The 66,805-nt window shown below is 45.6% G+C and overlaps 1 protein-coding gene across 1 annotated transcript; it reads right to left on the bottom strand.

The window, feature by feature from the left end:
• Positions 1-7,078: 7,078 nt before the first annotated feature.
• On the bottom strand, positions 7,079-35,108 carry LOC120245050 (norrin cystine knot growth factor NDP). The gene is made up of 3 exons (XM_039251907.1): positions 34,822-35,108; positions 18,909-19,288; positions 7,079-8,396 (listed from the first exon to the last, which is right to left on the bottom strand). Exons 2-3 carry the CDS (start codon positions 19,080-19,082, stop codon positions 8,169-8,171), a joined length of 402 nt encoding a protein of 133 aa, XP_039107838.1. The 5' UTR covers positions 19,083-19,288; positions 34,822-35,108; the 3' UTR covers positions 7,079-8,168.
• Between the last annotated feature and the right edge of the window lie 31,697 nt (positions 35,109-66,805).

Here is a 66,805-nt window from a genome sequence, read left to right as displayed (position 1 = left end):
ACATTATAATATGCAGGATATACTAGATTAAGTAAAATGTGTCGTCAAATTGATTTTGCCTGTTTATATTTATTGTTTTTACTTTATATTTTAATTTTCTAAATGTATTTTTGAGAGAGAGAGAGAGAGCACGAGTCGGGGAGGGACAAAGAGAGAGGGAGACACAGAGTCGGAAGCAGGCTCCAGGCTCCGAGCTGTCAGCACAGAGCCTGACGTGGGGCTTGAACCCACGAACTGTGAGTTCACGACCTGAGCCGAAGTTGGACACTTAACCGACTGAGCCACCCGGGTGCCTCTATAGTTATTGTTTCTAATGAGGCTACTACAAAATTTAAAATGATTTTTGTGGTTGGCATTACATTTCCATCAGGTGGCATGGAGTTAGGTGATACAGAATTCTAATTTCCCATTGCAATTTGATATTTTACTCTTTGTTCAAATCCAAGACTTGCCACAAAGGTGTCTGGCTCTGGGTAGAAGACTGCTGTTTCAGATAAACAGGAATTAAAGTAACAGATCAATGATTCAGGTGTACTAAGCTGTGCTAATGAATAGTTGTCCTGTACCGGAAACGTAGAAATTACATAAGGAATAAATGCTTTCGATGTCTGAACTTGTAACTATTCACTATAATCCTCCCTTTCTTGAGGTGGAACATATAGTCCCTGACTGGTGTTCTTAAGTTTATTTATTATTATTTTTTTCTTTTATAGTTTATTGTCAAGTTGGTTTCCATGGTGTTCTCAAATTTAAATTTAATGGAACATGTACCTTCATGAGTTTCTTTGGGCAGGCCAGTACTCAGACCATACTTCAGACTAGGTTTGTTAAGTCAATCCCGTAAGAGGAATTGTTAAAGGGTAGAGGGGAGGGACGTGAAGAGAGAAAGAACGATGTTTCTGAGAATAATTGGATAATTGGAAGACAAGAAGGCTATACATTTATTTCGGAGTAAATTAATTTCCCAGAAAAAGTCCTGAGAAACTTGCACGTTTCATTTGCTTTGGTTGTTTCCAGAGAAGCCTGAGTCAGGCACAGAGGTGGGCAAATAAAATAATCTACTAGGTATCTTCTGCCAGTAGTGTGAATGTAATTTTAAGGCAGAATACCCAAGCTAAAAATTGAGCTATAAAATAACAGCCAGCTCTGATTTATTTCTATCAGTGTAGTGCTGTAGCCTTTAAAAAAAAAAAAAAAAAACTAAAACCTTTTTATTGCTGAGTCATATAACAAGAAATCTTAAGAATGCATATTTTTTGCTGGGAAAAAATACAAGGAAGCGTAACATGCAGCTTAAGCGAAGCTATATTTGAGAAATTACAGCTTGCCGGAACTATGAATGCATAATGCAAATGTAGCTGATATTTACGAGTGCTTCTTGGCATCAGGTGTGGTTCTAGATTTCTACACATCACCCATCAACTCACTTTAATCATCATAACGGTACCCTGGAGTTTATACGTATGCACAGAGGCAGAATCCAAGGCACAGAAAGGTCAAATTAACTTGCCTGAAAGTCAAATGGCCCCAAAGCAGCAAAGCAGAGAAGTGAACTCAGGCAGTCTGGACCCAGAGGTCATGCTCTTTTTTTTTTTTTTTTAATTTTTAATGTTTATTTATTTTTGAGAGGGGGGAAGAGAGAGAGGATGTGGGGGAGGAGCAGGGGGAGAGGGAGACACGGAATCCGAAGCAGGCTCCAGGCGCCAAGCTGTCAGCGCAGACCCCCAACGCGGGGCTCGAACTCATAAACTGTGAGGTCCTGACCTGCGCCGAAGTCGGACACTCAACCGACAGAGCCACCCAGGCGCCCAATGCTCTTAACATGCAATAACACGTGTGCTGAGCACTACGAATTAGTCAGTGAAAGTAGGCAAACGGTCAAAACAAAAATCTTGGGATGTTAGCTTCAAGGACAATAGCGAAGAATGCTTTGGCGCTGTTCACGAGACTGTCAGGCAAGAAGAATTGGGAACATCGCATTGGCCCATGGCGTGAGTACTGGTTGAGAAGTCAGAAGACACAGGATCAGAAACCTCTATAAAAGGAGAGAGGTGAACAATAGGCCTTCCATGTCCCCCTTCAGACCAGTGTTGATGTTAGTACTACGGTTTCTTATGGTCTCTTCCAACAGCAGGTACCTAAAACGTCGCGAATCGTCAATAGTGCTGTGGAATCAAATAAGGGAAAGGAAACAAGATCGCCCCAGTGCGAAAAAGGGCATAATTGGACGCTAGGATTATGGAAAAACACACCACTGGTGTAGACCAAAATAGAAGAGAACGCGTTGTGAAGAATTCAGTTATTTAAAACCATAAGCCGGGTTTAGAAGGTCAGCTCTGACAAGGAGAGAACTTACCTCTTTAAGTTGATTTCCATAGTGCATATGCATGTACAAATACCTGACATATGCTTTGCAAGGCTGATCGCGATACTCGTTCTCACGATTATCTTGAAGATAATGAACTCTGCGATGCCAAAAAGAAAAGTGATTAAAGAGTGATTAAAAACCAGAGCGCTTATTCCGACTCTCTGTAAGACGAGGGTGATATTAACCTCAAGGTCGGTTGCCGAGGATTACACGAGATAAAGCAGAGAAAGTGCTCATCACAACGTCTGCTTCTTTATGCGCTGTGACTCGAGGTTGATGACGATGATGATGATGGTCCTAGGGGACCCTGTCCAACTCTCAACAATTTTAAAATAGAACATTCAAATTAACATGTTCGTCTAGGGCCCTGAAGCTATTGAAACGATTACAACCGAGTGCGATAGGATTTTAAAGTCAAGAGCACGGTTTTGGCCTCATGTATAATTCGGAATGTATTTCTTTTCTCCAGATGTTTACATAAGGATAGTATATTCTCTGACATTCTATTGGGTCAAGGTCCTGTGCGCTGTGTGTTTGTTCTGTTATCCTACTTTGCTAACAAGGACTGATATATTCCGACACAAAGGGATTCGGAGTTCCTTTTTGTTCTGTCCACACGCTTCAGGAAAAAGAAAAAGGGGGTGTTTGGAAATGGCAAAGAAAGCACAGGCTTTAAGTTCAAATATCAACTTCCGGTTTCTTATCTGCAAGATTTTTTGTCATCTTTAACTTACTCCACAAGGATATTCTGAAAACGAGACATGCAAACGCTATACAAAGGTTAGCGTTATTATCTAAAGTCACGTTTCTCCTAGCGTTATTACCTAAAGTCACGTTTCTCCTTACTTTTAAAATGACTGCTTATATTTTTTTAATGTTTATTTATTTTTGAGAAAGAGAGAGAGAGAGTGAGTGGAGGAGAAATAGGGAGAGGGGGACAGAGGTTATATATAAAGTAGGCTCTGTGCTCTCAGCAGTGAGCCCAATGAGGGGCTCGAACTCATGAACCGTGAGATCACGACCTGAGCCAAAGTAGGACACTTAACTGAGCCACCCAGGCACCCCTGAAATGGTTACTTGGTCATCGGCTTGGTGGATTATCACTTATTATAATTACCTCTCGGCCCCTCCAGCCGGAGCACATATTAAAAGCAAGGCTATGAGTTTTTCACTTCAAATCTCTCCAGCATTTAGCACTCTAGCGGATGCATAGTAAGTGCTGGCAAAATATGTTGGGACTATGAGTTCAGAAGAAGCATGGACATTGATTTGAACCCCACATATTATATGCCATGCGTGTAATGAGACTAGACAGCTTAAATGCACATGTTTCCTTTATATAGGCCAATGAAATATGTAAAAATTACTGCTCTGGGCTTGGTTCCTGGGCTGAGGTGGTGCTTGTGGTGCAGGTATTGATTAGGGATCAGCACTTAATTAAGCTTGGAAGCAAGTGGGAGAAGCCAGCTCAGGCACACAGAGGAATAGAGCTGGTGGGTGTCCATCACCCCAGGGGCCATGTCTGCAGCCAGGACTGTCTGCTAGAGCTGTCTTTCATCAGGTCGGGGAAACCAGGCTCATGTACCCCCATCGGTCATTGGGTATATGCCCTTGGGCAAGGTGACTCTGTAGCTAAGGCAGTTCCTGAAGGGATTGACAGCTGAAGGCACAAATCCTTCCTTGGTGCATGTCCATGTTCACCATAGTCACCGGATTTAAAAGGTTCTGTCTACCATGTGGGAAGATGGTGTTAATATTTGAGGGCACAGAAGGACTTTAATGAATGAGAAATTTAGAATTACATTTCTTGTTTTAAAAATAAATGTTTATTTTTGAGAGAGAGAGAGAGAGAGAGAGAATCCTAAGCAGTCTCCACGAGGCCAGCACTGAGCCCGGTGCAGGGCTCGAACTCACAAATCGTGAGATCCTGACCTGAGCGGAAATCAAGAGTCGGACGCTAAACTGTCAGAGCCACCCATGTGCCCCTAGAATTACTTTCCTCATTGAAAAGATCTCTGCCCTTACAGATTTAGGGTAGAACGTACCAAAACACGTCATTAATGTAGTGAAGATTTAAAGGAAAATATTGACTTGTTGCCGGATACCAGTTTGTGCACCGAGACAGGCATTACTAAGCAAAACACTGTGCCCTGCCTGTAATGATACGGCTTTGGGCAGGACCTCTCTTTCCAGACCCAAGCCTCTCCACTGTTCCAGTTCCTGGAGGGAATGGCCATGTCTACCACCATGATGTGGCTGCGCCCTGGGGTCCCGAAGAGGACAGGATACGACCTGTCTTTCGGATATAAGCCTTCCCAACCACCTGCCCCTCGTGCATTTGGTGTTCCAAATTGTGCAGCTCTCTTGTCTGTTTCAGCAGGGCCCAAAGAAGTGGCCTAAAGCATGTCTATACTTTAATTCCTCCAACGTCCCAAGGAAGAAATGAACGTACTCAAACAGTCTCCCAGTCATAATGTGGATGCAGCCTGCTCTCCCTAATAGAAAATAATGTGTTGGGTGAATTAGCAAGCACTTGAATTTAGAAAAAAAAAATCAACCATTATTTCCTCATGGCCAGGAAAGGCTCATTTGTCCTTCATTCTAAGCTTCTGGGGGAAGTTCAGAATCTGACATGAATAAGGCTTAAGAGATCTGTCTGTGAAGCTCAAGAAAATCGATTAGGTCCGTAATCCCCTCTGTCTTCCAGGACGGTGTTAACTCACCATTATTAAATGCTTATAAATGATGAGGGTAAAATCAGTTTACCAGAGTCTTTCCCTCCGCCGTCACGGAAGATCGTACACGTTTTGATAGATGTATGCTACTAAGATCATAACATACTTTGATCTCCCTGTATCCATGCATAGCAAATGGAGACAATGGGTGGACATTTCTCAGGCATTCCAGGGGTAATGTTTTTAAGGGATCGATGTTTTCATTTGGTTCTCTCTCAATCCTTAGGGGTAGGCATTAAAACAAGGCTAAATATGTTTAATTTTTTAAAGACATAATACAAATTCCATAGTAACTCAATATCCAATAATGTCTAAATGCTCTCCGTTCCCAGGGCTATTTTGAGGTCTTTAGGGAAAATATCATTCTTTTTCCTCTTTCTCAGCCTTGATATGCCCCATTAAACTCCACTCTGTCTCTCTCACTCGTTGGGCAACTGGGCGAGGCCTTGGCTTTTTGCAGGTCTCCGTTTGCTCATGTATAGGGAGAGAAGAGAATGGATTCTCTTTAATAGCTCTCCCAATGGCACTGTTCTTTGCTTCTCTTGGGTTCCAAGCATGGTCTGCCCATTTCCATGGGGAAAGCTTTGACAATAGACTATGTAATGGGATTTGAAGGGAATATTTTCTATGGCTTCCAGGGAATTTGGAAAACATGAGTCACATAACTGCCCCCTCTGGTCCCAAATCGGTAGTAAGGAAATAAAAACTGGAGATGGGGGCATATAACTCTCAAAGCAAATTGAATTTTCAAAGCCAGAAGATGTCTTTTCAGGCTAAATATATTATTTGCACTTTTTGATTAGCGACCTGAAGGAATAGCTATAAATGTGACCAGCAGTTAATACTTTCATGATCAGTTGAGGAGCATAGCCATGTAACTTTAGGTATTAAATTTAATTCTTTTTTATGACAAAAATCTCTCTTTATGCAATGGTCTGAATTACCATTTCACATTTGCCTTCAAAATGAGGAGACCTCTAATTAGTCAGCTGCCTGGCTCTGTCACTGTGAAGGTTAAGATCAAGGTCAGGGTTGAATAGCGCTCGTTTTATTCTGTTCCAAAGTCACAGATACAAATTTAACCCTGCTGGCTTTCTGAAAACCATGTGAAAGCTAAGCCCAGAGAGTGTACAAAGCCATCAGCTCTATGGGAAAAGTAATTCACAAGTTGGCTGTACTAACGGTGGGGTATGACGTCATCCCTGGTGCACCAAGACAGCATGGTGTCAAGGTTGCCCTGGAAACGGAGTCGCCAGTCTGGGGTAGTGTTGTGGCGCCTAAAGTGGGCACAGCACTATGCTAGCACCGTGATAGTTCTCATAATGCTCAGGAGTATAATTGGGCCTGGGGCGTTGCATGGTCGATGGCAGTGGACGGTCAATGGCACAGAAACTATAGTTGGTGACTTATTTGTCCTTCTGGCTCTGCGGTCTTCATTTATGGATACTTGTTCTTTCCCGAGAAAACCAAAGACATTAAACAAGAGATGACTTCGGGGCACCTAGGTGACTCAGTTGGTTAAGCGACTCGATTTTGGCTCAGATCATGATCTCAGAGTCGGTGAGGTCGAGTCCCGCATCGGGCTCCGCACTGATGGTGCACAGCCTGCGTGGGATTCTCTCTCTCTCCCTTTCTCTCTGCCCCACCCCTCAAAGTAAGTATATAAACTTCAAAAACATTGACCTCCATTTCATTCCATAGTGCCCAAAGAAGCCAGAATGCATCAGATTTTATGCTCAGTCAACAAGCTAATTTCTGAAACCAAAAGCCAAGTTCCCTAAGCCTCCATCACCCTAGTATATTGATTTCAAAAAAAAATGTCCACACCATGCATTCTAGAACCCTATCTCTCTCTTTTTCTGGACCTCCCTACACACACACACACACACACACACACACACACACACACTCACATCCCAAAGGGGATGCATGACAGTAAGATACTTAATAGGAAAAGACAACACTTAACACGGTCAAAGTTTGAAGATACTGTCTTTTTATTTCACAACATGGGAATGACTCAAATTTTGAGTCTCAAGGATCAAAAGATAGTTGAGCCAAATGTTCAGAGGATGAGTCAGGCCGCCATTGGGGCAGCAGGCTTGATGTGGACAAGTGGATGGGAGAGAACGATGGCCACAACATGGCTAAAGCTGTAGCGCACCTACAGAGACATTCATACTTGGTTGTCTAATTTGCATGCATGCATATAGTGGGTTCTCCATGCCACTAGTACTTATATGCCTTTGTCAAAGTCAGTGCAGGATCCGCATCTGTGCAGCTCTTTAGACATCGGCTCCCTTACACAGTTTTACCATAATTTATCTGCAAGAGCCTTTGGGTGACCAATTCCTTATGCCACCTTTACTTCCCAAAAGCCATTTCAGAATAATAATTACCGCTCGCAGGGGCTTCAGCGTCACGTAGGAGAATCCAACTGTTAGTCATTTTAATGTCGGTCAGCGGGCTGCGAATGAGCCTGGCTCTACGCACCCGCACGCTCGGGGCCCGCAATGTGACGTTGGTAACCTTTCGTGGGGACAGCAACCTGAGACCAGATGACAAGATAAAACCCAGGGGGAAACAAAGCCAGACGGCGGCGCGGAAGGAGCGGGGCTTTCCTGCGTTCCAAAGCGAAGGCTTCCCCAGCGCACCAAACAGTGACAGCCGGACCCACGCTTGCATGGGGACCCACGTTCCCCACGGACGCTGACGCGCTGGAAACCCAAACCACATTCAGCGACAAGGGGGCGGGGGGGGGGGGCGGTGTGTGGAAGATGCCTGAATCTGAAAAGGAACCAAAAGAGATTGTACCAGGGAAAGGAGACGGGGATGGGAACCAAGGTCGCAGAGCATCTCTCTCTCTCTGTCTCTCTGTCAACGAGCATGGAAAGTCTTTATTACTAGAATATGCAGAATCCCGTGGGAATTGCTGCATCTTTTTTTTTTTTTCTTTTTTCTTTCTCCTCCTTAACTCTGGTCTCGCCAGTCCTTCTCCCTGGCTGGTCGAACTGCCTCGGCGGGGGACAAGGTCGTCCCATCCGGAAGCCCCTGGGCGGCAGGTCTCAGGAGCCGCACTCCTCACAGTTACAGGAGAGAATGTACCGGTAGGTGGCCGTGATTCTCATGCCCCCGGAACAGCGCAGCCGCACTGCTTTCAGCTTGGAGGTCTGGGGCCGGCAGCAGTGACAGGAGGAGCGGAAGGGCTGCTTAAGGATGGCGCTGAAGGATACCAGGGGCTCGGAGCGCGACGCCTGGCTGCAGTGGCCCTCGCACCTGGCCAGGAGCACCATCTGCGGAGAGAAGGGAAATGGTTACCCTGGGGGGTGCCAAAACCTCAGCGGGGCCCTGCAGCACCCTGACACCTTCTTCCGGCTTCAGAGCCTCTCTTCCCCCTCTCTCTGTCCCCCCTCCTCTGCTTGCACTCTCTTTGTCTCTCTCAAATAAAAAAGAAAATGTGGGGCGCCTGGGTGGCTCAGTCGGTTGAGCATCCGACTTCGGCTCAGGTCATGATCTCACGGTTTGTGGGTTCGAGCCCCGCGTCGGGCTCTGTGCTGCTGGCTCAGAGCCTGTTTCAGATTCTGTGTCTCCCTCTCTCTCTGCCCCTTCCCCACTCGTTCTCTGTCTCTCAAAACTGAATAAATGTTAAAAAAAAAATTTAAAAAAGGAAAATGAAAGAAGGAAAGGAAGAAAGAAAGAAAGAAAAAGAAAGAGAAAGAAAGAGAATGAACCACCTGGCAAACTTGCTTTTAAAATATCAGCACCCAGGTCCCATCTCAAATCAACTGAATTAAAATTCTTAGGGATAGAGCCCCAGCCGTCATGGTGTTCAAAGCTCCTCAGGTGATTCCCAAATGCACCGAGGGGTTGGAGCTACTGCGTGAGGCCCACCGCCATGATGGGCAAATAAAAATGTGGGGCGCCTCGTGGCTCTGTCGTTTAAGTGTCCAGCTTCGGCTCAGGTCATGATCTCCCGGTCCGTGGGTTCGAGCCCCGTGTTGGGCTCTGTGCTGACTGCCAGCTCGGAGCCTGGAGCCTATTTCAGATTCTGTGTCTCCCTCTCTCTCTGACCCTCCCCTGCTCACACTCTGTCTCTCAAAAATAAATAAACATTTTAAAAAATTGAAACAAGAGAACAAAACAGAAACAGGGTTTGTTTGGGGCCCTGGAATCACACGTCTGGGCTCATACACACTGAAGGGGCCTGAGATTTGGACAATCACATCCTAGAGTCATTTACGGCAAATTATCATGCTGACCATCTCCATTTCCAAAGGTAGGTTAGGATGACAACAAAGCTTGGGCTGAAGTAACAGAGGCTGTGTGTTCTTTTTTTTTTTTTTAATGTTTTATTTATTTTTAGGAGGGAGAGAGACAGCGTGAGCAGGGGAGGGTCAGAGAGAGAGGGAGTGACAGACTCCGAAACAGGCTCCAGGCTCTGAGCTGGCAGTCAGCACAGAGCCCGACGCGAGGCTCGAACCCACGAACCGCGAGATCATGACCTAAGCGAAAGTCAGACGCTTAACCGACTAAGCCACCCAGGCGCCCCACTGTGTGTTCTTTATAGTGCCTCTTTAAAAAAAAAAAAAAAGTCTATTTATTCTTGAGAGAGAAAGACAGAGCATGAGTGGGGGAGGAGCAGAGAGAGAGGGAGACACAAAATCGGAAGCAGCCTCCAGGCCCCAAGCTGTCTGCCGCACAGAGCCTGACGTGGGGCTCGAACTCACAAACCGTGAAATCATGACCTGAGCCGAAGTCGGACGCTTAACCGACTGAGCCACCCAGGTGCCCCTATAGTGGCTCTCAACCTGGCTTTTGTAAAGAGTCTTCTTTAAGAATCCGATGTAAAGTACCAAGGTTATCCTCAGAACAATGGGCATAAGCACACACTCGATATTTTGCGTCCAGCTTACTGGAGGGAGTAGAAGCTCACTTATGTCTCCCCCACATACACATCCCAGAATTCTGGGACTGGCAGTCACGGGTAGGGTTGGGTGGACAGCTTGATTCACTAAGAATTAAAAGAAGGGACGCCGGGGTGGCTCAGTTGGTTAAGCATCTGACTCTTGCTCTCCGCTCAGGTCATGATCTCATGGTTTGTGAGATGGGGCCCCGCGTCAGGCTCTGAGCCGACAGCACGGAGCCTGCCTAGGATTCTCTCTGGTCCTCTCTCTGCCCTGCCCCCACTCATGCACGTTCTCTCTTTCTCTCTCAAAAATCAATAAGCATTAAAAAAAAGAATTAAAAGAAGGAAATGGCCTGCTCATCTTTGTGAAAGGAAGACAAGATGACTTCTGGTAACTATAGACGATTAACATCATTATCAAAGAAGAGGCTTGGGTGAACCCAACAACAGGATGTGAAGCATCCAACTGAGCTTGGCAAAGGTGGAGTAGGGCCTACTGATTTATTTCCTCTGAAAGATCACAGAGGCAGAGAGGAAATGACAGCTATAAGCCATCCTGCCTGTTCTTCACATTGATAAGCAAAACAAACAGGATCTGAAACAGCTTTTGAGAGATTATGCCATAAATCAGCAACACACGGGCCAGTCTCTGGTGCCTATGCCAGCCCTCTAATGAGAGGGGTTCCAAAGGTCCTCCCCAGCCCTTTCTTCCTGCACCTGCTGGTACATGGGAAGCGCTCCCCGATGCCTCACTTAGTAGGATTAAATGTGCTCGTCTCCGGGGCACCAGGGTGGCTTGGACAGTTAAGCGTCCGACTTCAGCTCAGGTCATGATCTCACGGTTCACGAGTTCGAGCCCCTCGTCGGGCTCTGTGCGGACAGCTCGGAGCCCAGAGCCTGCTTCGGATTCTGTGTCTCCCTCTCTCTCTGCCCCTCCTCTGCTCATACTCTCTCTCTCTCTCTCTCAAAAATAAATAAACGTTAAAAAAAATTTTAATGTGCTCGTCTCTAATGCGGGTCGTCTATTAGGCAGATGAAGCAATATTCAGAGATCACCTCCCCAAACGGAAGTCTTCAGAGATCCAATTTAAGTCCAGATGAATATAGTGAACCTGTGTCGACAGATTTGATTCAAAGGGGCACAGACAAGGCGGTGCATCATACCCGAATGATGCAAATGCAGGTGAACTGAATGTAGACCTGGAATGACCAGGTAATTAGCACTGTCCATAAAATGACCAAGTTAGCAATGTTGGGCCATTGGTAGAAGCACTAACCTGACCGTGATTTCACTAAACGTGTTCAAGGGTCTCAAGCTCCACCTTCATTTCTTTCTGAAGGACAAGAACTCCAGCACTGTAGCCCCTGGGACCACCTCCAGTGGATCCCTCTCTCTCTGGAGCTGGATTCTTGGGCAAGGAGAATGCACAGACATGCATCATAAACACATTCAGTGGCTGCCTCCAAACCCCAAATCCTGAAAGGGTATTAAGATCCTCCATGACCTGGATTTCACATCTTTCCAGCCTCGCTTATAACTTATCGCTGTTCTCATTGTCACCACTCACTCCCTGTTCTGATCAAGCTTAATCAGTTAGGAGTTCAGGGAACCTCCCTGAATTTCCTGCCTCTTGCCTTGGCTCGTGTCTTTCCTCTCTCAGGAATGCCCTTTCCTCCTAGCTCTGCTTCATGAAATCCCAACTATCCTCCATTGCCGAGTTCAGAAGCCCTCTCCTCGAAGAAAACACTATGAAACAATTATCAGGGCCCTTGATGATATCGACACACACGTGCAAATCTCCATCTGGGAGATTTCCAGTATATAGATCCCATCACAAAGCTGGAAATGATATAAAAGTCTAGCTTTGACTTGTGAATGTGTGTTGGAGGGGTACAGCCGGGAGCTTGGAAGGTGAGATCGAGAAATGCGTGTCGTTACGGAATGGAAGGGATAAATATCTGCTTTCCAGGTTCATGCTGTATATCCCATGTTTCAGTTTCAGCCATGCCTCGCCCATTTTATGGCTTTAATGAGCACCTTCTCACCTCTTCCAGGCCAGAGCTTCTCAAACTATAATGTGCCTGCCAATCAGCTGGGGCTCTTGTTAAAATGCAGGTTGTCGTTGAGTAGTTCCGGCCGAGGCTGGAGATTCTGCGTTTCTTGCAAGGTTCTGGTTGATGTTGGTACTGCTTACGTCCACGCTTTGCATAGCAAAGTGGTAAAGTCTGACAGGTTCCGCACTGGATGGGTCACTAGATAGCAATCATTTAGCCAATAAGAGTAACGGCAGCTAACGTTTATTGAGTGCTTACAACCTTTATAATCTCACTTCCTCCTCGTAACATTCCAATGCCGAGGTGCTACTATCATCTGTACTGTTATTACGGATGAGGAAACCAAGGCTTTAGAGCGTTTAAGTAACTTGCCTAAACTCGTATATCTGGTGAAAGGCAGAGCTGGAATCAAACCCAGGTCTGTCTAAAACCACCCGTGGTCTAAATCACTATTATATCCTGCCTCCTGATATTAAAATGTTTCCCAGAAGCAAGAGCCAACTCACACCCTTCTCTAATCTACGTGGACCTGCTCCTGGGAGCCCTCACCATGGCATAGGAGTCTGAGCTTTTCCTTATGAACTTCTTGGGATATAGCGTCACCACGTCCGAGCTTACGCAGAGCTGACTCGTGAAAGAGCGCTCTTAAATGACATGTCCTCCACCGTCGAGACCCTCCCTCGGTTCTGCCCTCCAGTGATCTGGGGGCTCCCACAAATTCCTTGGATGGTGCCACACGGTGTCCAGCTCCTTAACCAACTCACCCTTCTGCTGAACAAACCTTTGCCACCTTCAAACATCAGTTCACTTGCCGAAATCCAGTTTGCAGTCAATGCACACCCCTCGTGCCTGTAGCTGTAGAATGGAGGGTCAGGATGCTGAACAGAGATAGCTTCATTCCTGAGCCTTCCGTCCTAACCGTGACTATCAGCCTATCAAGCCCCTGTCAGCCTCATAGGTTGCTCAAGGCGGTCATGGGCAAGTTCAGGCTACGCTGTGAGGATTATAGCCTGCTATGATTCCTGGCTCCTGACCAAGGATTGCCCCTGGAGACTGACCATACTTCTTGGGCAGGTATGTCTCCCGCGGCTGTACACAACTGTCTTCTGAGTGAGAGAAAACCCAAATGCGGGTGGTTTTCATCACTCCTTGTGCAAAGATTCTTAACTGTTGCCAAAGCCACTTTCCTCCTCTGTCATGTGGGACATCTGTGAATTCCTGGTTCAGGCCATGCCTGACTAGATGTCTTCATCAGTGTCAGAATAAAGACCCTGCACACAGATGGGGCGCCGAGGTGGCTCAGTCGGTTAAGCGTCCGACTCTTGATCTTGGCTCAGGTCACGATCTCACAGTTCGTGAGTTCGAGCCCCGCATCGGGTTTTGCACTGATAGTACAGAGCCTGTTTGGGATTCTCTCTCCCCTCCCTCTCTGCCCCTATCCCGTTCTCTCTCTCTCTCTCCTCTCTCTCAATAAGTAAATAAACTTAAAAAAAAACTTCACATATAGAACATCCTATGCTAGAACCGGACTTTGGTTATTTTGCCTCAGTTAAGTGAGAAACTTTATGTGTGCCTTTTTTCTCAGCAGTGAATGCGACATACCCCTTATCCGCCTGGCACCTCCCATTTCTGCCCTCCCCAGCACCCCAGTAAATGACTATTCAGCTCATCTCCCGGCACCCAGGTCAACCTCCAAAGGGTCCGTGCCCGGCTAGAGCCCGCTCAGGATGTCAGCAAAATTGTAACCAGAGGGATGAAACAGCATGGGGAGTGACGGAATCTGGTCCCCTTCGCTCTGGTCACAACTCGAACTGACACGAAGCCTTTGCAGAGAGCATTTCCCTTCCCTCTATCGCCTGTTTGCTTAAAAGCATTCTGAAGGTAAAAACTTCTTCTTTCTCCCCTGATTTTGGTGCCTCAGGGACTGGCCACGGGGCCTGTGCATAGTGGGCGAATATTCGGTATAAAATCATTCCTTAAAAAACAACAACAACAACAAACACGTCTTGGGGCTCCTGGGAGGCTCAGTCGGTTAAGCGTCCAACTTCAACTCAGGTCATGATGACACGGTTCGTGGGTTCGAGTCTCGCGTCGGGCTCTGTGCTGACAGCTCAGAGCCTGGAGCCTGCTTCGGATTCTGTGTCTCCCTCTCTCTCTGCCCCTCCCCCACTCATGCTCTGTCTCTCTGTCTCTCTCTGTCTCTCTTTCTCTCAAGAATAATAATAAACATTAAAAATACAAAATTTAGGGGCGCCTGGGTGGCTTAGTTGGTTAAGAGTCCGACTTTCGCTCAGGTCATGATCTCGTGGTTCGTGGGTTCGGGCCCCGCGTCGGGCTCTGTGCTGACTGCCGGCTCAGAGCCTGGAGCCTGTTTCAGTCTGTGACTCCCTCTCTCTCTGACCCTCCCCTGCTCACGCTGTCTGTCTGTCTGCCTCTCTCTCTCTCTCTCTCTCCCCTAGGAAAAAATAAAAACATTTAAAAAAATAAAAATAAAAATACAAAATTTAAAAAAAGAAGTCCTATCTCCCCAGGAGTTGATTGTGTTATAAGCTCAATATTCCGGACTCCTCCGCAGTATGCGCTTCGTGGGCGCTGCTCGGAGAGGCTCGGGGACCCCAGCAGCTCCCTCCCAATCCCGGGTCTTAGCACTTGGCATGCCTGGCCCGTTGGCCTCTGGGAGTTTTCCCAGGCTTTATCCCCTCCACTGTCCTTCTCCTTGTGCCTGCGGTCCTCCAGAGCTCCGACAACCATCTCCCCCGGCCCCATGTCCCTGCGGGGCCACCATCTCCCATTGCTCAGCTCAGATTTCACAGGCCAACCCTACTAGCTCACTTTCCAGCCTCGGGTTCCTGAAAACCCCTCCTCGGCTCGCATCCGGAACCTGCCCACTCCCGTCCACTCCCGCCCTCCTCCACTCACCTGGGGAGGGAGGTCAGACAGCGGGATCTGCCGCGCTTCTACTCTGATCCCCACTGTTAGCACCCAGCGTGATGGCTTACATTTACTTTGCTCTTCAGCACGCTCTCCCCCCACCCCCACCAGGTTTCCGTGCTAAACAAGAACCACAATGAAGTTCGTTGTCCTAATCCCTTTAAGGCTGTCCGAGATCCCAACGGTTATTGAGGTCTCAGTAGTGACCAAAATAGAAGAAGGCGTCTGAGCACCTGTCCACTTTATAACTTCATCATCAAGATCAGAACATCATTTATTAATGTCTATGATGTGCCGGACACCCTGCCGAGTTCTTGGCACAGATCGACACCGATGCCCCTCCAAACCCCCCCTTCACACAGGCAGCATTAGCTCCATTTTACCTAGGAATAAGTCGAGGCACCCAAGAATCACTTCACTTCTCCCAAAGTCACCCGTGGTGCACGCTGCAGAGTTGGAACAGGAAGCCCGGTCTCTCCCACTTCAAAGTCTGCAATGCCTCAGCTCCCTTCAAGATTCTCCAGAAAGCTCCTTTCCACTAACCACTGACCTTCTGCCTGTTTGCTCCAGAGCCTTTACTCACTGAGAATTTCAGGGAAGTTTGTCAGTGAGCCTGCCACTCCCAGGATCTTTTGCACCCAGTCCGAGGGGGCGTCATCCCTGAAAGCTACCAGGCCACCCTGAAAGCTAACCTGTGGCCACACTGACCTCCTTGGTGGACCACGGTGACCAGTCTTCTCTGCCTGACTCCATCTCAGCCCTTTCCTGAACTGTTAGGTGACGGGCCTCTGGAACCCAGGACTGGGGGTGGGGCGGACGGAGAGTCTCATGGGAGGCTCCCATTATTATTCTTATTATCTAGACATAGTGCTGAGTATAAATCGTTATTTCCAGTGGATCCGAAGCTGAGCCCGGACTTCTAAATAGTGGCTTCTTCATTCTACTAGCATTTCTCCAACACGAAGGTCCCAGCAGTCGAAAGAGAAATGGTCAGAGACAGACACTGTTACTCCAGGACTAAAGGAGCAATCTACGTGGAATGCTTTCTTAGGGTTTCCGGTTTCCCTGCCCGTAAAACGGGATCGAAAGTGCCTTCCAACACGGGTGTGCCGGCGATCAGTAGATCGTATATTATGAGATGGCCTCTCTCCCCATTCACCTGTCTTCCCAGGGCCGGACACTGGATAAATGTAAGTCAGGAAGCATTAACAACCGACAGGCAAGCGGTAGCCACGTGTCTAGTAAATAACAGTCTTTGAGCATCACGTGGAGGGATACTTTCCGCAGAGAGGAAAGATCTAGCTTGGTCTCCTACGTTGTAAAAACGCTCGGTGGCTGTTTTCTGGACATAGGCTAGAGGTTTCACCCCAAGTCCGTAAAGGCGAACCATTTCGTTCATGAGACCCATTAGGAAGAAGGCCAGCCTGAGTCTGGGAGCGTCAAGGATTATAGAATATTTAAAAACGAAAACCTTTTTCGGTTCCTGGACACGCAGAGAAAATCTAATCCAGAAAAGGTCTGGCTGGTTTCGGATTCTGCCAGGCATATTTTAAGGCCAAGAGAGAAAGGTTTATAATTACAAGCACCATTTACATAAAACTATTGCTATATTTGAGATCGTTTGGGATGTTTGGAAACAGATCGTTCCCATGAAATTACAAACATTTCTGCTACGATCACAGTTTTGTGCTATTTACCATGGCACTCTGGAAGAAACAGACGTGAGCAAAGGTAGACTAACGTCTGTATCTGGGAACCATCCTGAAGCACCTTGTGCTGGGCTCAAGGTCACGACCTCTCTTCTTTGACCTTCCCTCAACTAACATGATCATTGCTAAGGTGCTCTCCCATCACTTCACCAGATCTTTCTGGATTGTTTTTTAGTTTCTAGCGATGTTCCCATTTCCCTGTTCCTTCCTATCCTCATATCGTCATTTTCTCGGAAATAATTTCAATTACCATCCCCCTTCTTTAAAAACTCATGATTATGGAGAACAGCTCAACAGAGGGAGAAATCATTCGTGGAATAAGAAACACGATGGGGCGCCTGGGTGGCTTAGTCGGTTAAGCGTCCGACTTTCGCTTAGGTCATGATCTCGCGGTTCGTGGGTTCGGGCCCCGCGTCAGGCTCTGTGCTGACTGCCAGCTTGGAGCCTGTTTCAGTCTGTGACTCCCTCTCTCTCTGACCCTCCCCTGCTCACGCTGTCTCTCTGTCTCTCTTAGAAATAAATAAAACATTAAAAAAAAAAAAAAAAGAAACACGAAACACTAGTGTTATCTGTTGGGGGAGAGGGGGGGAAGCTAATAAGTGCTCAGGCCCACAATTTTTGAGCAATCACAGTTGTAAAAACATGTCCCGACCTTTTTCCCCTCAATTTGCTTTAGTCTTTTTTTTTTTCCCTCCCTAAGAAGGGATTGCAGTCTTGCAAAAATGTAAGTTTATCTATTTACTCCTTTTTTTTTCAGTTCTATAACTACAAATGAGAGCCAGAAGGTTGTTAAGTGGAAAGCTTATTTTTTTTCCCACAGTCCTAGATCTTATTAATATAATGGGTAAAATGATTTAGCTCAGATTCTGATTCCCCCAAACTAAAACAAGCCATTATCATTGAGGTGTAATCAGAGAAGTGATGGAAATTTTAAAGGCAGACAGAAGCCGTAATGTTCTTAAATGGAGGGTAGAGACATTAACTTATATGGTCTTAATTCTCATGCTTGGTATTACCCAAGCTTCTTAATTATACTGGTAATTTAAAAAATACTTGCTGTATGAGAATGCTTAAGTGGTTTGGGTCTCAGGACTACAGTGAAAATCTCTGAGGTTGGGCTAAACGGATTCTTATTTACCAAATGTGGGCAAATTTCATTCACATGACTGTTTGGGGGCAGTGACGGTCGTGAGATTTTTCAGTCTGAGTCTGTTCTTCACTACCACATGCCTCCTTTCTGGGTGGTCCAGGTGGCCGGCCACTCTCGGTATCCCTTCTCACGCCTTGTCCCAACACTGAGATGTTACCCCCATAGGTTGCCTCCACCAAAGGGCATATGACCTACTCCAAACAAGAATGATTTGGACAGTCCACGTAAGAACTGATAAATGATCAAATTGCCGTTTATCTTTTGAAATCCTTTTCACAGGCAGGTGGAGAAAGGCTTGGACCACGAGGCCAGTGAGCTGCTATGTCATCAGGCCTCTCTTTGAAGAGACCCCCGCCCCCAAGAAGTACGTTCTGCTGCTCAATCGTATTTCTTACATCGTTTCCTCTTTATCACCAGTGAAAGTAGAAGGAGTTACGATAACCTGTAGATTCCACTTTTCTTTTTTTTTTTTTTTAACGTTATTTATTTATTTTGAGAGAGAGAGAGAACAGGGGAGGGACAGAGAGAGAGAGTGAGAGAGAGATTCCCAAGCAGGCTTGGCACTATCAGTGCACAGCCCAATGTGGGGCTCGAAGCCACGAACCGTGAGATCATGAGCTGAGCTGAGATCAAGAGCCAGGTGCTTAACCGACTGAGCCACCCGGGCGCCTCTACTCCACTCTTCTGTGTGGATAAAGAACACTGCTGCTCAGAAATTTCACAGCCAGGGATGAAACGCCCCTCTCTCACCTGTGTTTAGCAACAATTTTATCGTGAGAAACTTCCAGCCTTCCCTATTGACTTTGAGCAAACTGCAAGGAGACAAGCTGCCTGGGTATGCACTTGGCCGATGAGGCAGCTCTACTGACAAAGGTTCAAAGCATGCTGGGAACCCCTAAGGGCACGAAAGCATGATTCTCCCACAAGCCCCATGGGCCAGCCATCTAACTCAGGCTTGGGCTCTGGTCATAGTTCTCCGTCCCCTGACAAAGGAATAGGGCTTCTCTCCCGTCTCTGGGAAGTAATGCCACCTTCCCGGAGATCTCGGTCTTACCTTTGAGCTACACTTGTACGATGGGTGACTGATAGAATCGACATAGTGGTGCCTCATGCAGCGCAGAGGGTCCGAGTCGATCATGAACGAGCTGTCTGTTTTGCAGTCTGTATCTCCCATCAGCGCCAGCAGGGAGAACATAGAAAAGGATGCAGCGAGTACATGATTTCTCATTGTTGGAAGGAAAGCTTCTCAGAAGGAACAGCAGAGGGAGGCAGAGGACTAAAAATTGGAAACGCCTTCGCCTCCTAGGATCCAGTTCCTTCCCAGCAAAGGGCAGGATCTGGCCAAAGCTTTCTGGCGGTCATGGTCCTTTGTATGCCGGAGTTTGGTCTTACTCTTTCCCCTTGCAGTCCATCATCGCCGTATCTGCTGCGCAGCTGGAATGAAAACAGAGATGGTTTTCCCCAGACACGTTTACCCGGAAAAACGGATGGAGCCCAGGAGGTACTGAGTACAATTTTTCCATGTCATTCTGAGTGAAGAATATCGGTTCCCAGAGTGCCGCTGGCACAGGCTGCCATTCATTCTCCCCGCTCCCTGCCCATAGCTCAGGCTACGTGTTCAGAACCATTTGGAGGTGGACACAATGGTTTCGTGAAAGCACGTGGTGGCTTCAATCGCCCGAGTCCCACTTTTCTAGGGGCAAGAATAGCTTGAAGTCGTGGTGAACATTAGACATGTGGTTCTGGCCGTGGCATCGCTGAATTGGGTGCTCTCAGCCCCATCGCTGGCTGGTGGGGGTGGTGGGAGGGTCTATTCAGCTTCTCAGCGAGCTTTGGTCTACGCGTCAGCTCACAGGGCTACAGAGGAGGCAGGTCAGCCCTAATGAGCCCAGGCCTCACCCCCCCCCCCCGCACCCCCCCCAACCGCCGGGAAAGATGGTGGGAGGGTCTATTCAGCTTCTCAGCGAGCTTTGNGGGAGGGTCTATTCAGCTTCTCAGCGAGCTTTGGTCTACGCGTCAGCTCACAGGGCTACAGAGGAGGCAGGTCAGCCCTAATGAGCCCAGGCCTCCCCCCCCCCCCCCGCACCCCCCCCAACCGCCGGGAAAGATGCTCCGTTTTCCTTTCAGAGTCCCTACCCACCCACCCACCTCGTTTTCCACTTCTGCGCCCTGGGCTCATTCTGTTTTGGTTTGAAGCCCCGTGCCACCCAACAGCGATGACAACGGTGAATCTGAACCGCACGTCTTGCGAACTGGCTTCCAGTGTGGTTAAAGCAGCACACGCGTGTCTGCCAAAGAGTCTCACGGTTCTGCAGGGGCCTCTGTTGCCTGAGTGCGTGGTATCATTTGACCACGTAAGTGGTCGTTGGAGCAAAGACTTACCATTACAATGGGATCGGGGTGGATCGGTTGTCTGGACGTTGGTCTTGTTGCTTTAACTCTGTACTTCTTGGACAAGGGACTCAGGTCCTGAGATCGCCCTATAGCACCTCACTCGCCCTCCTCCGCGTGGCCAACATGGGTGCTTTCAATCACACCCGATTACAGAGGATCAAAACTATTTTCAGACTTTTAGGAAAACCGGGGGGGTGGGGGTGGGGGGCTGTCATGACCTCCCAAACAAAAGGAACATGACAATTAAAGCTTCAGAGACACTCTTAAAGGGTATTTCAGATCAGAGTCTGATTATTTTGTTCAAGAGTACAACCTTTTTTTTCTTCAACATCCTGCTCATGGCCAGTCCAAACAAACAGGGCCAAGGAACAATTAAGATCGAGAGTAGAAGTTCCAGTCCCTATAAGTCAATTAGTTTTGCTCCAAAAGAAAGGCCCCAGACCCACGTAGCCTCAGTTGGCCATCTTTTGAGTGTGGGGTGGAAGATCCCAGGCTGAAAAGGGTGTGTGACGAAAGGGCCGTTTCTGAGAACAGCATCCCTGAAAATGCCGTCATCTCATTGCAAATGTTTCTGGGAAATCCTATAGATTGCAGGAAGGGCGGGGACCAATAATGAGGAACCCCCCCCCCCCCCCCCCCCCGGGCTAGAGCACTGCCATTGGTTAGCTGGGAGACCTTGCACAGAGCATTTCAACTGGTCTGGCCCCAGGGTCCCCTTCTATAGAGTAGAAGAGTTGGAAAAGATGGCGTATGGTCCCCTCTTGCTCTCAAACGGCCCTGCCCGATACTCCTGGATTCAGTCGCCACCATCTCCATAGGCAGAAGAGAGTCATAATGTTAAGACCGTATCTTCATACAACTTTGCACCACGTTCTTTGATGAGTATGCTAAGAGCAACATCTCATTAAAATTGACCAAACCTGGGGCGCCTGGGTGGCTCAGTCAGTTAAGCGTCCACCTCTTGGTTTTGGCTCAGACCATGGTCTCTCGGTTTTGTGAGTTGAAGCCCTGTGCTAGCAGCATGGCGCTTCCTTGGGATTCTCTGTCTCCCTCTCTCTCTGCCCCTCCCCACTAGCGCTGTCTCTGTCTCTCTCAAAATAAATAAATAAACTTAAATTTTTTAAAATTTTCTTTTCAGCTGCCCATCACACCGAAACTCACCAAGATTTCACCTCAAAGAGCCAGAGCTTTCCTCAGTTTCAATCTGACTATATCATCCCAAGTGGATATCTGTCTCTTTGAAGCCTTAATTAGACTCAGGAAAGGAATTTATAGATTTCTCCTTTTACCACTCCAGCCTACAGATATTTGCCCCAGGAGTCAATGGCAAAGGGATGAAGGGAAAGGCAGACATTTCAGACCTGGCCCTCCCTCCCCACTTCCAGCAACTTCTCTTCAGAGCCACGGCCGGAGGTATGGTAGAGTGAATGAAGCACATGAAAGAAAAACCCACAGTGTGTTGGTAAAAAACAAACAACATCCAATAGCAAGACACTCTGTATGTGAATGTCAAGACCCAGCTAGTCCATTTCTGAGAATTATCCCCTGTGAGATCACACAAGCATAAGGCTGTTCACTCCAGCATTGGTTGTTGTTATGGCATAAGGTTGGAAACTGCACAAAATACCCATCCCCAGGGCACTGGCTAAACATATTATACGACAGTCATACGGTGGAATACTATGCAACTGTATAAAGAAGGATGCGGAAACTCTACTAACTTGTGTGTGATAAGAATATACATTTGTGTTCATTTGTATTTGCACAGAGTAGCTCTGGAAGGGTAGTCAAGAAGCTATACAATGAGTTATTTGCAGCAGTGGGAGTACAGATATGGGAGAAAGACTTTTCACTGTATATATACGTATATTTTATTTGTACATTTTTGATCTTGCAAATGGATTACCCATCTAAAATTCCATTCCAAAAAAATTACACTTTGTCTTTTCAAAACTTGGCTTAAAAATAGTAATTAAGTGGGGCGCCTGGGTGGCTCAGTCGGTTGAGTGCCTGGCTTCGGCTCAGGTCATGATCTCGCAGTTCTTGGGTTTGGGCCCCGCATCGGGCTCTGTGCTGACATCCAGCTCAGAACCTGGAGCCTGTCTTCAGATTCTGTGTCTCCCTCTCTCTCTGACCCTCCCCTACTCTCACTATCTCCCTCTCTCTCAAAAATAAATAAAACATTTTAAAAAATTAAATAGTAATTAAGTTAATGGCTATGTCTTGTTTGTGTCAGTTTGAGTAATTTAGTAGTATTATATTTTTATTTCTTATAAATATTGGAAAACATGTTAGTCTCTTTTTAAAAAAAAAATTTTTTTTTTCATTTTAGAGAGAGAAAGAGAGCACCAGTGGGGGAGAGGGGCAGAAGGAAAGAGAGAATCTCAAGTAGGCTCAGCATGAAACCTGATGCAGGCCTCCTGACCTGAGCCAAAATCAAGAGTGGGACGCTTAACCAACTGAGCCACCTAGGAGCCAGCTAGTCTCTTTTCTTAGTCAGATACCGGTCCTGGTGGATCCCTTGGTTCTTAAGCACTACTGCCACCTGGTAGCAACATCCTGAATTGCAAGCACAGTTGAATTTTTTTTTTTTTTTTTGCCCTAGAAGGTAAAGGTACTTTGTGCAAAAGTATTTTGCAAGTGAATACTGTGAAGTGTTTAATGACAAAGAGATAGTTAACGTCACACAAAATGTAACCTTATTATCTGATTTTCTCGTTAAAGATAAGCTGAACCCCAAAGTAGTAATAAAGATAAAGTATAAAAGAATAACAGGGAAAATGTTGCTTGCATTCCTGCTGATAAGAAATACATGTTTCATCTCCACACACTCAGAAAGCATGGTGCTTTTGGTTCCGTTTTCACATGAAACCCCGAAATATGAATGTCAGCAGCAACATCCATAAGCCATGGAACTCACAGAGCTCTCAAAACATAAAGGTCAGATTCTCGCAACTTAACATTGAGATTTTTGCCTGTAGCGCTTAAATCGAAGGAACCCACACCACTGTGTTGAGGAAGAAATAAACCTAATGCTCCAACAAAGAGGGCTGTTAAATCAAGTTGTCCTAACGCAGTGTTGTGGCGTGTGCGTGGGTGAGAAGTGCACGGTGCTGGGGGAAGTATTCACGAAGAGGAATGTGAACATGAAGGAAATTCACCACATTTGAGATCCCTGATTTATGGCAGTCTGGCAGCACCCGATGTCTGTCTTGGAGGAGATTGTCACTTCTCTCAAAGTTAAACTAATTCCAATGTGCTTTCTTTCTTTCTTTCTTTTTTTTAAAACCACGTAACATAAGAAATCAAACGCTGCCCATCGAGACTTAAGAACCTCGGTCCGGCCAGTGATGGATCGAATGAGAAAGCGACTCTCTTGCTGAACTCAGTAGCTCCGGGGCCGCCCCGTGCCCTGGGTACAGTCTCTGAGACATGGATTTGGCGGACGTACAGAGTCCACATTCTCCTCCCTCTAACGTGGAGCCTCTACAGGCAGGAGAGGCACGTAGGCCGGCGTGCCCGACTTTGGAGCTACCCTCCAAACGATACCAGTGGAAAAGAACAACTGGTGCCCAGATTTCCCCACCTGTCATCCTCGGGGAAATAATATAGCAGAGCTTACAGCCTCCTGGGTGAGAGATGGTGTTGTGTCCACAGATCAGCTCACTCTTGGGCTGACCTTCTGCCTGGCAGAGGCCAAAGTGTTGGTTTCACGCAAGTTATTCCGGCAACAGGCTAAGACAAGCCGCGTGTGCCAAGAATGGCCTTATTCTTGCCCCGCGTGCCAGGCGAGGGAAGGCAGTGCTCTGGTATCCATATTCCCGCCCTGGTTGTTTCCAGTATTAATGCATGCAAGTAATGCCTCCTGTGGCTTCTTTCTTTTTTTTTTTCTTTTCTTTTTTAATTTTTTAAAATATTTTTTATTGATTTTCGAGAGAGAGAAAGAGACAGAGCACAAGAGGGAGAGGGGCAGAGAGAGAGGGAGATGCAGAATCCGAAGCAGGCTCCGGGCTCCGAGCTGTCAGCACAGAGCCCGGCGCAGGGCTCGAACTTGTGAACTGAGAGATCACGACCTGAGCCGAAGTCACACGCTTAACCGACTGAGCCTCCCAGGCGCCCCTCCTATGGCTTCTTTCTACATTTATTTAGCACACATTCATTAAGCACCTAAAATGTGTCTCCTTTTGCTCTAGCAGATAACAGTTAATGGTCCAGAGGACAAAATAGGGCCTATTCTGGTGCCTTCTTCCAGCTCACTGCATTTACAAGCAAAGTGGCTTGGCCTGGTGTTTCCTAGGTAATTTTTTGCACACAAGGATCAACTCCCTTAACATCTAATTCATATCCAACATGCACTGCATCATTTCCAAGAAGATCAAGTTAAGCAGATAGAACATCATGACTTCAGAATGGCGTCAGTGTACAGACAGAATGATTTGATATTTCCTATCATTTAAAACAATCCTGGCGCCTGGGTGGCTCGGTCGGCTAAGCGTCTGACTTCAGCTCTGGTCATGATCTTGCCGTTCATCAGTTCGAGCCCGTGTCGGGCTCTGTGCTGACCGCTCAGAGCCTGGAGCCTGCTTCTGATTCTGTGTCTCCCTATCTCTCTGCCCCTCCCCTGCTTGTGCTCTGTCTCTCAAAAATAAATAAAAACATAAAACAAAAACAAAAACAAAAAAACCTCAACAAGCCTACTCGGCACGAGTAAGGTAAAGATGGCAGAATGCAAAGCCTCTCTCAAAGGAACCGCCAAAAAGAAAAAGAAGAGATTGAAGTGTGGAAGAAAGCTTGCCACAAGAAAGCATGTCACACCTAGGCTTTTCGGAAAGAAAGAATTCGAGGTCTCGTCAGAGTGCTAAGTAGCCCCTTCTCAGGAACTCAAAGAATTCCAATCGGATCTAGTCAACTAGATGCCTTGGAGAATAAGTCAGATGCCTCTTCCCAAGGCACTTAATTTATAAACTGTAAACAGCGTGTTGGATTTTATAAAGCATCCCATGCGCTCAGCGAATGGTTTTTGATATTATTCCCATCTGGCAGCACATCAGTAGGCATCTGTACCCGGGGGCAGCGGTACAGAGGCTGGGCAACCACAAGGTCACTGGGGAGGGTATGGCTCGCTCCCCTGTCATCTCCCGGTGTCTATTCTCCAAGCAGCAGGGGCGGGGGCGGGGGGGAGTGTGAGGCCATTCCTGTCTCCACGGGGCCACCTCTGGAAAGAGAGAAGGCAACTTCTTTGCAAGTCGACAACGGTCCTCCAGCCTGGGGTGGGGCTCTGTGTTCTCACAACCTGCATTGCTCGCTGAGCGTGGCCAAGGGCAGCAACGGCGGTGATGGAGGAAGAAGGCAGACGGGAGAAACGAGGGGAGGGAGAGCCATAGCTTGGGAAAAAGGCAATAAATCACGATCCCCAAGGAGCTCAGGGTGCAAAAAAGAAGGACAGCGTATAGAAGTGATTTCTGAAGACGAGCCAACTGCCAAGGGGCCCCTCCTATGTGTGTGTGTCCTTGGATTAAATAGTTTTACTGTCTGGAGAGGGACTGGTGTGGGAGGACTTGACCTTGACACTTGCCCGAAACTCAGCAATCCTGATTTTCGGGACATCCAGAGGAGCCTCTCGTTATGCAAACTCCCACTCACCTACAGCTTTCAATTCTTCTTCCCCAAACCCACTGCCGGCCTGGGTTCAATGTCCCACGTCCCAGTGTTTTGCACTCATTTGTTAGAAATATTCGATAATTATTCGGCTGCATTCTGAAACCGGAAGAGCATTTTTAAAATTTTTTTAAAAATTATTTTTGTGAGAGAGATGGCATGAGCGGGGGAGGGGCAGAGAGCGGGGAGGGCACAGAGGATCCCAAGCGGGCTTTGTGCTGACAGCAGCATGCCTGAGGCAGGGCTGGAACTCTCAAACTGCAAGATCATGACCTGAGCCAAAGTCAGCCGCTCAACCGACTGAGCCGCCCAGGCGCCCCTGAACCTAGAAGGGCATTTTGTCGTTACTTGCTCTGCTGGGAGGATGGCTGATCTGAGGAGCCTCGAGCTCTGAGCCCGACCCTTCCTATCATTGACTGTGTGATCCTGAGCAAGTCCCTTGCCTTCTCTGGGATGCAGTTTCCTCATCTGCAAAATGAATGGACTGTTCTAGATGCTGGTGGGGTTCTATCCATTTCTCACATTCTCCAGCTCTATCCCACCTTCTCAGGGGCTTCATTTTCCCCCAAGTAATACTACAGCAATACTACAGTTGAGACAGGGTTCCTTTCTTACTCAAGAGGTTAGTGATTGCAGAAAAGTCCAAACGAGTTGTAACGTGCGGCCTGAAGGAAAACCAAAGGTCAAGCCATAAGAATTTGCCCTTTTGAGGAGGCCATATTGGTGGCCTGAAAAAAAAAAACCCAACACAAAACTAGAGGCCTAAATAACCAATTGACTCAGTCCCAGAATATACCAACTATAGTTATACATTAAGAATATGCTATTCATAATAAGAAGTGGCCAGCGAGGATATTTAACCAGTCCCTACATCTCTCTTTTTTTAAATTTTTTAAAAAATGTTTATTTATTATTGAGAGACAGAGCATGAGCAGGGGAGGGACAGAGAGAGGGGGAGACACTGAATCTGAAGCAGTACCCAGGCTCCGAGCTGTCAGCACAGAGCGCGATGAGGGCTCGAACTCATAAACTGTGAGATTGTGACCTGAGCCCAAGTCAGACGCTTAACCGACTGGGCCACCCAGGTGCCCCTCCCTATGTCTCTTAGAGCTGTCTTAAAATTTGCAGTGTTTCTTTCCAGTCTCCACCAAATGGGGAGAGGGGAAACGCTAGTGGCTGCCAATCATGGTACAAATGGTAGATTTCTTTCTTTCCATGATGCTGATATAAGCGGACTTCAACCCTCTGGCATTTTTCCTAGGAATGACCTTATTCCTAAACTGAGCTTGAGTCCCAGATCCTCATACCCGTGGGGCCGTCCGTGATACTCTGGTTCAGGATAGAAGAGGACGATTAGTTAGAAGTGTCGCCCTCTTGGCAGATGCAAAATGAATAAGGTCTTAGCAGTCAAGAGCACGGCACTCTGCTTGGTAGAGGTACATTCCTGAAGCCCTGGGTGGGGACTCGAGTCTAAAAGAGTCACCTGTTGCCTATAGCTCTTGGATCCAGTGCTGGGCTTCTGTGGGCTTCTATAGTTTCTAGGGAAAGATGCATTCGGAGTTCTTAATGGTTGACCTAACTCACCGACTTTCAGAGTAGAAAACCTTGCATCAATTGGAAGTGGTGAAGTCTGATCACCCGTGTGTCAAAAAGCATGATATGGTTGAAGTTGTTTCCCTCCGGGGGGGGGGGAGGGGGGAGTTGGATTACTTCTGTAAATCTACCACTCCCCTGAAAGCTGATATGGGGGCTGATATGATGATGAGCTGTCAGAAAATGCTTAGAGGTGGCCTTTCCGCGGCGCCACGAATCAACAACAGCCCGAACATGGAGCCCCTTTCCATCCTTCCATCAACAGGGCATGAAAACAGGGAGGGCAGAGCGGAAGCCATAAAAGAAGTAACAGAAGGAAAGGAGGAAGGATTTTTTTTTTTCATGTTCAAAATCTGCCACTGCCCTTTTAACGGTTTTACATCGCCCAATTTCAGAGAAGGAAGGTTCCTCGCCATTTCACCCACTCCTTTCCAGGAAGGGGGTTTCACAGGAGGGGTGAGCCACGCTTCTACCACTTCCCTTTGGAAAGGAAGTGGGAGAGTTTTGAGGCACCCAACCCAGGGGCTCAGTCCTGCCCGAGAATGAATGTCCGCTCCCTCTAGGGAAAAGAAAAGACAGCCAGGTGTTCTGGGGACCCGGTGCTGCCGCAATTTGATACTCCCTCGGCCCCCTCGGCCGCTGGAGGGCTGCCTTTGGTATGTATGGCCTTAGGAAGAGAGAGGTGACCAATGTTAGCTGAGGGCCGGGGCTTCCTTTTGCCCTGGAGCCAAATGAGTATGTTGGCTTTTCTTCAAAGTATCCAGCAAAGTGTTTCCAAGGCTGCATTTGAACCTCCTCACCCGCAACAAGCAACAATGTTTTGGAATGGTGGGTAGTGATCTCACCTAACAGCTGTAGAGCCCTTAGTTAGAAATGGGGCCTTAAACAATGGGACCAGCTCACGCTTCCCAGTCTCCATTCAAACAGCCTTTTCTGCCCAAAGGTGGGATTCTGAATAACAAATTCAGTCCTCTTGCGATCCGCAACTCTTGCGGGTGTGGACTTCTGTCAAAGGGGCAAGGCGAAAATAAAAACACATCGACGTACTTTTCTCTATCTGGCTAAGAATTCTGAGCTCCCTGGGCCGTCGGTTTTTCCTTTGTGTTTCGGCTCTGCGTAAACCCCGCACACGACAGCCATCGCATTTGATTGTCAGTTCGCCTTGAACAATTCCGTTCTGCTGCCTTTGGATTCCCGGCCTCAAAAGAAAGATCTAAATTCTGAAAAGGAGTGATTTCCCATAGTTTGCAGGGGGAAAAAAAAATCACAGAAATGTATCAAGTCCTAAAATATCGCCTTGTGTTTCAAAAAAAAATCGGACTTTGATTCTTCATGTCCATTTTAGGCACGTATGTGCCTACGTTTTTACGGATGGCTGAGGGTGGGGGATATCTTTTCCCCTGAAGAGTTGACCCCCTTTTCTAATGCCAAGGAAAGAAGGCACCCTCAGAGTTCAAAGCCCTCTTCCTGGGAGGTAGTAGGTGAAATGAAGGAAGCTTCCTTTTCTGACATCGTGCTCTTTGAAAGTGTGGGGTGGTAGATTTTGAGCATCGCAATAATACTGTGATCCTTCCTTCTTCTCTTTTGTTACTTCTCCCAGGATGGGCTGTCTCCCTACCTTTATTCCCTATTGATGGCAGGATGGAAAGGGGCTCCGTGTTTAGGGCTATTGTGTTGGTTTGTGGCGCCGCGGAAAGGTCACGCCTTGAGCATTTTCTGACAGCTCATCAACTTTCGTGAATGTATTAACCTGCTGCCCTTTCATTTTTAAAGGATACTGCAATTGGTTGGATCCCAGCTTAAAAGGAAAAGCTGGGCTTGAGCCAGGCCCTGGAAGAGAGAAAATTGTCTGAAAAATTCTTAGCTTTTGCAGAAAAACAAGGAGAGAAACGCATCCGCTGCAGACCTTCTAGAAACGAGTTTAAAGCTACCCGTCAATTTTGACATGAGGGCAACACGGACCCCAACTGCATGAATTCCTGATTCTAAGCACTAGGGGTAGCTTGTCGACTGAAGTTACCCATTCTTTGAATTTTCTGAGTCAGCACTCTTTCTAACAAGAAAGTAGTTGTTCCGGACTGTGAACCCCATCCAGGGTGTTACATTCTGACCACTGAAAATTGGTCTGGTGGGTATGACTCTCAGCCACACAGGCTCGCCCATCGGGCTCGGAGCCCCTCGGCTGCAGGGCACGGGAAGCATGAACAGCACCCAGCAAACTGTTGCCAGGCACAGCGGAAGAAAGCTTTTGCAGATGTGGAGGGCAGCTGGCGTCAGAAATAATGCCATGGGCACAATCGTCCTCAGAAACTCAAACGGGGTTGTGGGGGGGGGGGGGGGGGAGAGTGTGAATTTGCAGCATTGCAACCTGAACGCCAGGCCAGCACTCATTTATGTACCAGCCTCTCCCGCCGCGCTTGCACACCCGTGGGGCTTTCGGAAGGCCTCCCCACCCTTTGTTTTCTGCCCGAATCAAACACAGAAGTTCATGGTTGCTGATCTGACGGGTGAGGAGTGGGTACTCCCGGCTCGATCGGTGCCAACGGCAGGGGCGGACAGGAAAATCGGAACGCTCTTAATGTCCTCCCAAAGAAAATCTTTGATGGACAAAAGAGCGGTTGTATTTTTACCCTCTCCCTTCATGCTGCCAGGCGTCTTTAAATAGATCCGCTAGCCGAGGGACTTGTATGGAATAATTCATATTGAAACCCCAAGAAGTGGCAGAAGAGGCTTCTTTCTTCTCTTTCTTTCCTTTCTCCCCCCTCCCCCCCCCCACCCCTTGTCAAGTGAACAGGAAAAGACTCATTTTCATTCAGCTGTGTTAAATTTCTCCTTTCGGGTCTTTTAATGAACTTGAGCTAATTCGGAAAGGACTACGAAACCCCCCTAGGAAAAGAAAAGGAATAGGAAGCTGCATCGTCGATGGCTCTTGGATGCCTTTTGGTCCCAAAGACATTAGCAGCATCTTCTAAAGATGCTTTGAAACCCATCTTTTAAGGGGTTTCGTGAGGCTCTTAGATGGGCACGCCTAATTGAAAAGTCCAGTGCCTTCCATTTGCAACTCATAAACCAAACGGTTGTTCTGCTGTTAGGAGAGAGAGAGAGCGAGAGACAGAGAGCGAGAAAGACAGACAGACAGAGAGACAGAGAGAGAGAGAGAAGACAGACAGACAGACAAAGTCCTCCCATTTCCCCAGCCCCATGCATTTCTTCACTCTCCCTTTTGCCCAACTGGGTTTCCAAAAGACATTCAGGGTCGCGCCAGCCAAATGAAAAACCCTGTCTGTCCTTCTTTTTCCTTGGGAAGGGAAGGCTGTGGGAAGGACAGAGAAAGGGGGCGGAGTGGGGCCTGAGGATCCAGGGAGCTTTGTTTCAAGCCACTTGTCCCCGAGACAGAGAATAACCACATTTCTCTTAATGTGGGCCGAAGTGCATCTAGGCGTTCCCAGAGCCGTCCTACACCCCCCCCCCCAACTCCCAGCCCTGCGCCGGAGATGTGCGGGGTCACTGTGATGGTATGCCTGTCCCCGCCAGCCCGGGGTCACCCCAGCCCCGCTCTCCACCGCCGCAGGGGCAAGGCGAGCCCTGATTCTCTCTGCCAGTGCGTTCAGGCCCCAGGGGTCCAGAACGCCCCCCAAATCCTATCAGCCTGGCAGAGCCGCTGCCAAGAATGACATCCTGAGAATACTATGAAGATGGGGGGACCTCACAGGGCTGCTCGCCCCGGATGGAGCAGGACCCAGGCTGTCTGGAAAATCCCGGCAGGGCGAAAGAGCAAGCTCACAATGGCCCCAGCTCAGGCGCAGGGGCAGGGGGGCGGGGTGCGAGTGGTGGAGAGCGAAAGAAAATAAAAGCCACATGCCACCCAGGAAGATTCCAGGGCGGGCGGGAAGGAGGTGGTGGAGGAAGGACTTGCAGGAAACAAGTGCCCAGACGTGGCACTGCCAGTCTAGCTGGATTCTTTTCTGAATTAGATTATGCGAAAGAAAGCGGGGAAATATATAGCCCGCCAGCTGTTCAAAGGCTTACAACCTTGCTTTTATTGTCCGGGTAAGTTGGTGAGGTGGGGCATCAGAGGAATTCCAAACATACCAGCCCGGAGAAATTTTAATATGTTCCACAGTGTCATACACAAAGAGGAAATGACAGCTGATCACAGCCAGGGCAGGCCACAGTGAGATCAGGGCCCTGAAGCACGGGGCAGCTCGCCTCCTCTGTTTTAACACTTCTGTCATTCCACCTGCCTCCCCATCCCTTCTGTCCCTGCTGGCCCAGCCGGGGCGGGGGGTGGGGGGGCGGCGGGGGGAGGTGGCCTGGACAGAGCAGAGCAGCAGATGAGCATCATGGGAAGAGGTGAGGTTGGCCTTAGAGGCGGCTGGCCAAGAAGCCAGAAGAGGCTGGCTAGGGTGAGTCAGGCACCCCAGGGAGTCAGAAGCATTTTAATCCAACCACGGGGGCTTATCTGCTGATAAGGCCCCAAATCAAGGACTCTGGTGATGCTGTCTGCAGGGCGGTTTTTTTGCTTTTTTTTTCCTCCCTCCGAATAACCTTCCCAAGCCAGAAAACACAAGTCGGCCTTATTTCAAAGGAACACCGCGCTTGGCCCTGCCTGGGACCGAAGCTCGGGGAAAGAGACACTTCCGGCAACTTCTTCCCAGGGGCCCCTTGAATTTAGGCCAGACCCCAGAGGTCCCTGGTTGGGACCCTGGGGGGGCGGGGCTAGTGAGCGGTGGGAGACAGCGATAGCATCTTCCTCTGGGCATGTTTTTAATTCAGTGATTCATCCAGTGGCCCTGATGTCAGCTGCTGACGAGGTGACTCACAGCCGTCCCTGATAGAGACAGCACGTGGTCCTCTCCAAAGTGTGCTCAAGGGAGCAGAGAAAGGATAAACTGGCCCCCTTTTCCTGGCTTCCTCTACCCAGGCGGGAAAGGCTCCGGGCCTTGTTAGCTTGTTAGTGACGTGTACCCCGAGATCCGGTGATTGAGGCCTCAGGGGAACCCCTTCCTCATAAATGGAAAGGAAACCCATTGATAAGCGACACTCGTTTGCAGTAAACCTGGGTATCGGCAGATATTGGAAGCCGCTCTTTGTTACAAGGAAGTCATTGACCCATTTTCCCGTTGGCAAAGTCCGACTCGGTCCGCACATCTAACTGGAGAGAGCATCCAGGCTGAGAATGAGGGCATGGCACAATGCCTCATTCACCTTTGCATCGATCAGGACTCGCACAATTTCTTAAAAGAATGATGGAATGAATAATTAACCAATAAGGATAATAGCCCTTGAATCGTGAGTCCTTAAAATCCAGAAGAAATGGCCAGCCACCATCGGTGGCTGTGATTCTGAGAAACTCACATTTTTCAAGGGCCCGGGAAAATAAATGAGTTGGAAAGTGCTAAATGTATTGAAAAATGATTTATTTTCCCCCTTGACAGTGCCACTAGAACTCGAATTAAGATTGAAAACTCCACAGGCATGTTTTCATGCGTGGGTGTCGGCTGCTTGGTACCGAGTCAGTCAAGAAGGCCTCGGTCAGTTTTCCCTTTACCTGAACCAAACATCTGGTAAAGTAAACACTGCAAACCTTTGCATTTTGTGTTCAGACATTCTCATACAATGACCCGAATAACAGCAGAAGAATATTGTTTCCACTCAGCTGACAGCTCCGTTAACAGCAGTAGCCAAAAAAAAAAAAAAAAAAAAAAAAGATCACCATAAAATTGCATGGCGATAGAACCCATAGTACCCTTCCAGGCTTTATCCACCGGTGAATATCCCAAAGTTGTAAATTAACTCATTCGCCAGCTGCATTTTCACTCAACAATGCCCGCTAGGCCAGTTATTAGAGAAGATCAGGCAAGTTCCCCATAAACGGAATAGGACCCTACAGTTTACTTTCAGAAGCCAGACTGGTGAGAAGGAAAAGGGCAGATATTTGCATCTGGTCTAAATGGCACACTCGAGAAGCATTCTGCAGTCCCCACTGTATGTGGCTGACACCCACAGCGACGCTGCATTGCAGGCGTCTCTACGTTCTCAAACGCACCAGGTATTTAACGTTACGTGTCGGAACGGTTTGCGGTTGCCAGTTCCTTGTAATTAAAATACGCTAATATTAGAAACGAAGAGAAGAGACGGTTTCACAGCACCCATATCTGTTACTAATGACGGTTACAAAGGACAAGGGAGTGGGACTCCCATCTCGCCAAAGGGCTTCCTTCGCTGCACCTGAATCTCACTGGAGCAGGGAGCCTCCTCTTCCGTGCAGGTTTATCTGGGCTCGTGAATTACAATGAGCCTCAGTCACAGCGCATTCTGAGTCATTAACATTCTGTACACAAACTTCCCGGCCCCCAAGAAAGAGTTATGCCCAGGCCTCCTACAGCCCGATTGTTCATTTAAAGAGAGAACGTGCATTTGGGAGCTCGAAAGAACCCTCCGAATATTCCTCAGGTGTCTGTAGGAGTCATTCCTACAGGTTCTGGTCTCTGCGCTGGTGGGAGCATCCTTTCTCGGTCACCCGCTCGGACAGGGCAGCATCGGTCGAGAGGGAGCCGCGGGGACAAGCTGACTACTAAAAATAACCCTTTGCAATAAGGCCAAGGCAAACAGCATGCATTTCCTCGGACTTTTTGCCCAATCAAAATCCTATAGTAAACTCGTCCCTCTCCCTCCCCAGCGCTCCGGACTGCGTCTATGGAAGCGAAGTCCTTGCACGTTGGGAGGAGAGTGCAAGGGAACAGGATTCCTACAAAGCGTGACACAGAAAGCTAGAAATAAATGTTGCCTATTGTTTGAAGTCATTCTAAGCACTCCGGCGGAGCCCTGGCAGGAGATCAGCAGCATACAGAAGTAGTAATAAAAGTAAACAGTGCGCTTTTAAACTCGGAGGGTTGCCCGGCTTCGTAGTGCCCCCATTGTAACAGGGATGAGGGCGGTGGGCAAGGAATCCACGTCGCCCAGTGCTGCTTCCCAGCCTCCTTGAGCCGGGTCAAATAGAAGAACCGTTACAAAGTTCCATCGGACTACGCAGAGAGTTCGAAAATAAAATCTCTTTCGGTCAAACCCAAAGGGATTTTTCCAGCAGCCTCTCCGCGAGGCTCCCCGGCTCGGTCGCAGACTTCAAAGACCCGTTCATTTAAAAAAAAAAAAAAAAAAACCCCACAATGCTAGCATGCTACCGATTAATGCAAATTCAAGTAATGCAAATTTAAGTGGTATTTAAAGGTTGTCTCTTTGTCTGAGAGGAGGATGAAATGGTCGGTTTGGAAAGAAGCAATTTCCTAGGCAAGCCGTCAGCGCTTGTTTTTCCTGCTTACCTTAGGGGAAACGTAGGGCTCCTTTCTTCTCAGACTTTTCTGAGAGCTAGAAAGAGGTCCTGTTACTTCCAAATGCTTTTGTTCTTCTGTCCCTCTGTCACATGGCTTGCCTTTTATATTTGCAACACACAAAAGTTAGGACTGTTGTTTAAGCGACACAGGGAGAGAGAGAGGGAGAGGGAGAGGGAGAGAGAGAGAGAGAATGTCAAATGGAAAAGTGCCATTGCAGTCATATATCAATCAGGCGTGCGGCCGCAGCAGCGCACTAGCAAATGGGAATGCCACGGAAATGTGAGGCGCTCCTTATGGGGGACTCGGCCACTGCCCACCGCTCGGCTCCCTTCCACGGAGCATCTTACGATGGAATGGGAACAACACAGAAGAACTAGAGCAAGGGCGAGGAAGTTTCTTCCCCCCCCCCACCCCCTTTTGGAATAACAAGAGGCTGAATGAATATTCTGGGTTTAATTCTTTGGCAAGTGTGCCCCGGAGATGGGCAGTCCGCAGGGAAGAGTCGTAGTTTTGGAAATACAGGGACGGTGGCATTCTGCTTAACGATTCAGCAGCTGCCTGAGATGAAGTTGAAATTCTAAGGGAGGAGGAGGAGGACGGGAATCAGAACTACTTCTCTCTCAGGCGATGCTGTGGAAGCAAGTGCAAAATGCTGCCCTGTTTCATCACGATGTGTGTGGGTTGTGAGAGCTCTTTTCTGAGTTGTTCATCCATTACATGATTTTTAGCAGCGTGCACGTGATGAAATCCACAAGGACCCTTTAATAAGTGCCCTCATCTGCATCATTTAGAATACAACTCTCCATATGGTTTTGAAACAATGAGAAAGTGCAGCCCTTGGCTCCTTGGAATATACAAGGGTGAAACTAACAGATAACTCTCCATATGATTTTGAAACAATGAGAAAGTGCAGTCCTCCGGGTTCCTTGGAATATACAAGGGTGACGCTGACAGGTAACTCTCTATATGATTTTGAAACAGTGAGAAAGCGCAGTCCTTGACCCCTTGGGATAGACAAGGGTGAAACTAATAGGTAAGGCCAACTCACCAGCGAAACAGCTAGTTTTGAACAAAAGTGGTAAAGGTCACTGTGTGTGGGCGCTAAGTGCTTGCTAGCTGAATAATGCTGCTTAGGAGCTGTGAAAATGCAAAGGGGAGTATTTCCTTCAAAAGCTGACAATTAAGACAGAAAACCATCAAAAAATTTTTGTGGAGAACACCAAGAACCATCGAACCATTTATACATTATTTTATGTCACATGGACATAGTCCCAGAATATTTTTTTTTATTAACCATGATGAAGAATTAAACTGAGAATATTTTTAAAAATGACATTTCACGGAAGAGTAAATGTATCATGAAACTGAAGAAGAAATTTCTCTTGGGAGGTCCGTATAGTTGTAGATGCCAAAACTGTCACGTTCAGCTGTACCAAATCATTTATTGTTCATTAATAAGTTGATGATCACATCATTACTTTTCCATAGAACTTTTACTCCAGTCATTGATGTTTACAAGAGGTGTCTTCAAATGTTCAGTTTTACCTCTACCTTTTTCAGAAGAAGCCTTTTCTTTTGCTGTCAGCAAAACTCTGTCTACCTGGGACCAGCCCCTTATAAACAGAATCCACCTACAAGGCTAAAGGAGAGAGGACACGTTCAAAGCCTTGCAAGAAAACCCGGCACTAGGGCCGCTGATGATATTGGGCAAATGTCTTAAAAGCAGAAGATCAAAAATGCAAATGGAAATTGGGCCTTAAAAATGGAAACAATCTGAAAGGGAAAATGACTTGTAGCTGAGTAAGAGCCATGGAAATAGTCATGAACACATTTTCTGGCTCAGTTCTCTCTGGGTCAGATCGAGAGGGAGGGTGAACTCTTTGGCCGCTGACCTGTTCAAATATCAGAGCTTGACGCCCATCCACCTTTGTTCATTTCTCTTCAATAAATACCTTGTGGCTTTCCCCAGGGACGGTCACCACCCCGCCCTACTATCTTTTTCCTCTGGGTTTCTCCGAGTTTATCTGCTCTGAAGGGACATGAAGAGGTGTATGGCCCTTCCCGGTTGGAATTTTCCAGCCATTTATTCTGTCAGGGGTGGCGAAGAATACCATCTGCTCCCCTCTCAAGAGAAAGGCTTCGCCTCCGCCCATTGGGTTCCAGAAGGCCAGTTTCTGAGCCTATCAGTAGGCATCTGGCGACAGCAACTCTTCTCCTCACATCGTGCTTTTAAGAAAGGTCACTGTGCCATGTGTGGTTGGTTGCTTTACCGGCTTGTCGTTAGCGGTGCTGAGGAAGAAGGGTTCCCTTTACATTTCCACCCATGCCAAAAGGGATGAAAACGCTCCCGCTGCGATTTCACGGGCACTCAGGGTGCTGAGAAGGAGGTGTCTATCAGCTGGATGGGAAATCTTTTAAGGGATCCCTTCTGAGCCTTTGATTTCTGGTGCTGCTTTCAGGTTGTCTCTCTCTCTCTCTCTTTTTGGATACTCTAATGGATATTTACTGGAGTCGCCCAGCATCCGAACACCCGGGAAGGGATGGGTAATCCCAAGATGGATCCTGCCTCCTCCCTGCGGAATCTGAAGGGAGGAGGTATTTCTTCTCCCCTCTTCGGGCAGCAGGAGAGCCAGGTGGAAGTGCCATCCAAGAGGAGTGGCCAAGACCTGCAGACATTCAAGGGTTATTCTCCATGGTTGCTCTGGAAGGGAGAGCCCAGAGCATACGACAACCAATGTGGGGGCAACAGAGCCCAGTCACATCATCCTGGGGACACAGGGTCCAAGAAGTCAACCTTAGCAATCTGCTCTCTTGGGCTACATCCGTATTCACCATTTTATGAGCCTGGATCGCCAGCTCTCCTCACAATTCTATGAACTGCACCCCCGATCACCATACCCACCAAGATCCTACCAATAGACTCCTTTCTGCTTTAATTAGCTAGAGGCAGTTTCTGATGTTGGCAACCGAGTGTCCTGACCTGAGCATTCTATTTTCCAAATTTAGGCAGACCAACATCATCGGCACACAGATGGAATTGTAGCCTTTACTTCTTCTTAGCCACGTCCCCCGATAAACAAATGGTTTCAGATTCATCGACTGTCTGCTCTAGTGTCTGTTATAAAATTTCAAATGTAGAAAATTGCCAATGAGACCCATCGTTCTTATATATCAATACTTATCAAGGTACCCACTGAGAACCAGTAACATTTGGTATCATATCTACATGGATAAAGACAGGAGTGTGTGTGTGTGTGTGTGTGTGTGTGTGTGTGTGCGCGTGCGTATGTGTAAAATCCCACCATACCAGCATAATCTGCTAGTTATGGTTTTTAATTCTCTCTGAGAATACTAATCTTTACCATCTTCCTGAATATGAGCGTATTCATTCAAAAATATCTATCCATAATAATAACAACTAGTTAATGCTTGTTGACTTTCTGCTGGGCTCTGAGCAAAATATTCTATATATATGATCTCTTTCAGAGAGATACGCAACAATCCTGTAAGGTGAATACTATTATTCTCTTTCATACTAAGGCTTTGGCTCAAGTGTATTCATTTATTTTTGAGAGAGAGTGAGAGAGAAAGAGTGCATATGAATGGGGGAGGGGAAGAGAAAGAGGGAGAGAGAGAATCCCAAGCGGGCTCCGCAGTGCCAGCGCAGAGCCCAACGTGGGGCTCAAACCCACGAACCGTGAGATTGTGACCTGGGGTCATCAAAAAACTCAAGCTCCTTCTGCTTCTATCGTGCTCACTATTCTTGGCTTCTGTTCCCTGGCAGGTTAATTCATGAACCCAAGATAGCCGGTGGGACTCTAGAAACCACATCTAAATTCAGGAATCAAGAGGAATGGACAAAAGAGCTTGTTCTGTGCCTGCTTCTTCAATTGGGAGGAAGATCTTTCCAGAACCCCCAGGGGCTTCCCCTTGCATCCCACTGTCCAGAACCTGGCCACATTCCCACCGCCACCATAGTCTCTGTCAAAAGAAGCACTGTTGTGATGACTGGCCTGGCTTCATTGTGATCCATGCCCTGAGCTGGGTATATGGCCTACTAGGCATAGTCAGATTCTTAGCGATCAAGGAGAATGACCAGTAGGTGGGTAGATAGCCGGTAGCATCTGCCACAGGGAGAGCCACCATATATACTTCAGAGTGTGACGAATGCTGTGAGGCACATAAAACAGTAATGAGATGAAGAGTCACCAAAGTAACATGGGAAGAGGGCTGCGTTAATGGGGTGACCAGAGTTGGGCAATCTGTGGAGGTGACATTTGAATGTAAATGCTAAGAGCATACCTGGTAAGTGGAAATGTCAAGGCGGCTGGAAAGAGGGAGGGGGATGAGCGATACGAGAGGGGCCAGAGATGAAAGCGGCAGCCATACACATCACATAAAGTTTTATTGGCCAGTGGAGAGAGTTCGGGTCTTCCCATCGGTTGAATTGTGTCCCCTCCAAAAACCATCTGTTGCAGGCCTAACCTCCAGTACCTCGGAATGTGACCTTATTCAGAAACAGGGTCTCTGGCTGGGGGGTGTGGCTCAGTCGGTTGAGTGTCTGACTTCAGCTCGGGTCATGATCTCACAGTTTGCGAGTTCGAGCCCCACATCAGGCTCTCTGCTGTCAGTGCAGAGCCCACTTCAGATCCTCTGTCCCCCTCCTCTATGCCTGTCCCTTGCTCACTCTCTCTGTCCCTCTCAAAATAAAGAAATCAACTTAAAAAAAATAAATTCGCTTATTAAAAAAAAAAAAGAAATAGGGTCTTTACAGAGATAACCAAATTAGTATGCGGTCATGACTGTGGGCCCTACTCCGATAAGACTGATGTCCTTATGAGAAGGGGAATTTTATTTTATTTAAAAAAATTTTTTTTAATGTCTTTATTTTATTTTGAGAGACAGAGACAGAGAGTGAGTGGGGGAGGGTCAGAGAGAGAGGGAGACACAGACTCTGAAGCAGGCTCCAGGCTCTGAGCTGACAGCTCAGAGCCTGACGCAGGGCTCAAACCCACGCACCCTGAGATCATGACCTGAGCCGAAGTCAGATGCTTAACTGACCGAGCTACCCAGGCACCCCGAGAAGTGGAATTTTAGACACAGAGATGGACATGGACAGAGGGAAAATGAGGTGAAGACACATAGGGAGAAGATGGTCATGTGACTGGAGTGATGAATTCCTAAGCCAAGGAAGGCCAAAGACTGCGGATGAACAGCAGGAGAGAGAAGACACACGGAAGGACCTTTCCCTCAGGCCATCAGAGAAAACACAGTCTTGCTGACATCTTGGTTTCTGGCCTCAAGAACTGTGACGCAATACCTTTCTGTTGTTTGACCCCACACAGCTTTTGATACACTGATACAGACAGCCCTAGGAAATGAACACAATTTTGTTTGCAACTGGATAGGAATCCATTGACGAGTTTAAAGCAATCATTTCCATGTTTAGAAGCTCACTCTGACTCGTATGTAGACAGGTCATGGACAGTGAGGTGGAAAAGAGCGGCGGGGGAGGGGGGGACGAGAGAGGTCATTGACATCTCCCAGGCAAGAGTAGGTGGAGTGAAGTGGATGGATTGGGGATGTATTTTGGGGGTGAATTATACAAGACTTGCTTCTGAATGAAATGTGGACGGTGCCAAAAAGAGAAGAATCCAGAACCATTCCTGTCCCACGGTGGATGGAGGGAAGCACAGGTTTAGGGAGGGGCAGGGCTGGAATTGGTAAATTCAGTCTGGAACAGGTTCGGATTGACATTCTCAGAAGACATCCAAGTTGAAATGTAGAGAAGATGATGTGTCACACAAGCCTGGATTTCAGGGACAATTTCAGAGATGGCGCTAGATATTTACATTTGAAGGCTAGCAACCTACGGAAGGTATTTAAAGCTATGTGGCTGATTGAGATCACTGAGGCAGAGAATCCAGCTAAAGATTAGACACTAGGATGGAGCTCTGGGCTCACCTACAGTGCCCGAGATTGAAAAGAGGAACCAGAGGTGTAGGAGGAAAACCAAGAGAGTGGGTTGTCACCAGAAAACAAATAATAGCTTTGTTTTTGCTTTTTAAACACTGAAAGCTGTTGCCTAAGACTGGAGAAAGGAAATGATGGCATTGTGTTTCTCAACTTCAGAATAGATAAGAGCTCTAAAAATGCTAATGCCCAGGCCTCACTCAGCCTAATTAAAACAGGCTTTTGGGGCGACTGGGTGACTCAGTGGGTTGAGCGTCCAACTCACGATTTCAGCTCAGGTCATGATCTCACCGTTCGTGAATTTGAGCCCCACATTGGGCGCTACACTGACAGCACAGAGACTGCTTGGGATTCTCTCTCCCTCTTTCTCTGCCCTTCCCCTGCTCTCTCTCTCAAAATAAAGAAATAAACATTTTTTTAAAAATTTTTTTTATTTTTTTTATTTCTAGGAGAGATAGAAAGAGAGTGCGAGCAGGGGAGGGTCAGAGAGAGAGGGAGTCACAGACTGAAACAGGCTCCAGGCTCTGAGCTGGCAGTCAGCACAGAGCCCGATGCGGGGCTCGAACCCACGAACCGCGAGATCATGACCTAAGCGAAAGTCGGACGCTTAACCGACTGAGCCACCCAGGCGCCCCATAAACATTTTTTTTTTTTAAATTTTAGAGAGACAGAGAGAGCACAAAAGCATGTGTGCACATGAGCAGAGAATAGAGGCAGAGGAAGAGAGAATCTTAAACAGGCTCCATGCTGAGTGAGGAGCCCGATGCAAGTCTTGACCCCCCAACCCTGATATCATGACCTAAACTGAAATCAAGAGTCGGACACTCAACCCGTTGAGCCACCCAGGAACCCCAATAAATAAACATTAAAAAAGGGGTTTTTTGAAGGTGGAGACAGGGCATCTGGTATTTTGAAAAGCTCTCCTTGGTTTCTTAAAAAAGTATAAGTAGAACCACCATATGATCCAGTAATTCCACTCTTGGGTACATATCCACAGGAAATGAAAAAGCAGGATATTGAAGGAGTATATGTGTGAAGAAGTTGTGTTGAATGCAACATTATTCACAATAGCCAAGGTATGGAAACAATCTGTGTCTGTTGACAGATGAATGGATAAAGAAGATGTGACACACAAACACACACACACACACACACAGGAATATTATCTGTCCACAAAAAATAAAGAAATCCTGACATTTTCAACAACTTGGATGGACCATGAGGGTATTATGCTAAATGAAGGGAGTCAGACAGAGAAAGACAAATACCATATGATCTCTCTTACATGTGGAATCTAAAAAAGCTGAACCCTTAGAAACAGAAAGTGGAGGTGGTTACCAGGAACCAAGGGTGTGGGAAATGAGATGTTTGTCAAAAGGTACAAAATTCCAGTTAGAAGATGAGTAAGTTCTGGGGATCTAACATACAGCATGGGGATTATGGTTAATAATACTGTATTATTTACTTGAAAGTTGCAAAGAGAGTAGATCTTGAATGTTCTCACCACAAAAAAAAAAAAAGAAATGGCAATTATGTGACATAATGGAGAAGTTAGCTAAGGTTATGGTGGCGATCATTTTGCAACATCAAAACAACACACTATACACCTTACACTTACACAACGCTATATGTCAACTATATCTCAATAAACCTGGAGAAAATAAAGAATAAGGAGACAAAGAATAAAAATAAATTAATTAAAATAAAGTTTCCCTTACAGCATCAAAAGCACAACCCATCAAATCATTAACTGATAAGCTGGACTCGATTAAAATGAAAACTGCTCTGTGAAAGACCATGTTAAGAGAATGAAAAGAAAAGCCATAGACTTGGAGAAAACATTTGCAAGAGGCACATCAGATAAAGGGCTGTTATCCAAAATATGTAAAGAAAGCTTAAACTCAAAAATAAGAAAATGAGCAGCCTGATTTAAAAATGGGCAAAAGACCTGAACAGACACGTCACCAAAGAAGACACGCAGGTGGCAAATAAGCAAATGAAAAGACTCTTCACATCATATGTCATTAGGGAAATGCAAATTAAAATGACAGTGAGCTACCACCACATGCGCATTAGAGTGGCCAAAATCCAGAACATTGACAACACCAAATGCAGGCGAGGATGTGGAGCGACTGGAACTCTCATTCATTGTGGGTGGAAATGCAAAATAGCACAGCCACTTTGGAAGACAATTTGGCAGTTTCTTGCAAAACTAAGCATACTTGAACCACGTGATCCGGCAGTTGTGCTCCTTGGTATTTATCCAGAAGAGCTGAAAACTACACCATACAAAAACCTGCATGTGGATATTTATAGCAGCTTTATTCATAATTGCCAAAACTTGGAAACAACCAAGATGTTTTCGGTAGGTGCACAGATCAATAAACTGTTATACATCCAGATAATGGAATGCTGTTCTGTGCTAAAAGGGAATAAGCTATCAAGCCATGACAAGACCCAAAACAATCCTGAATGCATCTTACTTTACAGTTTTATATGTCAGTAATACCTCAATAAAACTTACATTTTTAGAAAATACATATTCCTAAGTGAAAGAAGCCAATCTGAAAGGCTACATACTGTGATTCCAGCTATATGGCGTTCTTGAAGACGCAAAATTATGGAGACGGTAAAATGATCAGTGTTTGCCAGGGGTTGGTGTGGGTAGAGAATGAATAGGCCAAACGTGGAGAATTTTCAGGACAGTGAAAATAGTCTGTAAGATACCATAATGATGGATAGATGTCATTACACATTTGTCCAAACCCATGGAATGTCCAGCACCAAGAGTGAGCCTTAATGTAAACTGTATGGACTTTGGGTGATGATGTTGTCAATGTATGTTCATCAGTTGTAACAAATGTACCACTCTGGTTTGGAATGTTGATATGGGGGGGGGGAGCGCTGTATGTGTATGGCGGTGGGGGAGCGGGGAAATATGGGAACTCTCTGTACTTTCCACTCAGTTTTCTTTTTTTTTTTTTGTGGACTTAAGTCTACTCTAAAAAAATAAAGCCTATATAAAAAAACTACAACATAGCACACCCTCTTCCTCCCCCCCACCATGAAATATTACCCAATTAAGCAGACAGCCCCGAGGAGCAGAGCGAAATTCCCCAGGCAATTCTAAAGCACAATTAGAATTAAGGACCAGTCTTTAACCATTATAAAAATACCCAGTCAATTCAATAAGCAATTTCACAATGTAAATTCAAGCTAATGAACCACTCCATATGTACTAATTTTAGTGAATAATCTCTTTTGGCATGTTTTTCACCATTTTATGAGAATCTTCAAAGCCTTGAGAGGACATCTTTTTCTTACAGCGTACTGCACATCTCATCAAAGGCATAAATCAGGGCAATCTTCAGTTTATGAAAAGATGACGAAAGAAAAAAGACTCTCAGCCCTAAATTTAAGCACCTTTGAACTTTATAAAAAGTGATTTAAGAGCAACATTGTTAGTGCAATCAGAAAACGAAGATTTTTATCTAGCCCTTTTCTTTTTAAAGACATTCTTCTATCTGTGAGTTACTCCAGAAAGATAATGAAAAATCATTTGATACACAACATTAGAAATGCAAAGATTCACAGCAGTCCGAAGAACATTTGAGAAAGAAAAAAGAAAAGATATTTTTAGGGAGGAAACAAATCCTCTAGCAAAATGTGTCATCTTGCTTGTCCTAAAATGAGCTCTCCCTTATTTTGGTGAGAAATAGAACTAAAATCATCAGTTAGTATGATGCCACACTATTGGGCATGGGGGGGGGCTCCATGCTAGGGGGAAGGACCCAGCTATCCATTTTATTTCAAGTCTTATTCCTCACTCCACAAGGAGCCTTCAATAATATCTGACACAAACAAGCAACTCTTCCCTCAAATTTTTCTTCCCTCAATCTCCATCATGTTATATGATCCCCTGCTACCCTGGGATCCTTTTCCTTCATGACCTCAACGCTCTTCACTAACACCCACCTGAATGATTTATCCACTTCACGGTTCCTATGTTACCTCGACGTCAATTTCTGTTCTCAGCCTAGTTTCTGAACTTCAAAATGAGAATTCCCACTTATTCCCGAGAAAGCTCCACTTAAGTATCCCGTCGGCGCCTCTCACTGGTCTACCAAGGGCAGCTGATTATACTCTAAGTCTCCACCATTATTTGCACCTTTAACTCAATTGCATCCCCGTTGCCCCCGCCTGGAAAATCTCATTAGCTCAGCAATTTGGGCAAAGTCGTTAACTCCTTACAACCTCAGTTACTTCATCTGTTTTATGGGTAAAGAAAACCAATTTATAAGGCTCGGCGTGAAGGTTATTTGAGGCCTTGAACTGACACTGTGTGTTGTCACCATGCTGGTGTACACCTAAGGACATGGTGAACTCAGCCCCAACCTCAAACAGGCCCAAGGTCTTTGACGCCCCTGTTAAGAGGTCTATAAAACTACTGGCAGGCTAGGAAGTAATGACTTTCTCTACAGAATGAAACCGAACTGTTTCAGTCATATTTGAACTTCAACTTCTTTTGTTCTTCCTATAAAATAATAGACTCTGTTGTCAAATCTTATTTTCTCAGATTTCTAAATCTCACAGTAGTTAGAAACGTTCACTTTCTTTAGTACCAAATGCGGCATTCTTTTTGAAATATATTTTTAGTTAGCTTTGCGTGTCTCAGTGACCAAGTACAAACCATATTCACTAGGAGCTCAACAAATTCATGTTAGGCCAGTTTTAATGTTACTTAAGGTCAATTTCACACAGAAAGAATTATTATAAGAGTTTGTACTGACAGCGTCTAATTCATGTATACTTTTTTTAAAGATAATTAGATTGTTTTTTAAAATTTATTTCTAGGAGAGAGAGAGAGAGGCAGCGTGAACAGGGGAGGGTTAGAGAGAGAGGGAGACACAGACTCTGAAATAGGCTCCAGGCTCTGAGCTGGCAGTCAGCACAGAGCCTGATGCGGGGCTTGAACCCACGAACCGTGAGATCATGACCTAAGCGAAAGTCGGATGCTTAACCAACAAAGCCACCCCGGCGCCCCTAATTCATGTATACTTTTAAAAGGATGAATAATCAATGGCTTGATGTTCAAAGATAGATTGTATTTCTTGATCTTCTTCCTCCGTCCCCCACCCCCACAAAAAGATACCACTCATCATACCTGACATTGACACTTCTTTATTTTCCCCCCTAAGAATTTTTTTCACATATTGAACCATTTCCCCAAATTTATGAATTTTCCAATTAAAACTTAATTTTAAAAATCCTATTTGGTGGTTCGAGTCAAGAAAAAAGACAGGCATAGAGACATGCTATAGCTGTTCCATGTGATGAATAAAGATTCATTTCTATTGGATATCCATTTTAATGGATAAAAAAGCTTAATTTTATCCATTTACTTATTCAATCTGTATTTTTCAAACACCTATTAAGTGCAGAAGACTCTCTCTTTCCTTACCAGATTGATGAGTAATTATGCTCTTAGAAATGTCTTCAGATTTTCCCAGATCTCTGAGAAATTCTTTTCAGATCTCTTTTTCAGTCTCACTCATTCATTTATTCAACAGATCATTTTTGAGCAGTGCCACGCCCTGTTTTAGGCCTTGGAGAGAATGTAGCCAAGGAGACAAACAAGGTCCAAGCTCTCATGAAACTGAAATCCCATAAAGGAGGCTGACAACAGGCTCATACACATACAACACACTTTCAGGAGATGGTAAATGCCATGATGGCAATGAAACAAACAAACAAAAACAATAATAAAGATGGGGCTCCTGGGAGGCTCTGTCCGTTGAGTGTCGGACTCTTGATTTGGGCTCAGGTCATAATCTGGGGTTGTGGGATTAACCCCTGCATTGGGCTCTGCTTTGGGCTCTGCGCTGGGGCATGGAGCCTGCTTGAGATTCTCTCTCCCCCCTCACCTCGGTCCCTCCCCCACTGGTGTGCACACACACATGCTCTCTTAAAAAATGGTAATAATAAGGAGATCCGGAGTGAAGGGGACTACTATTTTGGACTGGGCAGCCAGGAAATGCACTCAGAAGGAAGTGATATTTGAACAGAGATATGGGAGAAGGTAAGAGAGAGTCATGCTGGGAGAGGATTGTTCTAGGCAGAGGAAACAGAGCAAGAATAGAAGAAACTGAGGCAAGGGCCAAATCACGTAGAGTCTTGTAGCCATGATGAGGCATTTGAGAGTATTCTAAATGTGATGAGAGGCCGTTGGGGAGTTTCGAACCAGAAGGTGACATGACCTGATTCAGGTTTATAAAGGATGACCCCGAGTCTTTTGCGGGAAGTAGACAGTCTGGTTAGGAGGCCGACGCAATGAAACATGGTTAAATTCTAATTGTATTTGAAAAGTAGAGCTCGTGCAGAAGGACTGAATTTATCGTTTAAGTGAAGAAGAGGAATAGGCAATGACACTCAGGTTTTTGGTATGAAAAACGGGTGATTGGTTGGTGTTCCCATTTCACTGAAACAGGGAAGATTAGAGACTGAGTACGGTGGATGAGGGAGGCAGAACTGAGAGCTGGGATTTGGGAGTAACAAATTGGGCACATGCATCAGACCTGTAGGAACATCATTTATTGGAAGAAAACTTATGGGGACAGGATTGGGGCAGATATGTGCGTTCAACACCGCCCCTCCCTCTCTGGGGCAGCTTCACCTCGGATGCCAAATGTGGGAGAAGGGCATGACTTTTAGGATGTGGGGCTTTTGAGCTGCGTGGGTAGGGAGGAACCAGGCTCTTCTGTGACATGATGAAGGGCCGGGATGTAATAGCAATGTGAAACAGTAGAGCCATGCCCCATGCCTACCCTGCTAGGTTCTCTTCTAGCATTAGGGAAGGGAGTGAAGGTTCCGGACAATGTGCTGCAGCTGTAGGGACAAAAGAAGCTAGCAGCAGGATTTGTCACACTAGTGCTCGTGATTAAAGAAGCACCAGCTCCAATTTGGGCATGTTTGGAGGGCTGAGGTCCAAGTGTCAATGTTGACCAGGATTGATGTCCTTGAGTACTAAACCTTGGCCAGTTTCTACGGAGATTTGCAAGAGGCCAATTTCATCTCTACAGGGGATAATTCAGAGACAAATTAATACTTACCTCGTAGTAAAAACTTGGATTAAGTTGGTAGTGGTGGAGTGGTGAAATGTGCTTGGATTCTGGAAACAGTCTGAATGTAGATGTTTCTATTTTAAAAAAACAACCAGAAACCTTGCAAATGGATGGATCTTATGAGTTGAGGGGTAGAAGAGGGATCAAAGAGTATGTAGAGTATTTTGTCCTGAACACCTGATTTAATCACATTGTCAGGAAGGTTAAAGAAGCATGTAGTAAGGGAAGCGTGTAGTGAGTGGAATCAAGGGGGTTCTGATCCGGAAATGGATGATAGACACCTAAGTAGAGAGGTGGACAGCACCTGGAATTTAGGGGACAGAGCTCGGTAGTGGATACAAATTTTGGAGTCCTCAACACATAGGTGCCTTTTAAAGCCACAGGACTAGCAGTGGCTGGATGGCTCAGTCAGTTAAGCATCCGACTCTTGATTTCCGCTCAGGTCACAATCTCACGGTTCTTGAGTTCCAGCCCCGCACTGAGATGTGCACTGCTTGGGATTCTCTGCCCCTCCGTGACTCTCTCTTTTAAAAATAAATAAATAAACATTTTTTTAAAATTCAAAAAATTAGGGGCGCCCGGATGGTTCAGTTGGTTGAGCGTCCGACTTCAGTGCAGGTCATGATCCCATGGATCATGGGTTCGAGCCCTGTGTCGGCTTCTGTGCTGACAGCTGGGGGCCTGGAACCTGTTTCAGATTCTGTGTCTCCCTCTCCCTGCCCTCCCCCAACCCCCACTCATGCTCTTTCTTTCTCTCTCTCTCTCTCAAAAATATATAAACATTTTTAAAAAATGAAAACAAGCTTTAAAAAAAAAGCCACAGAACTGGATCATCTTAGGAGCAAATATAAAAGAGAAAAGAGCCACAAATTGAACTCTGCCTGGGTTATAATCAATATTTAGAAATCTGGAGCAGGCCTAATACGTCTCCTAATGCCCACTAGACTCTTGGTTGCCCACCCAAACAAACAAGGAAGATTTGAGCACAATGTAATCTCAAAATAATGGCTGTGATTTACTGCATAAGGCAGGCCTGAGACCGGCCGGAAGCATCACGTTCTAAGGCACCAGGGGAGTATTTTTACAAAGACAGATACAAAACATGACTAACCTGCAAATATGAAGCCACAGCTTTCTCTCCACTCCTCCAAGGAGAATTGCCCTCCAGCTGAACAGAAAGTTGGCAAAATTCAGACTCTGCCGACCCTTTCAGAGATTTCCGTTAAAATTATATAATTATCTCAAAGTGGGTTTGAAGAAGATTTGTTTTTCTTTTGAATGCCACATTTCATCCTATGTTTAATAGGGCTATATTTTACTCTGTCCTCCCATAAAACTACAAAACTATTAAATTAGTAGACATTCCCTGCACGTGATACGTCTATTTTCTGCTTCAAGAGGAGGGCTTCCAGGCCAATGTTCCAATTACACAGAGCAGTGATGTTTCATATACGGATATTCTACCACAGATCATGCTTATATTCTTTAATACTCTATATTCTCGAAGACTCTAGGGAGACATCATCAAGGAGATTGGAAAATGCCATGGGCCTTCCCTCCACTTTTGAATCTACAGCCAGGAATTGGTTATGAGCTAAGCTAGATGAAGTAGACATTAAATCATGATTAGTAATACTTAATCAGGAACTGAAAGAGTCGTGGTTGGTAGGAATGGAACAACAAATAAACATGTCCAACAGTGTAAAATACGGAACTACTCTGGTCCCTCTTTGTTTTAGCTTATTTCTTCCCCTCTGAAACCAAAAGATCACTAAAATGGAATGGATGGGATTCTAAAATGTGTCAGGTACAATATATGCGTGAGAATAGCCAGGACATTTCTGGGAAAATAAACAATAAAACATCCACGGCTCACCCAGTATCTATGTACCCTCACATTTCTCAGCCTCCTCGTTGTTGTTGGGGTGTTGGGACTGGATCTGGCCAACAGGCAGAAAAAGTGTCACTCTTGGGTCAAGCCATTTAAGATCTCGGGCACCAACTCTTCACTTCTTTCTTCCCATACTTTGGTGACCCGAAGGCCATGTATTAAGGTTGCTGCATCGCCCGTGGCAGAAGCTTGTATCACTGAATCTCTCCATGGAAGACAACTGGCCTGGAGCACTGCCTGACCCAAGGTGGAATCCAGGTAAACGTGAAAGAAATCTTTATTGTATTAAACGACAGAGATTTTGGGGGTTGTGTTTTCCCATAGTGTAGATGTATATAGTGATACAAAAGGAAACTTTCCTCAAGAGATACTGCCAAACAGGGGCGCCTGGGGGGCTCAGTCGGTTAAGTGTCCGACTTGGGCTCGGGTCATGATCTCGCAGCTCGTGAGTTCTAACCCCGCATGGGGCTCTCCACTGCCAGCTGTCAGCACAGAGCCCGGTTCGGATCCTCTGTCCCCCTCTGTCTTTGCCTCTCCCCTGCTCACTCTCTCTGTCTCTCTCAAAATAAATACACTTAAAAAAAGAGAGAGAGAGATACTGACAAACAGATCAATGAACTATGAGAGGGTTCATAAACAGACCCGCGTCTACTTGAAAGTTTAGTATATGATGTCTTGAATCAGTGAGGAAATAAGGTTACTGGTGCATGTCTAAGTTAACAAATCAACCCCAAACTTAGTGTTCCAAAACAGCGATAATCATTTATCATCTCTCACAGATTCAGTGGGTCAGGAATTCAGACCGAATCTCATGGTAATTGCATGTCTCCACACCCTGCAACAGTGTTTAGAGCCTCAGCTGAGGCAGCTCAAAGGCTGAGGGCCAGAGTTTTCTGAGGGTTCATTCACTCACACATCTGAGGCTGATGCGGGCTGTTGGCTCAGGGCCTCGCTGGGACCGGCAGCTGGAACGCCCGCATGTGGCCTCTCTGCATGGCCTGGACATCCTCACAACATGGCGGCTGGGTTTTCAGGGTGAATGTAAGCAAGAAAAAGAGCGGTGTTCTCCACGGCGACCTAGCCTTAGAAGTCACACAGCATCACTTCTGCCACAGTCTGTTGATCAAGGCCATTACAGAGGTTTACTCAGGCTTAAGGGAGGGAACACAGATGCCACCTTTCAGTGAAGAAGCGTCGATGTCATATTATAAGAAGGACATGAAGGATGGAAAAAATATGTATACATGTACTTGCCATCTTTGAAAAATACAATCTTCCACAGTGAAAGTGGGTAATGCATTTGGTAAGGAACCAATACTACTTTTGGACAAGCTGAAGATGTGCACTCTTACTATAGAGATGAGGCTCACAGATAGTTTCTTACATACAGATATGGTTGGAACAGATTACTGAAACTCTAGCTAATAATTACGTGAAAGGAGAGAGGTAGCAGCTAAGCTTTTCGAAAATTAAAGACGTTTTGGTAGAGCTTCGTTAACTTACAAACTAGTATATGGGCTACATTCCCATATACGTTATTTTATTTAGTTATCTTGTACTTTTGGAAATAATTTGGGTCATTTACTGAGATGTTGTTAATGGTCAGAGCCTTGAAAAATCCCAGACCAAAGATATTTTTGCTGCAGGGTATGAAATAGAGCTTCGGGCTTCTATTTCCTATGGGTCTACGGACCGTAGTAAGTGAAAAACAATTTCCTAGAAGAACGTTGGCCTTGTCTATGGTGTCCCCATGTCTCACCTTAAAAAAATTTTTTTTTATGTCTTTATTTTATTTTGAGAGACAGAGACAGACAGCGAGCAGGTGAGGGGCAGAGAGAGAGGGAGACACAGGATCTGAAGCAAGCTCCAAGCTCCAGGCTCTGAGCTGTCAGCACAGAGCCTGATGCGGGGCTCGAACTCACGGACTGTGAGATCATGACCCGAGCCAAAGTGGGCCGCTTAACCGACTGAGCCCCCTAGGCGCCCCCCATGTCACACCTTAAAGCAGAGGTAATATGGCTCCCTATTCAGTCATATACCCTTAAGTGGTTCCTAGCTTTTTGCAAATGGATGTCAAATGGATTTGACAAAAAATCCATTTTTGCAAATGGGTCCCAGGCGATCGATTGTCTGCAAAAGTATTCCGACATACAAAGGCTGACTGTCAGAACGTATCAGAGTGCAATCTCAAACCTTCTGTTGCTTTAGTTTTCATGTAATGTTTGTCTGAAATTAAAAAAAAAAAGTCTAGGGAAGATCACTTGAGGGATATAGAATCTCCCCTGTAGCCAGCACTGTTCATTGCTCTGCCCAGAACCTCGGAGTCCCTTCTACCAGTGTGTCCCCCTCCCCCAAGTTCTGCAAGGCTTTTTGGGAAGACTGACATCAAGCCACTGGAGCCGCTTTGCCCACAGGCATCAGAGCAGGAAGCCCCGGGGAGTTTACATCACCCACGCCCACACCCCCACAGCCCTCCTTTGGCCAGTGACTAATGGGTGCTGGATAACAAGGTCCAGTTCAGACTCTGAGTTGTAATTTCTCATCCAGAGCCCTCTGCGGGATCAGGTTCAGGCCGGGACGTCCCTCGAACTCACACCTTTGCTCAGCCTCTTCCTTTCTTCCATCTTGTCTGCCCCGACTCCCTTGCCAGTGTCTCCTGGGAACACGTTTTACATAAATCACATTTTGAGTGCATACATTTGAGTCCTCCAGTTAGGGTCTGCGTCTGGAGAACAGGACCTAAGTGCTATCCATTTGCTTAGATATTCTACTATGGGGAATACGGTCAGGAATTCCCTGAGACCGCGCCGATGGGTTAACAAGGCATAAAGAAATAGGAAATCTCAGGATGAAAGCATCCAAGATGAGGTAATACACAAGATTGGGTATTCAGGGGAAGCGCACCCCCCCCCCCGCCCCCCATTAGTAAAATAGCAGAAAGGTGCTTTCACAGGAAGGACAAAAAACAAGAAAACAGGACTTTAGCCCCCAGCAAGGCTAAAGGTTGCCCAGAGTGGAGCTAATTAGCAAAAGAAAGGTCCCTTGTTGCCCCTGAGATAGCACGGTGCTCCGTCTTTCTTGTCCCCTAGGTAAGTTTAGGTGAACAGAGGTGGCGCCTCATGCGTGCCATAAACAACCAACCAGGATTTTGTTTTGTATGGACCCAAACCCCTAACACCGCGTATCTTCAAAACCCCCTCTCCCTCCCACCCATGAGTTAATGTTCACGATTTCATTGTCTCTTTGTGCCCGCCTGTCTCACTTGTAAGCCTTCTGATCCCAGTAAAAAGGGACCAAGGACCCTTGCTTGGGGCTCTGGTCTCCTCCCAGACATTATCCTCCCTCGGATTTTAATCTTGCATCTGCATTCTTGCTGGACGAGAGAGAACTCCAGACTCAGAGTCTAGGACGGATGGTGACCCCGATGTGATCGGAGCCGAGAGGACTACAGGCCGACGTGGACAGAAGCCGACGTGGCCGGGAAGCGGTGCCACTCAAGGACTGAAGGACGCCGCGGAATGACTAAAAGAGCTTCAAGAAAAACGCGCCGGATTACAATCTCACTAAAGAGCTCCAAGAAAAACCGCACCGGATTACGATCTCTTCCTGCCGAGGTAAGAGATAAGCGAAGCTGTATTAGGGTTCGCTACCGCGGAACTTTTGAGAGATTTATTACGGGAGACTCCTTAGCCCCCAAACAGGAACGATACATTTGTACTTTACAGTCATTGGAAAAGGTGGCTGACACTGTCCTCAATCAGAAAGCGCTCCTTAAATTATGAAGGGTTCCCTAGCAGGAACTTGTGGTCTAGATATTTGGGAACAAGGAGGGAAACATTTAAAGCTGGCCGTTCTGAGAGGGCCAACGTTGGCCCCGAGGTAATCCCTACTTGGTCCATTGTTCATACTGCTCTTCTCGCTTTGAGTTCAGACGATGTATACAAAGATGTAAAGTTACCCAAAAAAGAGAGAAAATCTGAGCTTTTTTATAGTCCCCCTGTGCCTTCGGTGCCTTTACAGCCAAAAGATACTCTCCCTCTCTCGAAAGGGTGGGACGATATTGAGCCTCTCAAAACCTCACTGATAGGCTCTGATAAGGTCTTCACCCCAATGCAAAAGTACATTAAGGAAGCCCATAAAACTGGTAAATTGCGGCTATTTCCCATTGTCAAGCAAAAAGGGCAATACGTCCAGGAAGGCCCGCTCTTAATGATAGGAAACGAACTGCAAATATCAGTTTAGTTGTGTGTCTGTCACAGCCCTTTTGCGATTGGCATTTTAGAAAATATTCGTGGTACTTATTCCACGTGTGCCTGGGACTGGGGCTCTCTTATGAACATCATTTTAGCCCCAACCCAATATACTGACTGTGCCCAAGAGTTTCATGATGCTCGACGCTGCTATTCCGGGGTCTTTTGAACAACTGTCCACTACAGGGCAGTATTCCCAACTGAGGCAGCAAGCCCACCTTCTAATCATGGTCAGTAAAACAATGCACTGATATAGTACGGCGTATTTTATACAGGTCATCCCTAACATAGGGGACTCTCTCTCTCTCTCCCTGTTCCTGCCTATACACTCCGGTTACTCTAACTATATGGGGGCACTTCTCCCTTATTCATTTCCTGGATGAATAACTATGATGATTAGATCCTAAGCAGCTGCCGAAGCTCCTTTCGTTTCGGGGAACGCCCCCTGTCTTCTCTGGCATGACTCCGGCTGCCTGATTCCACTAGTGGAAAACAAAATAATACAAAATGAAACAAATCTGTATCCACTCATCTAGCTGAGCAGATAGGCTTTGGGGCCATGTGAACTCTTTCTCTGCCCTTTGCACCTTTATCTGCCTTCAAGCCTCTCAGCAACACCTCACCTTTTCTGCCCTCCCTCCCCCCTACTCATGTTTCTGCACCACCTGGGGAGCTGCCTGCATATCTGGCTCTTTAATGCCTCAGGGAGCATCAGCTCCTCCTCCCCACATTGTCCAAAAGCAAAAAACACCCCCTTAGACTTAAGCTTCCTACTTTTTAAAAAAATTGTTTTAAATTTATTTCTGAGAGAGAGAGAGAGAGAGAGAGCAAGGGAGGGTCAGAGAGAGAGGGAGATACAGAATCCAAAACAGGCTTCAGGCTCTGAGCTAGCTGTCAGCACACAGCCCGATGCAGGGGCTCGAACCCACGAACCGCGAGATCATGACCTGAGCCAAAGCTGGACGCCTAACCGACTGAGCCACCCAGGCGCCCCTTAAGCTGCCTACTTAAGATTTCCTCACTGCTTCACGGGGAAAAAATGGACAGTGGTAAACTTTTAAGGGGACACAGATGAAATACAATTAAGAGAGACATGTCTTAATTATTAAAATTAAATAATAAAGCTTTATTCTATTAAAGTCTACTGAAGGTCAAGTAAGTTCATGGTCTCTCTGTTCCAGTTTGTTAGCAAAGGATCACTGAAAGTGATAGTTAACTTTGTCTCATAGTTTCCATGAGTGACTGTTAAAATAGCTTTCAGGGTCTTTGGTAACCTATAACTTTAACGTTTTGCTTAAAGGATAAATTGAATTAAGTTCATTGGACCTTTGGGCCTCTCCCCAATCAAATGCAAGGTGGAAGCGTTGCCCACTAAACATAGGTTGATGCTTCTGACTTCTTATGGCAAAAAAAAAAAAGTCTAAGATTATTTAAATCCATTTAAAAAATATGCTTTATGGACTCATAAGTCTGCCACCTAAAAAAATTTCTGGTGTAACAGATAGTTCACAATTGGTTACTACTTAGTTTTCAATGGAGACTAAGGTTTCTAAGAGTTAAAATTCTGCTAAATATGGGGCGCCTGGGTGGCTCAGTCAGTTAAGCGTGTGACGTCAGCTCAGGTCATGATCTCACAGTTTATGGGTTCGAGCCCCGCGTCGTGCTCTGGGCTGACAGCTAGTTCAGAGCCTGGAGTCTGCTTCGGATTCTGTATCTCCCTCTCTCTCTGACCCTCCCCTGCTCACGCTGTCTCTCTCTCTCTCTCTCTCTCTGTCTCAGAAATAAATTAAAACATTAAAAAAAAATTCTGCTAGATGTAATGAAGGCTAATGGAAATAAGTGACTTCGTATATAAAAAAGTAAGAGATATGGAAGAAAGATATAAAAAATGAAAATGCATTTTTGTTAAAGGTAATAAATAAGTACATAAATAAATATATTTATTTATAAATAAGTATACAAATATATTTTATTGTATATATCTGTTATAAATAAATATACAGATATTTCATTTTATATATTTATTATAATTAAGTATATTTTATTTTATTTATAAATAAACATATAAATATAATTTTAACAAAAAAGGTAAAACAACAGGCCAACACATCCTTTTTCAGTTGTTTTATTTAAGCCTTGGTTGGAATTACCCATTCCTTATAATCCACAAGGTTAAGCAATTGTAAAATGAGCTCTTGATATGCTCAAAAACATGTTAGAAAAACAAAACGGGGGAGTTACCCCTGGATGTCTGCATTACAACCTCAGCTCCTTCTTAATCGCGCTGTGATTACTCCCAACTTTTTAAATCTTAATCCTCAAGGACTAACTGCAGCTGAATGACGTTCTTCAAAATCGGATAAGCCCTCCCACCCTAAGGTGCTATGCAAAGCCCCCCTGGGCCCACTAATCTTCTCACCTGGGGTCAAGGATATGCTTGCGTTCCTTCAGATTCCGGATTTCTGCGGGTTCCCTCTCAGTTGGTGAAGCCTTACCACGGCTTGGTGGGGGCCCCCAGGATATCTTCCAGTGAACCAGGACTTTCAGAGAATGACTCTGCGTGAGCGGCCACCGCCCCCCTCCCCGACCTTTTTCAAGATGGTAAAAGCCTCTTCATAGACTCCTCATCCTGAAACCACTCCACAAACCATCACCCTCAAAACCGCCAAAAAGAAAAGAAGGACCAGGAGCTCGTCCTGACATGCCTCGAACGCAAGACTAGAAGAACCAAGAAAAACAAAAAAGGGCGAATTGTGGGGAATAAGCTTAGGAATTCCCACACTGATGGGCTAACAAGGCACAAAGAAATAGAAAGTCATGGGATGAACTTGCATCCAAGATTAGGAAAACAGGGCAAAGGCTCCCAGTATAAGACAAAGGTATAGGACCTGGAAACCTCAGGATGAAAGCATCCACGATTGGGTAAACAAGATTAGGTATTCAGGGCCGAAGCGCCCCCCCCCCCCATGTAGTACAATAGCAGGAAGCTGCTTTCACAGGAAGGAAGGACAAAAACAGGAAAACAGGATGTTAGCCCCCCGCAGGGCAAAGTTGCCCTGAGCAGAGCTAATTAGCAAAAGAAAGGTGCATTGGTGACCCTGAAGTAGCATGCTCCGTCTTTCTTGTCCTCTAGACCAGTGGGTGGTACCTCATGCCTGATGTAAACAACTATCTGCCTGGGGCCAGGATTATGGTTTTGTATTGACCCAAATACCTAACACCGTATATCTTCAAAACCCCCTTTCCCTCACGTCCAAGAATGAATGTTCACGATTTCATTGTCTCTTCGTGCACGTCCATCACAATTGTAAGCCCTCTGATCCTAATAAAAAGGGAGCAAGGACGCTTACTCGGGGCTCTTGTCTCCTCCTGGACATTAGCCTCTCTCGCATTTTAATCCTGCGTCCCGCTCTCTTGCTGGACAAGAGAGAACTCCAGACCCAGAGTCTATGACATTCTACTCTCTGTGAGTTAGGGTGACTCACTAGTCGCCCTAATTCATATGGGATACATGGTGTAGTTGTTCGTCTTTTTTCATTTAATTTCAAGTTAGTTAATATGAAGTGTGGTATTGGTTTCAGGGATAGAATTTAGTGGTTCATCACTTACATAGAACACCCAGTGCTCAACCCAACAAGTGCCCTCCTTAATGTCCATCACACATTTAACCCATCCCCCCTCCCGTCCATCAACCCCCAGTTTGTTCTCTGTATTTAAGAGTCTCTTATGGTTTAGTTCTAACGAATCAGAATCTACACACCAATTGGATCCCTAGGAGAGCTGTGTGTACATTAATGTTCCAGAAGCACTTTTCTGAGAAAGGCCTTTATGAACTGGTTCAAGAAGAAGTAAGACACTGGAATATACCAGAAATAGAAATGAAATAGACTGGAGTAGACCAGAAATAGACCGTGGAAGAAATCACAAACCTTGTCAAAAATGAATTATTGAGTTATTTTCATTTTTATAATATTCCAATGCTATTTAAATAATTCCAAAGTAGAGAAAGCAGTGGAAAGCTTCCAACTCATTTTCTGAAGCTAGCAAAGCCACGATATTAAAATCTGATAAAGATGAGACACTCAGAGAAAAAGCTTATTAAATAGTCCAGCAAATATGTCGAAACAAAAAGCCTAAATATTGCATTCATTAACTTAATCCGGCATGAAAAGAAAAGAATAGTACACCACAACAAAAAAGAATTTATACTAGGAATGCAAGGGTTATTTAATACTTAAAAGTCGATTCACATAATTTATCACATCAAGGGAGAAAACAAAATTCAACAGACATCCCAAATTAACTAGGCAGTGATAAAATTAAATATCCATTAATTGCCAATATGGGTAATAAAGTGGGACTAGAAGAAAATGTTGCCCATATGATAAATGGCATATTTTGCAGACCAACAGTTTATATCATTCTGACAGGCTCTTCAACTGAAGAAAGGAGTAACATCAAGATGCTTAACAGTATCACTATTCTTTTTCATTTGTTGTAAATTCCAAACAACATAAGAAAACAAGAAAGGAAATAGGAGGTATAAATACCGGAAAGAGAATAGAAGCAATACCACTTTGGATTTTTTTCTTGAAACTTCAAGAAAATCACCCATGAACATGTTATAACTACTAGGAAGTGATGGGTAACAACACAAATGTACAAGTATCGATAACTGTCACATATTAAACAATAAATATTATCTCATTTACAAAATGAACAAAAAATATAACCTATTTACAAATGATCTTAACAAGAAACGTGCAATACTGTGTAAAAAAAAAACAGGGGCGTCTGGGTGGCTCGGTTGGTTAAGCGTCTGACTCTGGATTTCACCTCAGATCATGAGGTACGGAGCCCCGCATCGGGCTCTGTGTTGACAGCACGGAGCCTGCTTGGGATTCTCTCTCTCCCTCTCTCACTGCCCCTCCCCTGCTCATGCTCTCTCTCGTTCTCTCTCTGTCTCAAAAATAAAGAAAATAAACTTTAGTTAAAAAAAAAAAGAAAAAGAAAAAAAAACAGCCTTAAAAGAAGAGTTTACAGTACAATGCAGAGAGACACCATATTTCTGGATAGGAAAATCCATTATTATTGAAGTGTTAATGCTTCCCAGTTTGCTTTATAAATGTGATACATTTCTAATCTAGTCCAACACCAACTTCACATTCTTGCAACTTGACCGAATGCTTTTCAAGTTTATCCAGAAGAATAAACAGGCACGAATAACCAAGAAAAGTTTTTTAAAGAAAAATGAGAAGAGACTTGGAGCCAAATGTTGAAATATATTATAAAGCCGCAATAATTTGAACAATGTGGTATGGACCCAAGACCAGCCAAACGATTCATGGTAACAAAAATAGAAAGTCCAGAACAGACACAGGAACGTTTAAGAATTTAGCATATGATAGCTGTCTCATTTAAAAACCATATTTATTGTAGAACTTGACTAAATATTTGTGGAAAGATTTAACTTCATTATATTCCAGAATAGATTTCAGCTGGGCTAAAAAATGTAAATTTTTAGGGGGAAAAAAAGCATGAACTGTTCCAGAAGAGAATATAGATGCACATTTATGTGATTCTGGGGTGCCGGAGACTTCTAATCATAACACTGAAAGCAAAATCACATACACAAAAACCACTGGTCTGTTTGACTATATAAAAATGTTAACACATAAAAGAAACAGCAATATGTATTACAAACTCAAACCTGGTGTGCTCCTCTGCTGGAAGGGCATAAACAAAATTGGAGAAACATCATGACGACATAGGAAGTAAAAAAATAAAAATATACACAATAAAGAGCTTTCGCAACTCAAAAAAGAGGTAACGCTGAAATTGGCAAAGGCCACAAAAAGGTAATTCACCAGATTGTAGAGCCAATCGCTTTATTTTTAGCCAAATTTTAGCTTCTTTAAAAACAGAGTGCAGCTCAAAATAACAACGAGGTATACATCGGCCTTTGTGTCCCCAACTGATGAGGATGAGATAAAATTGTGATACACTAAATTTTGTTAAGGGTGCTAGCCATGGGCAGTCCCAGATACAACCAGCAAGAGTGTAAATTTTATAACATTCTGTATAGAATGTCAGTCGAGAATGCTTTTCAGAGGTCAGAAAAGAGAGACAAGCAGGCTTGTGTGTCTTATGGAAGATCTGTTGTCAGTATGTGTTTGTCACGACAGGCAGTGCCTCCTTCCGGGAAACACCCTGGAGAGATTCTTATCCATTCTTGACAAGAACAACCAATGACAGTTGCTCTTGTCCCGAGCAGTTGACCTGCTTTTATCCGATGGACCCTATGAACCATGTAAACCAGAAAGCTTGGAGACAACCTATGTTCACCCTGTAAACAAGGGTACAAATCTATGTGACATGTAGTTGTTCCACTTAAGAGCCTTGTCATCTTGTATTTTGTGTATTCCAATAAGGCAGCTTAAGTCTTTTCAGGAAAGACACAGAATTTGTGTAAAGTAGTAGGTACACCCACTAAGGGCTGTGCAGTAATAAAAGAATTTCCCAGCGAGCAAGAATCATAACACACAGCAGAGGGGAGTCGGTACTAGACCCGCAAAAGAACTCATTTCTTAAACAACTGAGAATAGGTCATTCATCCACTCAACTAACATTAGTTGAGGGGCTCTGATGTGCCAGATACTCTTCTGAGAAGCCGTACAATGAATAATGAGAAAACTGCATCATTCCTGTTCTGGGCCTGAATTGTGCCCCTTCCCTGTTCATGTGTTGAGGTCCTAACCCCCAGCGCCTCAGAATGTGACTGTATTTGGAGACAGGGTCTTCACAGGGTCTTCACAGAGATAATCAAGTTAAAATGGAGTCACTAGTGGGGCGCCTGGGTGGTTCGGTTGGTTGAGCGTCCGACTTCGGCTCAGCTCATGATTTCACAGTCTGTGGGTTCCAGCCTCGCGTTGGGCTCTGTGCTGATGGCTCAGAGCCTGGAGCCTGCCTCAGATTCTGTGTCTCCCTCTTTCTCTGCCCCTTCTCTGCTCATTCTCTCTCTGTCTCAAAAATTAACATTAAAAGCAAAAAATAAAAAAATGGTGTCATTGGTGTGGGCCCTGACCCAGTAGCACTGGTGTTCCTAAAAAGAGGGGAACTTTGGACACAGACACCCATCGAGGGAAGACAACGTGAAAACACATGGAGAGGAGGGTCATCTACAAGGGCAAGGAGATAGACCTGGCCTCCAGAAGCATGAGACAATGAACTTTCTTTGCTTATGTCATCCAGCCTGTGGTACTTCCATTACGGGAGCCCTGGGAAATAAAGCCAGTCACCATCAAGGGGGAAAGGAACCAAGAAATAAACACATGAACAGGTCTATAATTATGCTTTGTGAACTGGCCGGATTGAGTATTCAGGAAAGCTTGCCGCAGGGAAGCACAGTTTAAGCCAAGACCTGAAGGGATGAGAAGGAAGAAGCCCATGACTTGCGGAAATCATCCCAAGTAGAGGGGCGGCATGCATGTGAGTCCAGGGCAGAAAAGTAGTGAGCTGCTTCCAGAATGTAAGTTAAGCTAGGCTGAAGAGGTCCTGTGAGGAGGTGCTGGTGACAGACATCGGAACCCACTAGGATTCTTCTGTCACTTGTGTGGGAGCAGGTGTGGTGAAATGTACTGAGTGCTCAGTACCCAATGTGGGCTCGACTTTTTGGTCGAGTCCTTCATCGTAAAAAGTATCTTCCGTCACAGACATATGAATCCGGAAAGTCTGGTAGAGAGAATAGAAAGACCTTCTTCCAGGATTCATTTTTTTTTTCTTCTTCACTTTTTTTGGGGTCCTTTTTATTTATTTATTTTAAAAATTCCAGTATAATCAATGTACACGTGTTCTATTAGTTTCAGGTATACAATATAGCGATTCACCAGTTCTATATGTCACTCAGTGCTCATCACCACAAGGGTGCTCTTAATTTTGATAAAGATGCATCATTCTGAGCAGATTTCTGTATTCATTCTATACGCAGTACAAAGTCAAGACTAAAATGGCTTCAAGATACTCATTCTAGTTAAGCCAAAGCCATGTTTTTTTTTTACAATCTAATGAAAGCCATCTTTCCCCTCCCCCTCAAATCAGTTGAAGAGAAAGGAGTTCTTTAAAATGAAAAAAAAAAATCCAAGAATATTATGAATATGCTATGGAACTTAAAATTTAATACTGCAGCCTGATTCTCCACTAACTTTTTGTTTGTGCATTTTTAATGTAGACATACGGCATTGAGAGCCCACCTAGAATACTAATAAATAAATAATGGCTGAGCACGGCTGAGAGAATGCCCAGCTATATGCACAGATTAAAGGAAGGCCGATTTCAGGGCATCTGGGTGGCTCAGTCAGTTGAGCATCCAACTCTTGATTTTGGCTCAGGTCATGATCTTCTAGTTCATGAGTTCAAACTCCCCGTTAGGCTCTGTGATGGTGGCACGGAGCCTGCTTGGGAGTCTCCTTTTCCTCTCTCTCTCTCTAAAAATAAATAAACCTAAAAGAAATAAAGCATGGCTGATTTTGAACACACTCCCTTGCCAATTTGTAATAGAATGCTAATATTATTACTCCTCTCTTTTCATTTGCATACTTGTGAAGAGCCACTTAGCCCCTGCCCCTCAGTATGTCTGTTCCAGGTACAGAGCCCCAGGGACCAGTACCCACGGGAGGTAGAAGTGTTCTCTGGCAGTTTCCTGGGTCAATGAACATTGTCTACTCCTACAGTCTCCATCGTACTATGTGTTGCACTCCGTTGAGAAGTCAATACTTTTGAAATATCAGGAAAGTTGCTGGATGGTTTCCCAACAACAACACATGGGAACTTTCCAGCCAACACAATAGACTTTTCTCAAGAGGTCTTTGCTTTTACTTCCTTATAGCTTAACCGACTGAGCCACCCAGGCGCCCTACTTCCTTACAGCTTTAAATACAGTTGGCCAGTTCCTCCTTGAAATCGTCTCCACTCTCAGCTTCCACAATACCCTGTTACTACAGTAATACTGCTTCATCTACGAACGTGCCCTCCACGGCCACGCCTTGCACATTCCCGTCTCCGTGGTTCGATGTGGAACCCACTAGATGTTTCTTTCCACTGATTTACATATTACAAACAAATCAATGCCTCTCTCCTCTTCAAAAACACCCGAGACCATCCTCTATTGATTTGACCTGCCACTGATTGCATTCTATTTATATCATTTTGGTCAATAACCAAATACAGCTCTTGTAGTGTAGCCTTTTATTTTAGTGAATTCTTACACTCTTCTTCTTCGAGACAGAGGCGTAGAGGGGGAGGTTAGCAATTTGAGATGTGATCTGATGGTCCTCCCCACTCCCAGGCACAGGCATCAACTTAGGTTAGAAAGAATTGTTAGGGCAGAGAAAACGGGGGGAAATGTGCTCAGTTTTTGGGTTTTGAATATAAAAATAGGCTTAAAAATTCTTTTCATTTAAATTCAAGCTAGTTAACAGTTAGTAATGGTTTCAGGAGTAGAACCCAGTGACTCATCACTTACATAGAACACCCAGTGCTCATCCCAACAAGTGTCTTCCTTTAATGCCCATCATGCATCTAGCCCACCCCCCCCATCCACCTCCCCACCAGCAACCCTCAGTTTGTTCTCTGTATTTAAGAGTCTCTGAGTCTCTTATGGCTTGCCTCCCTCTCTGTGTATATCTTTTTATTTTTATTTTTTTTAACACTTATTTATTTTTGAGAGACAGAGAGACAGAGCATGAGCAGGGGAGGGGCAGAGAGAGAGGGAGACACAGAATCTGAAGCAGGCTCCAGGCTTTGGGCTGTCAGCACAGAGCCTGACGCGGTGCTCAAAGCCATGAACTGCGAGATCATGACCTGAACCAAAGTCGGACGCTTAACTGATCGAGCCACCCAGGCGCCCCTTTGTGTGTATCTTATTTTTTCTTCCCTTCCTTTATGTTCATCTGTTTTGTTTCTTAAATTCCACCTGTGAGTAAAATTATATGATATCTGTCTTTCCCCGACTGACTTATTTCACTTAGCATAATACCCTCCAGGCCCATCAACGTTGTTGCAAATGGCAAGATTCCATTCTTTTTAATTGCAGAGTAGTGTTCCCTTATATATTCATACATACATACATACATATGTATATATACACACACACACACATATATATACACACCACATCTTCTTTATCCATTCATCAGTTGATGTACATTTGGGCTCTTTCCATAATTTGGATGTTGTTGATAGTTCTGCTGTAGACATTGGGGTGCATGTGCCCCTTCGAATAGGCATTTTTGTACCCTTTGTCTAAATACCTAGTAGTGTAGTTGCTGGGTCATAGAGTATTCCTATTTTTAATTTTTTGAAGAATCTCCATACTGTTTTACCGGGGGAAAAAAAAAGGCTTTTGAAACTTGTGAAAGAGCCAGTAGTTTGAAAGCAAAGGATTGAGTTCCAAGAGTACAGTCTTTTCCAGTTTCAAAAGTCAAGGACACCCAGGAACCATAGAGTGCTAATCAAAAGGCATGGAGTACAGGATTGGCTTGGAGAAGAGATAATAGTGACCCGAGCTGGGCAAAGGCAAAGAGAGTCAGAGCAGGGGGAGGGGCTTTTGCAGGAAGTGGGAGATGAGATGGGGATAGAAACCTGTGGTGCCTTTTCAGTTGGAGTAAACTATTGTGACCGAGCCCCCCATGCCCTCCTCTGTGGAATGAGTACGGATAAGTGACAGTGGCTCTTGAGGGTTGGGAATGGCCAGGCAGAAGGACCTAAGGGGCCCTTGGAGAGCCCCCATGAACTCCAGTATGGTCCAAGGAGCTGTCCCGGGTTCTCCCAAGCTTGGGGGTAACCAAGAGAACAACAATGGAGCTTGAGCATCCTGAGTTTGGATAAGGAGGCCACCGGTAACTGGCAGAGCTCCAATGACCAGAGACCATATGGAAATATCTGGGTGGGTGCCAGTAAACACAAATCCCAGTGACTTGCAGGGACTGGGGGAGTGGACCCATCCTGGCTCCTCCACGGAAGCTAAAAACCCCAATCCTTGCCTGATTTCATACTGAGCCTCTGAGAAGTTTGCTACCACCCCAAAGACAAGGCAGAAAGGGAGAGCTTTGAAATGACCAAGAAAACCCTGGATTGACTAAATGTATTTGGGAAAATACTACAGTTTAATTTCTTTTACCAAGCAGGATGGGAGCTAGAGATAACCGGTCATACAGAGGGGTCTTCGAAAACTATAGTAGAAAATCAGAGTTACTGGAGGGATGTGGGTGGGAGGATGGACCAATGGATATTGAGGAGAGCACTTGTTGGGATGACCACCGGGTATTGTATAAGCGATGAATCACTACGTTCTACTCCTGAAACCCATATTACACTATATGTTAGCTAACTGGAATTTAAGTAAAACCGTTTTTATTTTATTTTTTTAACTTTTTTTTTAACATTTATTTATTTTGGGGGCACCTGGGTGGCTCAGCCGGTTAAGCGTCCGACTTCGGCTCAGGTCATGATCTCATGGTCTGTGGGTTGGAGCCCCGAGTCAGGCTCTGTGCTGACAGCTCGGAGCCTGGACCCTGTTTTGGATTCTGTGTCTCCCTCTTTATCTGGCCCTCCCTGCCTCAAGCTCTGTCTCTCTCTGTCTCAAAAATAAATAAACAAACAAACAAAAAACACCATTTATTTATTTTTGAGAGACAGTGTGATCAAGGGAGGGGCAGAGAGAAAGAGAGGGAGACACAGAATCCGAAGCAGGCTCCAGGCTCTGAGCTGTCAGCACAGAGCCCAATGCAAGGCTCGAACCCATGAACTGCAAGATCATGACTTGAGCTGAAGCCAGACGCCCAACTGACTGAGCCACCCAGGCACCCCTAAAAACTTTTTTTAAAAAAGAAAATCAATACAGGTTGCATGTTTTGAGTACTTGGGCTCAAGCCTAAGGAACTTTACCCACCACTATTCATTATCTCCCTAATTCAACACAGGTACCTAGGTTTTTTTTTCCTTTTTACACTTTTTGGTTTTCCTCCTAAGCATCTAGAAGACCTGAAGGTGCCTGACAAATAATCATCAAATGACTGAATTATCAATAAACCACTTTCAAATTCTAAATTAGTGGCTATCTTAAGACGGAGACAACAATGGCCTAAAGTGTTACACTGCACCCAGAGATTGAGAGGGCTACATTTAAAACCTAGATGCTCCCCCTTTTTTCTACAACTCATCCATTACTCTGCTCAGGAGATAGACTTCTTGTTTCAGGGACGTGAGATGTAAGTATGTTTAATGCTATCTTCTACTTCTGGGGAAGCCACAGTGCCGATCTTGGAGATTTGCCAGGACCCAACTCCAAAGGGCCATCTGAAAATACCTTTGCAGTTCATCGTCATAGTCATGAGGCAAGATGTTATGATGCAGATGAGTGGGAGGGAAAGCTCGCATAGACATCGTTTGGGGGAAAGAGGAGACTAGCGATAAATGCGGAACTCTAGAACAATTCTCTAGAAATACGCCATGTGCATCTTTTCATATAAAATATCTGAGTTATGAAAACAAGGGTTTAAAGAACGATTACAGATGTCCAATTAAACAGCCAACGTAAGATTGTAATAAATGCATCCCCTGTATGCAAGACGTTGATAATGGGAAGGCTGTGCATTGGGGGTGGGGGTGGGGGAGCAGGGTATATCAGGAACTCTCTGTAACTTCTGCTCAATTTTGCTGTTAACCTACAATTGCTCTCA

This window comes from Hyaena hyaena, unplaced genomic scaffold, assembly GCF_003009895.1.
Source record: "Hyaena hyaena isolate Hyena2069 unplaced genomic scaffold, ASM300989v1 scaffold_402, whole genome shotgun sequence".
NCBI lineage: Eukaryota > Metazoa > Chordata > Mammalia > Carnivora > Hyaenidae > Hyaena > Hyaena hyaena.
The sequence above is the reverse complement of the archived record's forward strand: the minus strand, read 5'-3'. Positions and strand labels throughout refer to the sequence as shown.

Bases quoted from the DNA above. Each gene is read 5' to 3' on its own strand.
- LOC120245050 (XM_039251907.1), bottom strand. From the start codon at position 19,082: ATGAGAAATCATGTACTCGCTGCATCCTTTTCTATGTTCTCCCTGCTG. The intron at 8,397-18,908 runs GTAAGACCGAGA...TTCTCTCCGCAG, and splicing joins CGTACAAGTGTAGCTCAAAG to ATGGTGCTCCTGGCCAGGTG.